The sequence below is a fragment of the Thermobia domestica genome, chromosome 3, assembly GCF_964235325.1.
Source record: "Thermobia domestica chromosome 3, izTheDome1.hap1.1, whole genome shotgun sequence".
NCBI lineage: Eukaryota > Metazoa > Arthropoda > Insecta > Zygentoma > Lepismatidae > Thermobia > Thermobia domestica.
In genome coordinates, this window is record NC_137456.1 from 256,601,175 (window position 1) to 256,673,263 (window position 72,089).

The 72,089-nt window shown below is 35.8% G+C and overlaps 1 protein-coding gene across 1 annotated transcript; it reads right to left on the bottom strand.

Moving 5' to 3' along the window:
- Nucleotides 1-30,221: 30,221 nt before the first annotated feature.
- LOC145681616 (uncharacterized) lies at nt 30,222-46,161 on the bottom strand. The gene is made up of 4 exons (XM_081753235.1): nt 45,641-46,161; nt 37,393-37,570; nt 35,753-35,886; nt 30,222-30,776 (listed from the first exon to the last, which is right to left on the bottom strand). The coding sequence occupies exons 1-4, from the start codon at nt 45,656-45,658 to the stop codon at nt 30,237-30,239; spliced, it is 870 nt and encodes a 289-aa protein (XP_081609361.1). The 5' UTR covers nt 45,659-46,161; the 3' UTR covers nt 30,222-30,236.
- Between the last annotated feature and the right edge of the window lie 25,928 nt (nt 46,162-72,089).

Below are 72,089 nucleotides of genomic sequence, written 5' to 3' on the forward strand. Positions count from 1 at the left end.
TACAGCTTAATGTGGAATTCCGACCACATGAGCTATTACCGGAATCAAACCCAGAGCACATGGTAATTATACAGCCATGAAGTATTTAAGTGCCAACATGGAATAATTTACATGGTAGTACACGAAATGTATTAAGTGTATATACGATACCATATAAGTGGGTGAAAAAATACTTGTGACATAAGAGTAATTAGTAGCACCGATGTTATTTGTATAAGACAATCTGATATTATCGTTTTTGAAATTATTTATGTTTGGTGTTTCCGAAATTTAGTTGCTTGTGATCATCATCTCCATTTTTGTTTCAAAATTGTTCAGAAATAAAACATAATATTATAATTAATTTGTATAATTTTCTATCGAACACACACTACTGCTCAATAAAATAACCAATGTTTTTGAGATAGTCTGCGTACTTGCTTAGTTCGCTATCGAAGCAAATGAAAAAGTAATTGAATTTAAGACATATCCTTTGAGAAAAAAATATATACTTACCACGTAAACTATTTCACTATGCAGTATTTTGTAAGTACTAAATACAAATAGTTACACGAAGCAATTATATGATTAATTTTTACTTTCGAAATATTTTCAAAAATGCGGAAAGTGAAGGGACGATTTAACACCCAAACATCAAAAGTTCACAAGACATAATAAAAACTAGTAACCTCAAAGTTAAGCTTCTTAAAAAGACAAAAACAATTATATGATTAGTTCCAACTAATTACAGTATATTTGCAAAAAAGAGAATAAATAAAATAAAATAAAATTCAGCATTAGATATAAAATATTCTTATTGATACGCAAAGACGTAATTTATTAATTTGCAACTTTTGGCTTACGTAAAAATATGTTTCACTTCCAATTGAAAGCTTTTACAATTATTGCAATTTACATAACAATGAAGAAACGGAATTTTTCAGGGAATTAGAAAGCCACTCAAGAGTCAGAACCCCTTTTACGTCTTTTTGCTTATATTTAAAATTTTGGCAAAGACTAACAGCAGTAGTTTTTGACAAAACCATACTTTTTATACAAACAAGTTGTTTCTTGGTGTATGTACATGACAACATTGTATCACGATTTCAAAATTTCTTTTTGCAAACCCGGCCGGAAAATAACCTGTTATTTTTATTATTTCGTAACTTCACTTATATAAGAATCCTAACTTGCGAGATTTGGTCTGGACACTATGCCGCTGGGCCATCCTCTTCACTTGATATTATGGCTAATTTGCTTGTTTATATGAGAAGACAGTTACAGAAGTTTGTTATTTACGTATTTCGATACAAAATTATCGTGGATTGTTTCATAAATCAGTGAAGCAATGCATAAAAACAAATATAGTAACACTGCAACCAATATTTATAATTATTTTATGTCAGAAAAATATCCTTTAAAATTTTATATTGTGTTTTGTTACGTAGAGCTAGGTTAGCCTTTCGTCTAGAAATGAAGTTCCAAGGTTCAATGCTAACCGTTACTAGTACAATTTTCCATCTTCGAAATTCTCTATTAACACATTGACAGCGGAAGGAAGCCAACACATATTTAAGCCATTTTATGATTTTCCACTATTATTTAACAATGTGTCAGTATTGCTTCTTCTATTCAAACTTTCGAAAATTTCTAATATTTAAAGAAAAAGAAGGCATTTTTGGCAAAGCACCATTTACAGAATACACGACATTTTTTGGGTTATTTAGTGAATAACCACATTTACGAAACAGTTATTGCCCTATTCAAATTACTTGGAAACGTTGTTGTCACAAATATTATCTATTATATAAAAGAGAACGCACGAATCCTTTGTTAGCTCATCACGCTAATACGGCTGAACCAATTTCTTTTATTTTTGGGGGGTTATTAGGATTTGGACCCTAGATGGTTTTTATCATATCACTTTAATTTTTAATTACCAGTGTCTTGAGATAATTGACCATTCAAGTGTCCATAACGTACAAATCCTTTGTTATTAGTTCATCATAGGTATAAAAATAAACGTATTTATATGCAACCCGCATGACCGTGTCACTCGGCGGGTTAACATAAATGACAGGCGATATACAGCGGAAAATAGCTTGAATCTTCTGTTTAAAATTTTTTAATTGATTTGCTTATTTTTACAGACACTTTTACAATATGCCAGCACCGGGATGACCGCAGCGAAGCGGGGCGGGTTAACATAAATGACAGGCGATATAATGTTAAGATTTACTGCAATCTTCTATGGTTTTTATCATATCACTTGAAAGCGAAAAAGTAAAAATTATCTAAGTAACAAAGTTTATTGCGTTCCGGGGTGACCGCAGCGAAGCGGGGTGAACGCTGCTAGTTATTTATAATAATAACGCTTCAGTCATTTTTACCGTTTCCTATTTTTTTAAAATAACACTTATCACTTGTAGATCCTGAAACTAATACACTTACTTGTCAAAGGGAATACATTGTTTCTATTGTCGCTGAAGTCTTTTGTTATCAAATCTTGATTTGCTTTCTGGAATATCGTTATCATCAACTTAGAATTCAGCAGATAATCTACAGTTCTAGCTAACAATAAATGGAAGTTATTTATATGAGATACATCACTCTCTCATTACCAGTAATCCTGATAGAGAATGTTCATTTTATTTCGAAGTACTTCAACTCCACAATAGACTGTCCCTGCTCAATACACAAACTTTTCAGAAGTATTTCTTTTATCCATGAACCGGTCAGAAGACAAACTGGGAAAAAGAAGTTTTTCAAAATAATAAATTGTAAGGTTTCAGCTCTCATGGACTTAAATTCTTTAGGATGTCGTGTCAGAAGTTTAATTCATACGTGACAGAGACAGGGGAAAACTCAATTACATTAAATTTGCTTCCATAACGAATCTCTTGATTTTTTCCCTTCCTCATATCATATAGGATAGAATAAAATTCAGGGCGTTTTTGTCGACAAAATGATTATTATACACAGTAGCTATATGCAAAAGTGTCAGATAAATTTCCCTCATCAATGGAGAACTGCTAATGACGTCAACCTGCAATGTTCGTATCTCAGTTGTTAACAAGCGTCATATGCTACTTCTAGAAATTTGAATACTGTTCAGAACTACGTTTATATAACATTCATTGAAGAAAATGAAGATACGTGGAAAAAGTACAATGTGTAGGATGGTACATCAGAATCTGTTATCCAGATACAATAGGTCAGTCGTAAGTAATGTTAAAATACACAATACCGTAACATGTCGATTTATCTTTGCGATACGGATAAGAGACTGAATAACATCCTGTGAAAGCATGTAATGCGAATAAGTCTTTGCATTTGTCACTTAGACGAATTTTACTTGCACTTCTGTCAATCGCCTGAATACTAACTTTTTCATAGTGAAAATAGCACTTGGCTTATACTTCCTCCAAAAAAGCATTAGTGCACATACAACTGTATCATCGCTTAGAAGTTGCGTACTTTTAAATTTCGGAAACCATTTCCAGTGTGAAGCGAATGGAGTATGACATCTGGGGTGAACTTACAAGTATCAGGATTTATAAATCGTATATGAAGTTTTTTTTCTCTTGCTGTTTGTTATATGTATACTAGAATGACTTCTTTGAGATATAGAGGGATACTACCCTGTAGCACTTGAGCAATTCTCCAAACAATGTCACCAACATAGCCGCTGCCTGAATTTATTACGTAATACTTAAATGACCATACCTTTTCATAGAACAAGAATAGATAACCCATTTTTGTGAAATTAAATGGAATTGATTATAAACATATCTAATGAAGCTTATTTAAAAAATATTATTTTATTTATAAATACAATTTGTGAACCTTGAAGGAAATTATTAATTCTAATTATTAATTCAACTTTAAGTGACCATAAATGAGATTAAAACACTAAGACTATTGTGTTGGATCATTTTCAACTTCAACTTACAAAATGATTCAACTTGTGTTGAATCATTTCAATAGAAATTCAACTTACAATGTATTGTACACGATAAATTACACAATTTGCAACAACAATTACTTTGATTCACCTCTTCAGATTTAGTCACAGTTTCTACTTCAGTTTATAGATGACAAATGTCATCTTCTATTTCCCATCTGCAATCGTTAAGACACAAATCTGGGGAGCAACAGACTTTCAGCCGATCCCCAGTAGATCTGTAAATGTGCGCTTTGACATGCCGTTCCATGGCTGTGTATTCTAGTGGGAATGCTTAAAGATTTGATGAAACATTATTTGTTATGGTGAAAAGGTGGAACCATAGTGGAACCATAGAGAGAGGGAGAGAGAATAAATTATTTTCAGTTATCAAAATATCTCTGTGTGTTGTATGAATCTCACCGGATAGTTTTAACCCTAGGATTTCATATTTCAGTAGTAGTTTACATGCAGCAGATTTATCTTTGCGATACGGATAAGAGACTGAATAACATCCTGTGAAAGCATGTAATGCGAATAAGTCTTTGCATTTGTCACTTCGACGAATTTTACTTGCACTTCTGTCAATCGCCTGAACACTAACTTTTTCATAGTGAAAATAGCACTTGGCTTATACTTCCTCCAAAAAAGCATTAGTGCACATACAACTGTATCATCGCTTAAAAGTTGCGTACTTTTAAATTTCGGAAACCATTTCCAGAGTGAAGCGAATGGAGTATGACATCTGGGGTGAACTTACAAGTATCAGGATTTATAAATCGTATATGAAACTAAGATATATATATACATACATATATATATATATATATATATATATATATATATATATATATATATATATATATATATATATATATATATATATATATAGGCGTGCCCAACGTGGGTGCCATGGGTGCCTTGGCACCCCCTTAGACAAAATTTTTTATGTAGAATTATTACAAACTGAGAAGAGAATGATCTACATTCTGCTTCAGAAAATCGTATTTTACTTCCACGTGCCAAATATGACATGTTAATTTTATAATAGTTAACAGTACAATTATTATTATTATTATTATTATTATTATTATTATTATTATTATTATTATTATTATTATTATTATTTGTGAATTAAAGAAGATAAAGAGTGTATGCGCTATGTTCGTAAGGTGTAACGACTGAATGTCAGATACCATTGAATGTTAGAAGAAGAGGTGTTTAAAAAATAATTACGTGTAAATTATTTCTCGTCTGCATGTGTGCCGTGCGTCGCCGACATAGCAGCGGGTGCAATGACGCTATCTTTTCTTAGGGGAAAGGGGGACAGACGACATTCCATATGGTGGTTTTTTAGATCTGGCACCCACATTCCCAATGTCCTGCGCAAACTAATGTGTATATATAGCCCAGCATATAAGATTAACAAAGTGATTAATAAGATACACCTCATTAAAGTCTACACTTTCCACAGACAATGATGTGAACAAAGTCAAAATAAGTTGGATTGTACTACCAATTGAACATCTGTCTCCTTCATTAAACTATGAACGGACTCGTATAATTGTCAAAGGTAGCATGTTATGAAGGTCAGATGTAATTGCCTTTATCATGTTGAAGTAAACGTCAGATACTGTACCTCCACAGGACACTGCACATAACACAATAACATATTTCTATTTTCTAGTTGAATATCTGGTTGTGAATCTCATATGACCATGATCGCTAGCTTGTTTGTCGTTACAACTAGCTATACTGTCTTTCATTATAACGTTTCCCCATTGCCGATGTCTCTAATTGCTGAAAATAGTAACATACGAAAAGAAACAAACTTATAATATAAAATATACACAACCAGATGTTCAGCTAGAAAAAGAAGAAAGTTTATACTGAAAGACAGTGGACAAATCTATATCGTTATGTTGAATAATGACCAACAGCCGAGGATACACTTTCCCCACATGGCACAACTGTTTCTTTCTAATCTTCGTAGGATTTTTATTCATGCCATGGTGATAAATTCTTTACGAATGTGTCGTAGAATACATCGGAGAATTTTAGTTTAAAAGATGAAGCCATCCTTTCACCAATTGTTAGTTCACCGTACACATTGTCTTTTTATCTTTTCTCCTATCGACATTCACTTTTCACTATTCTTGAATCATAAGAGGATGAATATAAGGAGATAAAGCTAGCTTTATCATATTCCAGTCATATGCATCTACAGGTAAATGTTGCCATTACGCTCCGAGTTCTCTATGGGTGACATACTCTACATCCTGAGATGAAGTTAGGATCAAATTATCTATTTCCACACTTCACACGGTTGCTAGACATGCTGCGGCCATTTGGCCTAAGTTTTGGACCTGTTCCACTAGACGCATCCGGTCCGTAATCCCTCAGATGTGGACGTTATGTCCACGTGCACGCAGTGCACCGTCAAGGTGTGTCCCTTAATCTTGATTCTCAAATGCAATATAACTTCTATCTTCTAAGGGAGTGGAAAATGTCCACTGCGCAGCCAGGCCGAAGTAATAAGTGCCTACAAGTTAATCTACTGATCAAGGCGGTACTGCTAGCGAGTCAGGTTCTCCCACACTCTGCAAGGCAAGCTTCCTCTCGCCCATGTTCGCCGTTACCCAGATTGCTGGGATAACCTCACACATGCTACCGAATCTTACAGTATGAACACATCCCGGCAGAGTCCAATCCGATACGGGAGCTCCAGACATGCCCGAATGGGCTTATTCAATTGTAGCCCTGCATACCTGTACGTTCACTGAGTAACACCTTTCGCGTATAGGTTCCGCGCACATATCGAGATACTCTCGTATCTAATCCCAGGTCCAATGGTACGTTTTAAGTTATCATTTGAGTTTGACTATAGCCCCTTATCCTGTAGAACTTCCTCCTTCTACTTGAACAGAAAAAGTTACCTAGGACAGAAAAGGAACCTGCATTCCCCTCCTAGTACTATCGTCCAAGCAATACGGGTCTATCAATATTTTGCGTCCTTAGGTGCTACGTACATGTTGTAGCTAAGCTTCCTTCCGAACCTAATGGTACGTGCAGACTGCCATTAGGAGAGTCTGCTACACCCTCTCTCGGCAGGGTCGTTCAAACATATGGAATTTTCACTATTTACGGAAGAGATACAGGCCCAATGGCTGATGTAGACTATCTCCCTTTACATACAATGGCTATTTGGGAGCGGCGGCATCTGTGGTAGGGTCGTGGTTTCTGCAAACAGTAGAAGAGAAAAAATGTGGAAATAAAGATTCCTTCCACTATCTCTCTTATTAGTGTGCGTTAGGATACGAGTATCCCATCTCGGACGCAAAGGAAGTACGAAACGCTCTTTGAGGGCTGCACGTACATCATCCTTCCGGTAGGACGTAAATCCATCAAACTGAGCACTCAACGACCCCTCTTTCGTACGTGTTTGGTTAAAACGTAGTCTTATCACCCGGATCAAAGGGCATGACCTAGTTGCCCATTTCGGAGGATAGACAGAGCTTCACCTCTGCCGGTAAGGGCGGCAACTTAAACTACCTACCAAGATGAAGCCGTGACGACCTAGCACGTACTCTCCCAGATCCAATGGCATGAGTTAGTAATTGATTTCGGAGATAGCTGAAGCTTCACCTCCGTTGGCAGGTCATCTTGATATGCACTGACACCTGTAGACACCTGTAAGCTTCACTTCCTGGCAGAGAATATACAACAGTAACGTGTTTTCACGCACTTTCCAACTCGTACTCGGGAAAAAGCATGCAGTGATGTTTACTTTCACGTTTATAAGTAAAGAAACATGAAATATACCGTAACGAAATACGTACATTGCATCACACGTTATTCCGAACACACACACAAAAAAATCATGGAGCTGCCGATTACTAACATCTCCGACTTCTCTCCGAAGCTTTGCATGCCCACTGCTGTCAAGGCTTACCTCCTGCCTACTTTGGACCCTTCTTGAAATCAGGATATATCTGAAGATTCTCTTGAGAGCATATCTGACAAGGGAACCTTCCGAAAATGATAGTTGCAGTGAAAGATGTGACCTATGCCAATTGAAAGAGCTGTAACAGAGATGAGCATTCCCAAAAACTTAGCTGCCCATAGCAATAGGTGCAAGAAATACAAGGGGTGGAAGTTCGGGAAACAGCAAGGTTGAACAAGGGGAAAAAGTGCAAATTCCGCAAAAAAAAAGGGGGGGCACGGCAAAATACAATGCTGACAAGTGATGTATAGAAAGATATTTGCCACAATAGGGAACAAATGAAGGCCACCAGTGGGGTTAACAGTGTTGCCAACTGCAATGAAAAGTACATGTTTTGCAAAGAGCACTATATGAAGTGAGTGCAATATTCAGTGTCAATCTGTCATGTAGAACATAAGATATGACGTGTATAATCAGTGGTATAATCTAACAAAAGAGAATAGAAAAAACATAAGTACGAAAAATACGGGAAAGACGGAGTTGGCCATAATGCGCCACATTTGATCACAAGCTGTGCATATTAGAATGAACAAAACAAGAAGCACCGACTATGCAGGAAACCGACGTACCTAGAGTCGAAAAGAAAAACGAGTTCCGAAGTTGGCAACATTGGCCATGAACATCCAGACAAGTCTAATATAGTTAGGCCACTCGCTTCACAAAAAGAAAATTCCGGCAACAGGCATCACTCGGAATGCATCAAAGTGATTGAGGCAATGTCAAGTCGGGGAACATGAAATGGTTGGGTTGAGCCAACAACCGATAGTAGAAGTAGTGAACATTATGTCATGGTTGGGTCGTATGTGGGAATATACAGGGTGTCCCACCAAACTTTGTGACCTGAAAGATTTGCGAAACGAACAAAAATGTGACGGATCCAGTTGTGCAGGAAGTACCAATGTCAGGGGGTGATAAAAGTCTATGAGAAGCAAGTGCCCCCAGGATCCCATCATAGGGCCCCAGGAGCCAACTTCAAACTTTCAAATGGCAACAGGGACCGAGTGGTAACTCTCTCGATAGATCATGGAATGTGCAACAACATGTATAGGAAACATTTGCTATATCATGTTTTTCAAAATGGCCGCCACAAATATATGTTGTGTCTTAACATGGCATCGAACATTGTGATCTCAAATTGCTGCGAAGCGAAAAGAGATGTTGAAAATCCAATTGCACAGGAATGTACTCATGTCGAGGGCCAAGAAAACTTTGTAAGAAGTAAGTCCCCCAGGGCTCCCATCATAAGGCTCGAGGGGTCAACCGCAACATTTCAAATGGGAACAGGGGGCGGATGATATTTCTCTGGATAGATACAACACCGTCTATAAGAAACATTTGCTATATGAAGCACGGGTTTCAAAATGACCGCCAAAAATGCACGTTGTTCTTGTCACCGAGCAGATATTTTTGGCGGCCATTTTGAAATCCCATATAGTAAATATTTCTGATATGCGTTGTTGCATATTCCAAGATTTGTCGAAATAAATTTAACTCGACCGATAGTGCTATTTGAAATTTTGAAGTTGGCCCCTGGGACTCTATGATGGCATGGGTACAATCCTCCACAACTGGATGTGTCACATTTTTTTCGCTTCGAAACTATTTCAGTCGCAGAGTTAGGTGGGTCACTCTGGATATATCATATAGGCGGTGATAGTACTGCAGACAGCAACACACAGCAGATCAAACCTTTGTTTATGTTTGCTTTCTACAGGTGTGGATATGTGATAGAAAGACCACCAAAGGTTCCGACACCCCTAGAGTACTGTTTCGAGACATTCACAGGCGATCATTGTACCATGTGTGACGGATTGGCTGTCTCACTGCAAATGCAGTATTCCGCTGTCTCACTGCAAATGTATCTTCTGTTTGGACCATTGTCCCATCGAACAATTGCACGTACAATGTGGACGAGCACGTACAAATGATGCGAAGGCTAATGCCTGTTGCCGGAATTTTCTTTTTGTGAAGTGAATGGCCACTATATTAGAATTGTCTGGATTTTCATGGCCAGTGCTGCCAACTTTGGAACTCGTTTTTCTTTTCGACTCTAGGTACGTCGGTTTCCTGCATAGTTGGTGCTTTCTTGTTTTGTTCGTTCTAAAATGCACAGCTTGTGATCAAATGTGGCGCATTATGGCCAACTTCGTCTTTTTCGTATTTTTCGTACTTATGTTTTTTCTATTCTCTTTTGTTAGATTGTACCACTGATTATACACGTCATATCTTATGTTCTACATGACAGATTGACACTGAATATTGCACTCACTTCATATAGTGCTCTTTGCAAAACATGTACTTTTCATTGCAGTTGGCAACACTGTTAACCCCACTGGTGGCCTTCATTTGTTCCCTATTGTGGCAAATCTCTTTCTATACATCACTTGTCAGCATTGTATTTTGTCGTGCCTCCCCCCCTTTTTTTTTGTGGAATTTGCACTTTTTCCCCTTGTTCAACCTTGCTGTTTCCCGAACTTCCACCCCTTATATTTCTTGCACCTATTGCTATGGGCAGCTAATTTTTTGGGGATGCTTATCTCTGTTAATGCTCTTTCAATTGGCATAGGTCACATCTTTCACTGCAACTATCGTTTTCGGAAGGTTCCCTTGTGAGAATTACTCCCTATGGAAAATACCCTGTACACCTATTGAAAATTGATGAAATAGTTATGCATTTTTGGATTGTGTGTGCATGACTTCCTTTACAGTCATAAGGACCACCATCCACAGTTTCTGGAATTCGAAATAGGGCCTGTTGAAATTTATCTTTTTCACGATTTTGGAAAGCCCTGAAATAGCTGTGAAATAGGTCCATATGATTTTTCCTCTTATTTTGATGTGAGGAATCACCTCTTACGGTATAGTTCATTAACACCCTGTATATACAGGGTGGCCGATTTTAATCTTTCCACGGAAATATCTCGAAAACGGTTAAATATTATTCAACTGAACAAAAACTCAAATAGGAAATACGACAAGGCAAATCGAATGGTGATGTCGTGGTGCCCCTCAGGGCCGCTCTTCAAGGGGACTCGGGGCCCAATTTTAAAATTTTAAATGGAAACATGGGGCGAGTGACACCTCGTTTGATAGATCTTTAAACACTAGAAAGCGAAGTCGCAAAAGATTTTTCATATCGGTTACTATATTCAAAATGGCTGCCAAGATATGTTACCTCTATCAGATAAACGTCCAGTAGCACTAATATGAAAACGGTTGAACATAAATGAACCAAACAAAAGCTCAAATAGGAAAGTCATGGGGACACATCGAATGGTGTTGTCACGGTGTCCCTTAGAGCCATCTTTATGGGGGCCCAGGGCCCATTTTTATAATTTTAAATGGAAACAATGGGCGTGTGATACTTTGTTCGATAGATCCTCAAACACTAAAGAGAGTTGTGACAAAAGATTTTCATATTGGTCGCCGTATTCAAAATGGCCACTAAGACATGACGCCTATATCAGATTAAGCGTCTAGCATCACTAATATGAAAGCGGTTGGAAATAAATAACCAGAACAAAAATTGAAACAGGACGTCGAAAGCACGTCGAATGATGTCGGGGTGACCCTAGGGTCACCTTTCATAGGGGCCAGCGCCCAACTTCAAAATTGTAAATGGAGAAAGCTGGTCAAGTGATATCTCGTTCGATAGATCTTTAAAAACTAAAATGTGTTATGGGAAAAGATTTTTCATATCGGTCACCATATTCAAAATGGCCGCCAGGACATGGTGCCTATATCAGATAAAACGCCCAGAACCACTAGTATGAAAATGGTTGCAGATAAATGAACAGGATAAACTCATATAAGAAATCACAGAGGGTATATATCATTCCACACCTCGAGAAAAATCCAACGAAAAGAAAAATATTATTAAAGTATAAGTGATATAATGCTAAAGAGGAAATCTAATTCTTAGAAAATTATTGTCTGATCTCCCTCCGTAAGCGGGTGAAGCGGAAATGAATGGTAAAAACTCAAATGAGAACCCCACTTTCACTTGCAATATGTATGGTTTCTGTGAAACACTTGGCTTCACAGAAACAGACGGCTTTTGAGCAAAACCAACGTTTGTACACATTGTTCTAAACTTGCATTGTTCGACAAATTGGTTTCGCATTTCAGTTGATTGATTTTTGCACAAATCATTACCTGCAATCAAAATGGAAGGTACGATTTAACAAGAACTTTACCTATTTTTTTCCATTACAGACATCTATCTGTTATAAAACACATTTCAGATAATTTTGTTGTTTAGATACAATTTGCAAAATCTAAGGTTCTCATTTGCAATTTTACCGTTCCTTTCCGTCCCGCTTCACCCACTTACGGAGGATGTTGGAACGATGAGGAACTAGATTTTCTAGGAACTAGATTTCCTTCTTTGCATTATGACACTTTTACTCTAATAATATTCTCCTCTGTTGCAACATTTTCGAGCCTTGGAAGGATAAATACCCTCTGTGATTTTCTATATCTGGAGTTTTATTCTGATCATGCGTTATTATCTTCAACTGTTTTCATATTAGTGATACTGGGCGTTTTATCTGAAACAGGCACCATGTTTTGGCGGCCATTTTGAAAACGGTGACCATATATGAACAATCTTTTGCCACAACGCTGTTTAGTGTATGAAAATCTATCGAGTGAGGTAACACTTGACCCATATTTTCGTTTAAAATTTATAAGTTAGGTCTGGGCCCCGTGAAAGGCGGCTCTACGTTCACCGCAACAACTTCATTTGATTTTGTCCATAGCTTTCCTATTTGAGTTATTGTTTGGTTCATTTATGTTGAATCGTTTTCATATTAGTGCTACTGGACATTTATCTGATACAGTTAACATATCTTGGCGGCTATTTTGAATACGGTGACCGATGTGAAATATCTTTTGAAACATCGCTTTTTAGTGTTTAAAGATCTATCGAACGAGGTGTCAATCGCCCCATGTTTCCATTTAAAATTTTAAAATTGGGCCCCAGACCCCCATGAAGAGTGACCCTGGGGGCACCGCGACATCGCCATTCAATTTGCCCAATGGTATTTCCTATTTGAGGTTTTGTTCAGTTCTTTTATGTTCAACCGTTTTCGAGATATTTCTCTGGAAAGATTAAAATGGGACACCCTATATATATATATATATATATATATATATATATATATATATATATATATATATATATATATATATATATATATATATATAGTCTACTTTCTGACACAGGACTTAAACATACATCAACTAAGTAATCAAATACCCATGCATGTAACTATCAATCCAATGATTCAATGAGCATAATCAGATGTATTTGAATAGCCAATTGGCCTGTGGACAAGATCGGCTTATTTTCTGAGCAGAGAATGTAATTTAGAAACCAGAATTACTTCGTTCAGTTAGCTAACACAAAATCAATACTAGATTATATTCTACCTCTGCCCTCAATCTAAGATCGGTGGCCAAACATGAAACGGTTTCATTATCTATCTATTCTGTCTGTTCAATTTGCTCGACATGCTAATACGGACAAGAGACGTCATTTCTAATATCGTCCAGGGTTTCCTTTTCTTTGCCTATCTTTCTTCGTTCAGCATTTTTGCTTCTAGCAATATGCAAGTATATTCTGGTTGGTGAACTCAAATGTCCAATCATGTTCTCCTTTTTCCTATCGTGACCATAAATGTGCCGGTTATGGTTTGTTTCTTACAATTATTTTCCGTTGCTTCTTTTTTTCTGTCAACGGTAAGTGTTTTCGTCCATGACGTTCACTTTTTCCGGATTTTTTCTTAAAAATCTCTTAAAAGCGTTTTCTTAATATTGTTGATATGTTTTTCTATATCGAGAGTCCTTTCTTTCTGGTGAGTGCCTGTTTTATAGTCGATTCAAAAATTGTAACAAGTAGTGTTTGAGTAACTCTTAGGAGTATATGTGTCACTGTTGTTCACTCCAAAAGGTGTGTTAGAAGACATAAACCAATAGATATAATCTACCACTTAACTGTTCTTCTAACATATACAGCATGATCTAAATTTAAAAAAGTAAACATTTTGTTCGAAAATGAAAATTAAACGAAAGATTTGAGTTTAACGTCCCACGTTTATGATTTTTAGGCTAAAGGAGACGGATAATTTAAGCAAGTGAAGAGTCGGTGTAATGATGATGTGGGAGGAAACGGGAGTACTACGACAAAACCCACGAACACGATGTTGTCTACACCAAACTTGCTTGTACGAGAACCTAACCAGGGATCCAACGCACTGGAAGTGCATTTTTACCAGGAAAATAAAAAAACTATCAATTTGTCAAGGAACAATATACAATTTAACGCCATAAAAAAATTCGAGTCTGTCGATTTTCTCGGAAACTGCGCATGATAATTTACAGTCAAGCATGTCGTTCAGCTCAATGTTATACAAGGTGTTTCAAAACAACACCGACAAAATTTGGAAGGTGATTACTGACACCAAGATAAGACAAAAAGTATAGAGCAACCTGGTGCACAAATGCTTCCTTTCGGAGTTATAGGCTGCCAAAAACATGAAAACATGAACTTTAAAGGTCCTTAGCTCCAATATTATGGGACCTACTGTAGTCGGTCAACACTTCACTTAGGAACTAATATGTACGTTATCCAAAACTACATGTTTCGGAATCGAAAGGTACTCACGCGACAATTTTTGTAGAGGCTGTTTGGCTACGGGCATATAATTTGAAGTTCTCACCAACTATCTCCATAAAAATTATACCGGAAGTACCCCAGGATTCTGAAACATGGATATTTGGATAGGGCACATAGTAGTTTCTAAATAAAGTCTTGACCCTACTACGGTAAGTCCCATAGTATTGGAGCTATGAACCTTTCAAGTTCATTATTTTTTTTTTAATTTTTGGCAGCCTATAACTCCGAAAGGAAGCATTTGTGCACCCAGGTTGGTCTATACTTTTCGTCTTGTCGTAGTGTCAGGAATCACTTCTCAAACGTTGACGCTCGTTGTTTTGAACCACCCAGTATATTAGATTCATAGGTTTCGAACCGTTGGACAATATTAGCTCGAGAATTAATCAAAATGTTGTGTTGTATCTCCAACCATGATGTTTACAGTCTCTTTGCTAATATTGTAATATAAAGCTTGATAATGATATCATACAGCATCATTTTCAAAGGACTTTGTTTTACTTGAAAATTCATTTATATATTTGCCTTGATTGTCCGTTCATCAGAAGACAGAAAATTTCCAGAACTACTTGATAACTAACCATCAATTGTGACAGGAACGTATAGGGTTAAAAGTTGGGAATATATTATGGTGATAGAAGTGGTATTCAAAACGAAAGTGGTTGAAATCATTCTTTTCCTGTTTTTACGTTGATTACTATAGTGCAAAAGCGGTAATGGATAGTAAGAAGCAGATTTTTGTAGTCAATTAAGCATCTCAGATATCAATTCAATCTCTATCTCTAACTTTCTACTAAAACGGGAAGTGTAGAAATTCATTACAACTTCCGGTTTTAATATTAATCTAGGTAGAGTAAATGTGATAAGAAATACTGAAAACCTTTTTTTTATTATTATTAAAAAAATCGACTTAGCGTTCTAACAATAACTACCATCTTCTATAACCTTCCATGCGAACAGAAAGGTGCATAAATCAACCACTTTTAGTTTTAACGTTGATCGTTATATAATAGAAACGGTAATAGATTGGAAAAAACAGTTTCTGCAATCAATCAAGAAATCTTTTTTCTTATCACTTCTGGTTTTAATACCAGTTGAGAAAATATGACGCTATCTAAACCAAACTACATCACGTGGTGTACACTTGACCAGTGGTTCTCAACCTTTTTTGACTGACGACATACTTTACTAAAGACTGCGACACATTTACTTGTTTTCTTAGTATTAATAACATGAATTGTAGTTGTGTAAGACGAAATTTCTATCAAGTAATGACTATGTATTACTATGCATTGTTGCTGTTGCTGAAGGCGCTGACTGGTACAGTCTATCTCAAAATTGATTTTAACTCATTAATTTAATGTGTAATGATTTTAAAATTTTAAAAACCTGCGACATACGAGAACTGATCGATAAAGGCTGATCATAAATGAATAAAACGTAATTACCTGTACTAATAATTTAAATGTTGATGGTCTCTGTCAAAATACTCCCTCGCACTTGTCCCAACGTTTCTGCTGCCAGTCACAAAAGATATGCTGGAGGCCATTTTTGGACAGATCGTTCAAAATCGCGTCCGCAGCTTTCACCACTGCATTGCGAAACGCCGTCCCCGGAGTTATTTCTTCAAAGTTGGAAAAGAAAAGAGATCACAAGGGGCTAAGTTAGGTCTATATGGAGGATGGGATACACACGGAACGTTGATCTTTGCAAGACACCCAACAGAATTTCTGTACTACTCTTCACGTGCCACTTCCATGTTGCCTTAATCGAAACTGAAACTATGTGTGTGCTTCAACGGCTGCCAAGGTCACATTCCTGAAGTCGTGGCCTTCGAACTTGATCGATCTATTCGCCACTAATGGTTCTACGTACCTGATGAGACTACATGACACAACAGTGTGTCGCAACATACCTGTTGAGAACCACTGCATTTAACAATGCTTCTTGTCTCCCGAAAAAACGAAATTGTTTTTTTTTTTCTCGAAAACAAGATATGAATATTTACACCCACTCATATTATTTTGTCTTGGTTAATGAGAACGATCGATTGATATATGTATCGTCTTTCGTTTTTTGCCCGCTATACGATAACAACATGGTAGAATATAATACCTATATATACATGTATGGCTGATATATTTATAATTCTTTTTAATCTTGTGGCCTCCCCTGCTGTCTGCCTATTATCTATGAGATGAGCTATCTCCGTCATTGAAGAAATGGGTGAAACATTAGTAAAATATTGAATATGACAGGGCATGACGCACATAGGTAAAAAAAGAAGATATTTGTGAATGCTCCATTTGGTTGAGCGCTAAGCTTTGCAGAGACGAGAAATGGAAGATGAGAAGCATCCCACAGGATTAAAAGCTGACGTCGACAGATTGTCAGCTGATTCGGCACGATCTACGAAACGAGGTTGAGTTATCCAAAGTAGGAGCAGCAGCGAAAAGGACAGAGTTTCTATCTCACTCATCCCCTTCTCTCTCTCAGTTCCCCCGAGTATCTCTCGGATTATTGTGCACTCTCTTAAACTCTTCTCCCATATCTAAATATTCTCATTCAGTGTTGCTAACAACTATGATATTTGTAGGAAAACTATTAAAATCACCCACTTGCCACACAAAATCTGTATAATTCCAAATAGCATAACTTCAACTGAGTAATATGTGGCCATAGTATATTAATTATTTTCCAAAATTAATTATTCATGCCATAATATATCATATTTCGCCGGCTCTTGCAAGAGTGTATTAATATGTCGTTAGATTTACTACATTATAGAGTTGTGGTCTCTCTATAACGTAACATTATTTTATTATTTTATACGAAAAAGTCAAAAAAGTTTTAAAGAAATCTCTTCTAATATTTCACTTTCGGTAAAATATATTTATTCAACCTTCAAAATGGGACATCCGTCTTTCTCTTTTGAAGGTAGTTCTTCTATTTTAACAAAAGCCTACGTGACCAAAATAAAAATGGAAAGTGAGAATAATACAGGAAGGAACAGTATGTAACGTTAATTATTCTAACTGGTTATCTTAGTTTTATCAGCCTACAACTTGCTTGTAAAACTTTAGATAGCATTGTTTGTTTCTTGCTGGAAGAGGTGGTCACGTCCTTGGTGGTAAGCATCCAGTGCTACATACATGTATTGTAAGCAGAGCGCGCAGAAAAATGGAAAAATTCTGAAAATCAGAACACTTTTGTAAGTATAAGAGAAAAAATTCTAGCGATAGAAGGTGCGGCATTGTATTTACAGAGGCAAATATGATTATGTCCAATATCACAGATGGTCTCCCAGACACGCCACCATTATAAGTGAAATATTGAGATTTAATTTACGATTTTTAATATTGCATTATTTAAAAAGTATGTAGTTATATTCATCAGATATCTGAAATAAACATTCATTTTTGGTATAGGGTATATTACTTATTTTCTTCACTTATCGTATTTTTGCATTTACAATTATATATTTTCTATCATATATAGACAAAATGGCTCTTTAAATATAACCACTATAACTACTGAGTGTCCTCTCATTCTACCCAGGACTGGATGTTGGGGGGGGGGGGTGAAAAGGTGCACGTGCATCCCTTTTGTTGTAAATATACACTGCCTTAAGTGAGAAGCTAGCAGTGAGTTTTGCGAAATCAATAGTTTAAGTCAATTTTCTGAAGGTTGAAGGAAAAGAATTCATCGAGAGCAGACACTTAGCATTTCCAAAGAAATTTCTCATTCACATCAGAGATGCCTAAAGGCATTTTAAAAAACTCAAATTTAATTCAAATATACTGGTAGTTATTGGTGCACCCCCCTCAGAGAATTCTGGATCCGGCGGCCCTGATTCTACCTATTTAGCATTATCAATATTTCTTGTTTGTTTTCACTTATTTTAATTAGCAGCATTGCTTCAAAATTACTGAACCGTTAAAATTAATTAAGCAAGACGGAGGAGGACGTCACATGGCTACCCAATCTCCCGCGTGACAGGCTGAGGGAATCGTCACAATAAACAGAAAAGTATGGTTATTATCCGGTAAGAATGGTAATGGATTATACAGAAAATGTATTGCATGTGGATCAGATTCTTGATACGATATAAAAAGAATCGTTCTCGTAAATTATACCTATTATGAAATTATGTCATTGATCAAAAATAAAAGATACTGTATATGATTGTACGTGTTTAATATAATTTTAAAATTTCAGTAAACAAAGGACACGAATGTTCGAGATTAAAATGCATCTTAGTACTGAAAAACTCAGTAAACGAGGAACATAAATATGTATATCCTTTATTCATATCGTCCATTTCATAATATTTGGGATTTTTGTGTTATCCTTGTGCGAAAATGAAATGGATAAATGAATAAATGGTTTGTAGTAATATGATATTTAAGTGTGAGGCTAGTGGACGCATGTTATCAATCGAAACGATAGGTTCAATAATATAATAAACAAAGTACATAATTACTGAGTTGTGACTACTACTTATTATACTTTTATCTCTTCAATATTGTATTCTTGTAGTGTGTCGTTATTGTAAATCTTCACAACATTAAATACGGTTCTACAGTTCTTGTTTAGTCACGTAGGTGTATGTATTTGTTTTATGAAACTAATTGACAGGTGACAAGACAGAAAGATGAACCTGAAAAACATAATATTGCTAAAACAAAGAAAATAATATATGCGTGCACAAAACGATCCCTTCGGAAGAGTAATACTCCCAGAAGTAAGTTTTTCGCGCGCTATCCTAGTCAGCTCTTTTACGCGCTACCCTAGCCAGCTGTTTTAAGTTGATCACAAAATTTATATCATGGGGTCAACGTGGGAAAAAAACGAGCCCTTCGGGTCTTTTAAACCCGTTCCTACTCCTCCTCCTTCTCTTCCTCCTCCTCTTCTTCCTCCTCCTCCTACTAACTACTACTACTTATCTGCACAAAAGTAAGTAAATTACTGTTTTGAGTATTATTTTCATCTTATTTTAATGAGAAAATGTTATGAAAATTTAAAAAAAAATCTTGGACTTGGTTTGCACCCACGCCAAAAACGATTTCCGTCACTAGTGCGTAGCGCTAGCACGTTGAGCCATGAAGACCGAGACTTCTAAAGGTTTAATTTGTGCTATATGTAAACAACGTGGCAAGAAACGGATAACGCCAACCAATCAGAACCGTGTATTTAGTTCCTACTCCCTGGAGTATTACTCTCCCGAGCTAGTCCTATACTCAAAGCAAATTTTTAAATCATGCTCGTCTCTATCCATAGGAGCTAAGTACGCGGTTTTGGTTGGTTGAAGTTATTACTATCACCTAGCATACATATAGCAGAAATCAAACACTATCTGCTATCGGTCCTCGTGGCCGAGATCACTAGCACACTGGGTTAGTAATAATATTTATTTCTAGCGTGTGTTCAAACCCCGCCTTAAGGAAGATTCTTTATATTTTTCTCAAATTTTCATAACACTTTTTTCATTAAAATAAAATTTACTTACTCAAAAAAGTGATTTACGTGCGTTACGCGTGTAGTTTTGCTATGTGAATCCATAATAATAATAATAATAATAATAATAATAATAATAATAATAATAATAATAATAATAATAATAATAATAATAATAATAGGAACGCGGGCTCTTTTTCTTCCACCTTGACCCCATGATATAAATTTAACCTCACATGCTTCTTCAATTTCAATAAGGTGACAATTTTATCTATTACTATAATACACAATACATACATCAGAAGGTTTGGACAATTGCAAACTACAACCAATTAGAAACGTGTATTAGTCCCTATGGCTAGAATCAAGCGTGAAAAAATATGCGTACACAAAATGTTTGTATGACAGAATATTGTTCTGTAAGTAAAACAATTATTTTAAAAGTAAGGGAAATCTTATAAAAATTTGTTAATTAGTATTGCTAGTTGAAGAAAGAATAAACTAAGAAGGTTTTCAGTATTGTCATGTAGCGATAATTCATCATTTTCTTTATATGTGAAGGAATAGTGGCAATGTAAAGTTATCAATAAAGTTTTGAAGTACATTAGTTTATGTGGCAAAGATAAAACAAAATACCGGGTCTGCTTAATTTATCTCTTAGGTAAAGGGAGTAGCAAATAATCTCAAACTTTAAAGTTACAAGCTATTCATTTGTTTCTGGTTTAATCGAAAATAACAAGGATTTGATCATGCATATTAAGGTTAACACTAAATATTTTCTTTTCCACCTTGTTAACATGTAGTATAAATACTACAAGCTGTTTCAGGTAAAGAAATATAAATTGAGGATTAGGTTAAATCGTAAAGTCATTATTTTCAAAGTCATTGTTTTACTTTCGATACTAACCTGCACTACATGGTGGAACAATGTCATAATATGGTGAATTCAGTATAAAAAGAAAGTAAAGTAGATAAATAAATGGCATAGTAAAAGTTAAATAATTAGTGCAAGCAAAGAAAGTACTTATAATATGACATATATGTATATAATAAAGTATATTAATATTTATGTAATGTATGCTACAGTAGTATATGTATGCAGTATTTCTTCTAGACATGTTTTTGGGGAGGAGCTCTGAGACTGCCCCTCTGGAGGACACCAAAATAATACATCTATAATATAATAACAAATAGAATAGTACTATCAGTGCTCCCCGTAATACTAAGTGTGCTCCCAAATTTTTTTCCCGATAGAAACACTATATGTATGTATTATATACACTACATACTGCATATGTACTGTATATAATGTATATACAGTAGGGTGGAACGAAAATGGCCCTTTTTAATTCTTTTATTTTTTTTAGGTTTGTAATAGTGGGGGAAAGTTGTTAGGTTCAAAAAGAAGAAGAAAAAATTTGGTTGTTATACTACAACATCTTGAGGTGCCGCAAAGAGCTTAAAATTTGTAAAAAGAAATTAAAAAATGAAAAATTATAAACTTTGTTAAATTATTTTTTATGGTTTTCTCGTACATATAATGCTACAAATGATAGTTGTAAATACATATATAAGCATTACGATTGGAAAACAATTTAATTACAAGATATAATTTGAAAACATTATTGTGAAAAAATTTGAATTTTTGCTAATTTTGAAACTTTTGGGGACTCTTTTTGTTGTTACATATAGTAGTAAATAAGGTTGAAATAAAAGCTCGTCAAATAAATTACATATAATTTTAATAGAATACACGTGGAAAAATATCATAAAGACATTGAAAGTTCATTTTTTATCGTTTAAAATACCCTTAATGATTATAAATGTTACAGCTGCAAAATGTTTGTTTCTACTTCATTGACACAACTTTTTTGTATCAAATTTTGGCATGTTCTCACGTGAGTCAATTTTTGTTCTTATATATCCTTCTCTTGCAAATGAACCACAGACATTTTAAGACGATTCGGTCACCAGTTTCACAACTCTTTCCACTGCTTGAGTGTGACAAGGAAGCCGGGGAAAGTCGATAAGGGGGTCCATTTTACTATTTGTTTGAGCTTCAGATGTCTTCCGTATAAAGTCTTTAAGGGAGTTACTGGGGACACGTTTTAACAAGGGGGGTTCAGTTACGTCATTTTCAGCTCATCAGATAATGTCAATGTAATCCTTTGCATCAAAGTTTATCTGTGGAACTTTAAACTTCCTGACTGAGCCTTAATTTTCTGTTCTTGCTTTTAAAACACGTCGTAAACCGAGTTCTCTTACATTTTTGTGCTCATCACATAGCATGGACAAAAGGAGGTTTTTCTACAGCAGCAAAGTACCCATTTCTTTGAATAACTGGATCTAGAACGTTCTTAAAATCATCAGAGAGATAGCGTGAATATGAGATAAGCTGAAACAAATGTTTGGAACCATAAGTGCATGAAGGTTTCAACATAATGTTAAACCACACAGGTGCATACACTTTCAAAATGTACTCAGCTAGAGTCTTCAGGTTTTCAGTTGGATTTTCAAGTTGCCACATACAATCTAAATATACGGTTTGCTCCCTAGAGTGAGCAAGTTTTCCAGGATTTCTTAAAGATAAATCTAGCGAACAATTTCCACTTGATACAGCGATACACATATCCAAAAAATACTTCTGATCTGTACTTAAATAATTTATGTTCTCCGAAAGAGGAAGGTCAATGAAATCACATCATTACTATGTCCAGTATTTACAGCAGTTCCATCACACCCAATAGCAGTAAAGTTCAAAAGTTGTTCGTTGTGTTCTCTATCTTCAAGAAACTCCAGTATACCCTCGGCTATGTCCTTTCCAGTGGCAGATTTAGGTGTTACGTGCCCTAAAGACTTTGAGTTTGGTTCCTCTATTAGTGAAACGTGCTCTTCTAAAATAACTTTTTTGTATAACTTAGTTCCTTTCTTTACTTTAACAGTTAATTTGTCTTTTCTTCCATCAAAACACAATCCTCTATTTTCGATTATCTGATAAGAAAGACTATCATTAATGACATTTCTTCGACTTTTTGATCTTCTCGTCTAATTTTCATCCTGTCTATTACTTTGGTTTTGTCTTTCCCTATGATTAAACTCAAGTCCTGTAAACTAGCACTAGGTATAGCTGCAGCAGATCTATCTGATATTCCGGTACGGTCAGAAATGGAAGCTATGGCAATTTCATACGCATTTGAGTGCTTATCTTTTTCTCTTTTTTCAGGTTTAAAGGGCCTGGTAGGTGTTCTTCAAAAGTCTAGTTTTTTTGCTCTTCTATTTGCTCTTCAATGCTGTCAATGTCCTCAGTAACCGTGTCTGTTACACTAGTACTTTGTGTCCATTCTTGATTAAACTTAACTTTTCTCTGTAGTTCTTTACTTTTCCTTGCGTTTTTCTTCTTCAAAGCGCTTGTGGTAGCTCTATCGACATTACTCATAACCATTTTCCTGGTAGAGTATTATCTTTTAGAAAGTTTTGTTCTAAAACGGGTGCTTTTCTTTCTTTTATACAACCACAAGTATCAAAGTTTTGACACTTGCAGGCAGCAATATCAAATAAACGTTTAGCTTCCTCTGTAAATTTTGCGAGGTTCGAGTCAAATTTATCTGACCCTTTTCTACTTTTAGACCTTAATAAATTCCTATATTTAGCATGATTAACTTTTATCATTTGTGAAATTCTAAGGTTAGAAACAGTGGGAATAGAAGAACCATATTTGTTCTATTTTAGGAACTAAAGTCTCACATATTTCACTTACAGTAGGATCCTTCCCTGATGCAACTTTCAGGTTATATCTAATAAAACAGTAGCACTTCATTACGTCTTGGTAAGTAGGCAGTACAACTTCACAAATATCACTAAATCTTCCAAAAATAGGACATTCCGACATTTGTCTTGTATTCACTTGTTTAGACTGAGCCATTTTAACTCACAACAATAAAGTAGCACACAAACTAACAATATACTATGTTCCTCTGTTACACAATAGACACCAACTGAACTGAATTCGACAAAGCGACTGACACCTAATCTGAGCTTGTCATCACACGAAAACACTGTTGCCAACTTCTATTGGCAAAATGTCGCTAAATTTAGCTCCTAAAGTGTGTTTTTACAAAATTTTATCGCTCTTGCGGCACCTCAATACTTAATCCAAAAAAATTAAAAATATATATTTGTGTCTTTTTGACATAAAATTGCTTATTTGACAGTATTTGAAATAAAAAGAAATATTTGACAACTTCTTTAAAAAAAATAAAATGTAGCGAAAATTGCAGTTTTATGAAACTTTATCGTCCTTGCGGCACCTCAAGACGTGCTCCAATACTTTTCATATTTTATTTTTATCTTATCTACACCAAAAGGCAACTTTTCCACAGTATTACAAATTAAAAATCAAAACTTGTTTTTTTCGTTCCACCCTAATATACAGTATATATACATTATATACAGTGTGAACACTGAAAGATGTGCACAAACTACGGGTGTTGATTCGTGACATCAAAAGAAGATAAAAAGTCCTGTCCTTTTGCATGTTTCCGAATTCCGAGTCGTATACTAGTGACAGGGTTGGCAACATGGAATCAAAACTTGCATCCTGCCAATCGGAACGGAATAGAAAGATGTGTACATCAATGCACCATGCAAGAGGACTTTTTGTTTTCTTTTGATGCGACGAATCACTTCTCGGTGTTTGTGCACATCTTGTAGCTTCACAATGTATATTATATATATATATATTTGTTAAAGTAATTGAACCATTGCAATATACTTCGCATAGAAGGAGATTTTTATCGCCGAAACAGGAAAAAAACTATCACTAACAACAAAATACGTATAAAATGAACTTATACCCAAATAATCTAACCTACTCCTGAATACTTACCTATATCTAAGGGTTTCTAAGGGAATCTAATCTACTTTCAGATACTTGCCTGTTAATCAAACCTACTATGATGTGGAATGCACAGATGACAGTTAAGGAATCAAATTATATGGTGTATTTTGCTATTCAGCAATGTTATTGTTACGGAATTAGGAAAGTTACAATTTTCGTGGATTTCAGGAAACGTATATATATATGAGGCTTCGTAGTTGTAGCATAATTTTACTTCGATAAATTGACATCACTATATTGGTTGTAGTTATGTAGTTCAGTGAGCTTATCGGTGAACTTCTTGAGAGAAGTAGCACCAAAAACATATTTTCAGTTGAAGGAAATTACTTAAAAGTTAATTATATTTTTTTATATCAAAACTCAGAATTATTAAGGGAGGTTTCCATTGCTAAAAACCACTACTAGCTATAACGATTAAGGTATTCATAATGTATGGAGTAAAAGATTCGCAGTGGTGCATGGAAGGTAACGCAGGTGTACGTAATTTTCTTGAGAACAAATTGTAAATATGACATCAGTATCTCAAAGAACTTTATAGTGATACAAATATTAAGTTGTGATAAAAAAATTAAAAGTATACAATTTTCGCATAAGATGTCGTAACAGCAGTTTTAAAAGTGTAAGCAAACTTTAATATTTTGTCTTTATTATTAAAGGTATTATGTGGTGATGTCCTCTTACAAAAGAGACAGAATTGCCGGTATGTGTGACTCAAATACGCGACATACACATTTTTCAACTTCAAACTTAATACCTTAGAAAATCTTTAACCATACCCGCCAGTTTTTATTATTGACTTCATGAGGTTTAGCAAGATTTTATCCAGATTACTCTATTGAAAAATTTAAGCAACATCACTAGTAACTGGAGGTAGCTCCAATATCTTGCAAAATAATCATACACTTCATATATGCCTTTGACAATATGATAATTGCAACAAATAAATTTGTGCCCTCTTTTCCAATAATAGGTGCAAACAAAATGTAAAATCAAGAACAATTTAGGCAAAGAAGGCAAACTGTGGCTTCAAACCTAAAGCGTTGACATAGGACTGAAGAAAGGGTTGATGAAAGCAAATGTGTGGAGTAGAGATGTAAGGTATGGTGTCGGAAAGGGAAAATTGGAAGCTTTCGAAATATAATGGAATTGAAGAGGCTGTGAAAAATTAGGTGAAAAGATAAGGTACAGGTAGAAAATGAAGGACTGTTAAAAATTGTAGGAGAAAATCGAAGTATAGTGAAGACTATTACTGAAAATCGAAGTATACTGAAGAGAGGAGATGGTTGGACATATGAAACAGAGGAATCACACTATTGGCTATGAAGGAAAACGTCTAAAAGGAGAACGTAATGGTAAGGTACGGACCAAGTAACACAAAATATAGGGAAGAAAAATATATGCGAAGGAAAAAAGCAGCTTAGAGAGGAAAGAGTAGGTAGATGCGACAAACGAATCGAAAAACGGCGATCTGAGATCTGAGAAGAAGTAGGAAATTCAAACGTGGTTCCTACATCCCTAATTAAACAATATTTGCGATGAAATTCGAATTGCATGGTGATTCATCAGTAATCAATCGCGAGTCCTTATACCAAAGAATACGTTAGCCTTTCAACCACAAAGATGCCCTATTTCTATAATTTAATATGTAAATGCTACATGATAATTTATTTAAGCTATTTGGCAACACTGTTCCTACTCAACTTTCCATACTAATAAGAAGATTTATCTCCCAAATACTGTTCATTGTTCCTCGTCTCTTCAAGTGAAAAAGGCTGACAACAATTTTTATTATTTTTTCGTTTTAGAAAATGTTTCAAAAACTTAATCCTTTCCCTGGGATAAGGAAACAAGATAATTGGATTAACGAATGTTGTTTCTCTGAAAGGTCAAATTGTTTTTATTTGTGAAATAAATGACCTAGAAAACAAAGTAGCTTCATTATTTTTGGACTACGACATCTATATTAAATTTCTTTGTTTTTATGATGTAGGGGTTCAGGGGAGGAGACAGGAGTTCGTTTTGTGATTTCGACTGCTGCGATTTGATTTTCAGAAATTGTGCTTATGTTTAATGTAAGGTAGTATTTTTTTCAATAATAATAAAAAAACTACTAATTTCTAACTCTACATGTCTCTTGTTATTGTAGTTTATCTTTTCTGTGTCACTTTTTTTTTTTGAAAAAAATGTATTATGCTCTGTTTTATTCTTAGCAAGGCTTACATATTTTGATCTTAAACCAGGGACGGTTCAGTGACTAGACAAAATAATGAAAGTTTTTTTTAAATTTTTTATTGGTTGGAATTGAACATTGTTTCAATCACCTAAACTATATAGAGATGTGGACCTACAGTTTAGGGGAAATCTCAATCATCGTAATGCGTTAAAATTTCAATGTTCCTCAAGCGGGAATTGACCCTGGGTTCTCTTGCTCCAAAGGATGGTGCATTAGCCACATTTTTTCTTTGAGAGATTATACCTATATACTCCCTTGTTATGGTTACCGCAAGATCGGTATAGAAACTGAAAATGAAATTTCATTTCTGACACCAATTTCCGAACTTCTGAAGTGTTTTTTTTTTACATACATTATTTTTTATTTTAACACAGCAGGCCAATTTTGATAATCACAACATTCTCATCATTCCCATTATTTGAAGAGTTTGAGCTCGCAGATACTTGCATAAAAATATGTCCAAATGTTTCTACTTTAAAGAATGTTAATTACAATTTGAGAAATTTGTACAGACTTACCTCAAATGATCTTCCCGATTAAATCTTATAACACAGATTTAATTGCTTTCAGATACATAGAATTCAAATCAAATACAAATTAAAACAAACAATAATTTGTTTCTTAACAGCAGAATTGCCCGTAAAGTAGGGCAAAATGTACCGATGCGCTGAAAGATAAAACTTTGTCCTGTTTCAGTTTAAGCAAAATCCACGTCTTTTTCATGTTCAGATACAAAATCTCTGTGATCGTTTTCTCATCGATAACGAAGGGGAATGCACATGTTATCATGAGTTATGGTGCAAAATATATTCACCTTAGGAGCAGGCCCATAACCAGAGGAGGACCAGAGGAGGCCTGGACCCAAGGTGAGCCCTAATTTTTTTTTGGCTCCTCCAGACTTCAATACGAAACTCTGTTATTAGTATATAAAACACAATTTATATATTTGTAAGATAATTTTTAATGACTTGCCCCCTAACATATTCATGGCCCCCTAAACGTCGGCAGCTGTTTTCGGGCCGCTTGGGCCAGTCGTCTATATGTTGCTCGTAGCCGTGTGGTCTTTCCAAATCGCCTAGGTTACACTGTTAAAAATGGTTTCTTAAATTCGAGAAAAAATTCCTCGTATTTGAGAACATCCGTTTCTTATCTGTGCACCGAGTAATACATTCTTAAAAGTGAGATTTCGATTTTCTCAAATCATTTTGAGAAATAATGACTCAAATACGAGTAATTATGTCTCATTTCTGAGGGTGCAATTGGTTTCTTAAATTTGAGAAATAATGTACTTTTTCTTAAAATTGAGAAAGGAACATCTCAGTAAATGAGACATATAACCTCAATTTTGAGAAACACATTTCTCAAAAAAATTTGAGAAGTGTCTTTCTCAAAAGTGAGAAACGATGCACAGAAACGGGGTTCTCAAATACGAGAAGAAGGGAAAAGATATAAACAAAATATAAACATGTAAAAAAAAACACTTTTAATACATACAGAATTTATATTAAATGAACATGTTTAAAATATAGCACATTTAAACCTTTGTTTCAACGCAAGAAAATTACATTCTTTAATAACGAAACATTTGTTTTACAATAAATCAATAAAATAAGCAGATAAATTCTAAGAAAATTATATTCTTTGATAACGAAACGTTTGTTTTACAATAAACCAAAGAATATGCAGATAAATTCTAAGAAAAGTATATTCTTTCATAAAGAAACGTTTGTTTTACAATAAACCAAAAAATAAGCAGATATATTCTAAGAAAATTATACTATTTGATAACGAAACGTATGTTTTACAATAAACCAAAAAATAAGCTGATAAATTCTAAGAAAATTATATTCTTTGAACGAAACGTTTGTTTTACAATAAACCAAAAAATAAGCAGATATATTCTAAGAAAATTATACTATTTGATAACGAAACGTTTGTTTTACAATAAACCAAAAAATAAGCTGATTTGTGATTATGTTGATTTTTCTTTAAGAAGATGAGTTTCTAAAGCAAGTTATTATTCATGTTACCATCGTATGTTTAAGTTCACACAGATTATAGATTAAATAGAGTAATTCGTAGCTGTAAATTATTAACAATATACAAAAATCACACACACAAAAAGTTACTACTATGTATCAAAAACGACTTCAATCGGTCGATTAGTTTTTAGATTATGAACTTATGAAATAACAGATAAAAGGTATCAACCACTTTTGTTCCTGACTCCACTATGCTTATCTTTGCAAATGAAATAACTTTGTTTACAGCCATCATATGTGCTCTCGACTACCGGTGAGTAGAAAAAGGAGAACATTCCGTAGCACGTTACTTTCGAAAAATGAAAAGTAAAACTGTTTACCGGAAATAGCATTGTTTATATAAAAATATTTGTATATGAGATTTGTAGCGTATGTTAAGACCTTTCATTTCCCAAAGTTCCAAAAACGTAATGGGATTGGATATTTAACTATTGAGAAATTGTTATCGTGGAATGTTATCCTTTATTTTTGGAATGTTCTCCTTTTTCTACTCACCGATTCATATATCTTAGGAACAAAAGATTATTAGAACTCATTTCATGTTTCAATACAAGTATAAAATACGGTTCACAACCATCATATGCGATTTCGATTACATAATATTACACTATCTTAGAAACAAAAGGTTTTGGAGCTCATTTCATGTTCTAATCAGAGGCGGCTCGTGAGGGAAGTTATATCGGTAAAAATAAAGTGTTTTATTGTTTCAAACAAAAGAAGGAAAGTTGCCTAGTGTTCTAATTGTTGAGAGCAAGAATGACAACAGGTAACTTTTTTCACTTAGTTCGAAGCGATAAAACATTAAATTTTACCTATGTGATTTCCCTTACGAGCCACACCTGGTTTCAGTGCAACGTGTAACTTATGGTTCACAACCATAATGTGATTTTGAATACAGAAGTATTACACTATCTTAGAAACAGAAAGGTTTCTGGAACTAATTACATGTTTGAATATAACAAAATATGGTTCACAACCATCTTATGTGTTCTCTACTGCAAAAGTATTATACTATCTTAAAAAAAAAACGGTTATTGGAACTAATTTCATGTTTCAATGTAACATATAAATTATCGTCACCATTATGGAAAGAGGAACGAACATGAAGTGGCAAATAATTATAAAGAGAGTTTATAGTTACAACTTGTACAGTCGTTCGTGGTGTTACTACATACGCATGGAAATGTTCAGAGAAACCAATCGTCTGAAAACTTTTACATAAGATGTAAACTGACTCCATGAAAAGCACAATGTCCTCAATTTGACAAAATATAGGTGTATCTCTCCCACACTTGTAGAATGCATCGTCCAAAAATAGCCACACGTTCTTGCAATATGGTGAAAATTCTAAATTCAAAGTGTATGTAAGTTTGAAAACTAAGTCTACAGCTTTCAACACAGAAGTTGCTGGAATGATATGGTCCTCAATGATTACGAACACTTGCTGTGGACGCACAAGATCTCCTATAACAAGAACAAAGGGCTGGGTTCTCATTCCATTCAAAAGTCTTTCTTCCTTCATGATCCGTTCCAGTCCAGCTCCCACCTACCAAAAAGCGAATAATAAATGTTAGTATTTTTGTAGGTAAATCTATCGTTAGTTTAAGTTAATAACATGAGACAAAATCTGGAATGTTCGATTTTTTTTTTTTTTTTTTTTGCGTGAGGGCATGTTGTGCATGAATTTCTAAAATGTTTTTGATCATAAATTGAACGTAATTAAGGTTATTGCAAACAAATGGAATTCTGTATGGAACATAAGAATTCTTTTTTTTTTTTTTTTTTTTTTTAAGTATCATTACTGTCTGATCTTTTCCATCGTCTGATAATGAATGACAACATTTTAACTTACGGAAATAAAATCGTATTTATTTTGATTTAGGTAAACGTTTCACGTTTATGATCTGAAACAAAAGGACACAGCAATGTTAACAAAATGGTGAAACAAAATTAGAGACGAAACGTAAAGACCCCCCCACCCAAAAAAAAAAGACACGCGGTGGACACTATATTCACAACATGAAGTAATATACAGAAAATTATCAATTTAATGGACACACCTGAAAACTAAAGATCTTTCGTTGGCAGTGGAAGCGTCCAGCTACTGTTGTGGTGTTTTAGTACAAACGCTGTACTACGCAAGGAGCAATAGAAGGGCAAGATGCAATGAATTGAGCAGACGTTCAATGTTGAAAAAATGAAATGAAAAAGAAATCTTTCAGTTTTACATCCCACGGTTATGCCGGTCAGTATAAGAAAGGCTAAAGGAGACGGTGAGTATAAGAAAAGAATGAAATGGTGGAATGAAGAAAGTGGGATGAAACGGGAGAACCCCGAGAAAACCCATGAGCACGGTGTTTGTTCACCACAAAGTCCACACGCCGCGAGCTGGGATCGAACCAGGGAGGTGAACGCTCTACCACTGAGCCACCGCGGCCCTTCATAGTGTTGAAATATGCGACCGTTCCGATTTCCCAAGAGGGCAAACCTTTTTCGCTCCGCTATGTCGTGCAAGCGTAACGAAAGTGGCAAATGTGTGTGTGTGTCTCGAGGCAGAATATCCCAGGTAATGATGGCCTACAAAACTGGATAAACCACATCGGCGAAGAGGAACAGTGGTTAGAAGAAAAACATCAGTGACAGGTACCGGTCCCATCAAGTATTTACGCGGACTATTACTCAGAACCTTTGTACAACTGCGCGGCAAGTGACGAAGGAACTCAAGCAGCCCTTCCTACAGCCTTATCGACAATCACAGTCCGCCATGATTACATTACATGAACATACAAGGTTGGATTTCACTGGCGAAACCATTGATAGAGGACCTAACATTTTAAAACTGCGCCAATGCTGCCGCGAATATACATAGACAGTTGATGACTGGAAACGTATGATATAGTCGGATGAGTCATCGTTTATCTTATTGCAAACTATAGGCTATGTTTATGTCTGGGCCCTCAGAAAAATATGATCCACAGTATCTCCAGCCAATCGTGAAATATGGGAGCAATATGGCTGCATGAAGCTGTGGGTAGCAATATCCTGGTTTTTAGTTGGTCCTGTACTGATGGTTACTGGGTGTGACTATGTCGCCATTTTAGGAGACCACATGCATCCTATAGTCCAAATATTGTTTCCAGGCAATGACACCATATTCCAGGATGATGGTACGCCCATGCACACCTACCCTGGTCCGGCCAATCCCTGAACATAATTGAACATCTGTGGTCAGTTTTGGATACACGAACCCCGCGCAGATTTCTACCTCCATCCTCTTTCACGGAACTGACTGATGTACTGCACGCGAAATGATCTAATACTCCATTGTTTTAATTTATAATCATTAATGTTTAAACCGAAAATGGCGATTTATACCACTTTTGGTTTAAATAGAAAATAATGAACGAACACTGAATTAATGTTTGGGATTCTGAGTCAATTCCCGAAAACCGCTTTTCGATCTCACCGCTTTTGTCCTATAAAAATTAATATTGAAACCGAAGTAGCAGCGAATTTCTGCCATTACTGGTTTCAGTGGAAATATAGGGATTAAGGTGGGTTACTTCCTTGAGACCATGTGTCGGTTTCCGAAAATCGCTTGTCGCTAGCTAACATGGTTTTTGAGTTATACCTATTACTGTTGAAACCAGAAATGTTCGATTTCAATCACTTCTAGTTTAAGCAGAAGGTTGTTCAACGAGGAACCTATTCCTCGGACGCTGAATCGATTCCCGAAAACCGCTTGTCGATAGCTGTTACCGTTTTTGCTCTGATACCTGTTCAGAGGCAAGCAGACAGAGTAACACAGACGTTCTATAAGACTTCCTATATTTATATATACCATAGTTTGGAAGTCAAAATTCGCGGGGAAAGGGGGGGGGGGTCGTAATGCATCTATGATATTTCACTGATTTTAGCTGTTCCTATAGGTAATGATTTGCTACCCTTAAAGAAAATGTAGGCAATATTGGAGTGTGTGTATGTGTGTGTAAATTCACCCCTTTGTTCTAAGCAAATTTAAATCATCATTGGAATCACATAAAGAAAGTACACAGTAACTTTTGTCTAATAAATTTCACTAATGAATTTCTTTCGTCTAATGAATTTAATAAATTTCACTACGTCATCCTGCAAAGGGCCTAGCGGAATAAGCATGTGAAAACTGCCCCCAAGCATATCTGCACCAAATTTACAGTATCGATTAACATTTATGAGAAACTCAGTTTCCAAAAGTTTCGGCCCCCAAGCATTTTTGGAGGGGTGTTAGGAGGGGGGAAGGAATTTTTTTTTTCCTGAACGCCTCAACCGATTTATATAAAGAAAAAAGCTGTTAGGTGTTCTCAACAAGAGAAAAGTCGGAACATATTTTTTTGAAAATTTTTAAGGTTGAAAATTGAAGTCAATTTTTTTTTTTGAAATTTTCAAAAACATTTTTAGGGGAGACTAACTGGGACACCCACAATTTTTTGCCAGTTTTGTCTTGAGAGGGTCCCTAACAACATATATTGTTTTCATTTTGTTTGCAAGTGTACCTCATAGTGAAAAAAAAGGCAAATGTACATAGGTCAGCATCTATGTGGTATACGTATGACACACTGTACACCACTAGGATAATCAATACCTTTGAGTGGGGGGGGGGTGAAGTTGTTATAACATTGGAATCTTATGATAACAAGTATTTACTGAGTATTTCAGCTGGTCGAATGATTTTCGATAAGTAATGATAACGCACATGATAAATAATACACAATAGTAGCAACATATGAGAACAGCAGCCAACAGTTCTGTTCACGAAAACCGAAATTGTTCCCGTAGTGGACGAAAACTTTGATGAGGATTAATTTCTTTTAATTCATTCTTTATTTGATCATATTAAACACACACATACAGTAATACCATCGAAACAAACTAAACACATAGATACAGTATCTATTAACAACAGGCATATTATTAACCAACTGTTACAAAACAAGAACAATTACTAAACAAAGATATATATATATATATATCACAGAACATTGATTATGTGCAAAATTAACATAAAATGCGGGAATGTATAATTTCAGTTGATGTACAGCAGTGGCGTAGCCAAGGGAAGTGCGAACAGGGTCGAGAACCCCCCTTCATTCTCAGAGACCAATTACCATTAAGACAAAAAATACTTGTTACCATAAGATTCCAATGTTATAACAACTTCATCCCCACATTCAAAGGTATTGGTTATCCTAGTGGTGTACAGTGTGTATCATACGTATACCACATACATGCTGACCTATGTATATTTGCCTTTCTTCACTATGAAGTACACTTGCAAACAAAATTAAAACAATATATGTTGTTAGGGACCTTCTCAAGACAAAACTGGCAAAAAATTGTGGGTGCCCCAGTTAGTCTTCCCCTATTTTTTTTTTTAATTTCCAAAACAATCTCGACCAATTTTCAACACCAAAAATTAAAAAAAAATATTTTCGACTTTTCTCTTGTTGAGAACACCTAACGTCTTTTCTTAATGCAAATCGGTTGAGCCGTTCAGGATAAAAAAATAATTATTCCTATTATCCTTCCCCCCTCCTAACACCCCTCCAAAAGCGCGCTTGGGGGCTGAAACTTACTTACAGGTAACGTGAGAATGTCAAAGGAGTCTACATAAAAAATTTCATTAAAATCGGATAAGTTTTACGAGAGTTATCGTGGAGCAGACAGATCGACACTCGAACAGACACATAAAAGCCGATCAAGTCGAATGATGCTACATTCATCTATGGCTTGACATAATTACGAAATGAATTAACGGAATGCATGTTTAGTTATGAAATATTAACCTTGAACTACAATTAAACACTCATTTTAATCGTAAACATTTTGATGGTTTCTTATCATTATCATCTGTACGTGACTCAGAGAATCTTTACTTTGGTTCGTGGACATCGTATAATGGTAAATGTTATTTTCAGTCTTTAGGAAAAACAGCATTACACTTCATTAATAGCAGAATCACCCAATTGAGAGTATTACTCCAATTCACCATCTGGAGGGTTGATGATCTTCCACGTCACACAATGTGGCCTATTAAATAACCTTGGTCCTCATATATGAAATTATTTTATTTAACAGGTAAGCAGAGGCCACACATTATGTGACGCTGCAATGTATCAAAACTTCAACTTGTTTTGTTGGAGAAACACATTCTCTGTTGTGTTTACTTTTATTAACAAAGTCCCCCCCCTATAGACTGAAAGCATTTGCCATAATGTGAATCCACGAACCAGCACAAAAATTATGTAGTTATCGAAGCCTATAACACAAAATTAATACAACAGGTGCTGAGTGTATTTCAAGGTTAGTATTTCATGATATGATAAAGCTTAACATTTTAGCAAAAAGCCTGTATGTTCTTGACTGTTCGCTACTTGGGAATGAACTACAAACTACATTATAATCGTTGATGAATAAGAATTGTACATCATTTCAAGGAAGAAACTAATTTTAACATATGACAACGAAAATAACTTTGTTACTTACAGGTATGGTGTTAATAAAATGCTCCAATGAATCCAAAACTGTTGGACGTTCTTTCACATGTTTTCGTCCCTTTCGTCTGGAAATCACTCCTTGAGGTAGAAGATAGGGTAATAATTTTAGTGCAACGTTCGTTTCTTAAAAGAAAGAAAATAAGGAATGTCAATCTCAGATAGCAAATCTTGCTGTATTTTTTTTTTCTATTTCAACAGACTAGATGTTAGTTCATTTAGAAAAGGTGTACATAAACTTCTGTAACCGCATAGTATTCTATAAACAATTGTTTATGAATATACACCGAAAATAAAGAATACAATACAATACAATATTAATTTGGATCGCCGTAGAACTGATAAATAGAAATCAATAAATAATAAGCCCAACGAAAGATTTCAATTTAAGGTGGCCTTTTAATGGCCACCCAGTACTAATCAATTGGTTTAAACTAAAATATAGAGAGGAGAGGTTCGAAAGGGTATCGCGCAAAGAAGAAAGTTTGAGAAGCAACTGCCAAAATAAATAAACTAAAGTCCTTAAATTTCTCAAAAGCGCAAATGACCAAATTACATCAAAACTAATTCTCCAAATTATATACACTATTCACTAATACACTCAATGTCTTGTCCGAGTACCTACTAGAAACAAAATTGACTATGACGAAATAAAAATACACCTCCAGAGACGGCTATTGAGCTTAACAACACAATATAGTATAGGTGATAGTATATATATTCACCAGCTTAATATTGTACAAAATATTAAGGGTCAAATTTCCAAATCAAATATACAAATGTACATTAACAGCTGTCACGCTTAAATTACTACCTTCTGAACAAAACATTACAGAATGGATAATGTGCTCTATAGGTTTGGATTTACGAAAATCTAGAAGTGTGGAATAAATTTATCTGATTATTTTTTCACAAGTTTATTATTATTATTCAAAATACTAAAATTCACAGTAGTTTCTGTTCATTCTCTCCTCCAATGGAAAGATAAGTTGGCAAACTTCAAAATTCCGGAACAAACCCTAAAGAATTAAATAATGAAAACAAAGCACGAAAAGAATGAAATTAAAAAGGTTTACAATTTCATCGACTAATTTTGATAACTGTTTCGAGATTTGTTGCTACTTCTGCTTCTCAATTTACTGAAATTTGTATTTCTGCATTAAATTCATAGGTACTGTATTAGATGTTATACTGTTCGGCGGAACACTGTTATACTGTTAATGACTAGATACTGGAATTAATGAATTGTTACGTGAAATTGTAGATCATCTTGGAGCTGAAATAACAGAAGAAACCATAATACATGGATTGCCTTCTGTAACACTGCTAATCGCTTTACTGCGATGAGTGTAATACACTGCGAACAACTAAGGAATTTATCAACAGTTGTTAAAAGAATACAATTACTTCCTTAGAAACTGGTGTTAAGCGTTGCTAAATTTTTATGTTTCAGAATTCACTGTAACTGGCTTCATGTATTTCACGGAGAGGATATTTTCGCACTTGAGATGTTCTTTAACCCTATTCTTCATGTTGCCGGCCACATGAAGAAACTCGAAAATCCAGTTTCTAAACATGTTCCTATTGTGTACTACTCATGCCAAAACAATTAAAAATACAAATGGTACTTACTTTCTGTAGTAATATCCGTAGTTCGTCCATACTTCGCAAGGAAATCGGAAGCTACGTCTTCTGCTGCTTTCCGACCACAATTTCGGGCTTGTAAAATTAGCTTGTCCGCAATTAGCCCGAAGTCAAGAGTGAGTGCATTAGATCGTCCACCAAATAAACACTCGAATTCACTATCAACCTGAAGAAGAAAAAAAAAATCATAAACGAACCAAAAGGAAAACAGATATGCAACAACACATACTTAAAAAATACATATAAGAATGCTTAATGAAGCTACTTAAAAATGTTGACACACCATTGAAAGGTATATGAATTGTTTCTCAGTATTCTGAACTTCAGAAAATAAATCACAATCTGTAATCCATTTCTTATAAAATTGGTATGATTTTAAGTGTATATTTGCGTTCGTACTTTGTTATTTTTTAATGAACTCCTCTTACAACAAAACTACTAGATATTTTAAATTTTGACACCATTTATACCATCCTGCGTTTTCCCTTTAAATACTGATAATCACCTATTCTACTCAACGCAATTCATTCTCATTACACAATTTAGGTTTTGGTGTTTAACCGACGCCAAAGGAAATTGCGGGCCATCGAATTGTATGTCAACATTTTAAGGTACAAACGGAAATTATTTCCACATACCACCGCAGGCAGTAATATCCTTGGCCATGCTGCTATTATTTCTTCTGTACATTTATAGGTGTGAAGAATGTTTTCTCTCCTGTAATTGAAAGTGTCCCTCATATAAGTGACAACTGTTTCTAGGGGTGATTCATTTTCTTTCATCCACTGCTGTTTTTGAATGCATTCCACCGCTGGCGTCTCATTGGACTGAATGTTCATGTATGTAGCTACGCTATTCTCTTTTACTTTCCGTGGTATTCCCAGGTCTTCCTTCTCAACAGTCGACAATCGCCGAAACCGGAAGTTCTTCAATCGTTGCTGTATTAATCCTGATGCTGATGTTCCTTTTGTACCAGGACTAAACCATTGTTCCTGAAATAAAAATATATTTCACTGTTCGTCTTATATGACACTTTTCTGGTGAACTTTCTACACATGAATTACAATAATAAATAAATAAAAGCGCCAGTAACATCAACAGTTATAATGCTTTTAAATACTGAGAGGTTGTATTACTTGATTAATACGGTGTTGGACTACTGTTACCTTGAGAGCAATCTTCCCTTTAGAAATTCAGAAATGTCTTCCATTTTACATCACTGTCATCTACCCCGCTTAATTTACTACATTCGATGATCTGTTACACCACTAGCAACGGCCAGATGCAGGCGCTGCGCACGCTCCTCAATGGTACTCCCTTACGTATCTTACATGTTTCAAACTACAGGTGTTTGCATTATTTTGATCAACGTCTATATACCGTTCGTACAAAGTTTAGAACGGAAAAACTCAAAACTCTCCCAGTCAACGTTAAGTTTGTGATAGGCACTATTCTCTTTCTTAGTTTTCTGTGGGTTTCCACTTTCCTCCCACATTCTAAATGCCACTAGTTCTTCATAATCATTCATTTGTCAGTTCATTTTTAAACTTATCAGTTGACATTATACACAGCTGGCTTACCGCGGTGACTCAGTGGTAGAGTGCTCACCTCTGATACGTAGAGCCCCTGCTTTGGTTCCAGTTCCCGCCAAGTGGGTTTTATGGTAGACAAACACCATGTGCGTGGGTTTCCTCCGGGTCTTCCGTTTCTCCCCGCTTTCGTCATTCCACCATTATCATCCACTTCATCATCACCGTCTCCCTTAACCTCGGTACATAATCGTGTACAATCTCAAAAATTATTATCCCACAACGTATTAAAAAATATTTTATATATATACCGACAATACACAGAAACAGTTACAATATAAATTGGTAAAGGTGGTCCTTGAACGTTTGCCTCTCTCTAATCTACAAGTTAACTCCTGCGCTCCTGTTACTGTAGTTAAAGATGTTTTGTGAAGTCGCATGCAAAGTCAACACATTTGAACTTCAAAATAGTTTGAAGAACTCATAATTAATGTTTTTATATGCGGTTCTAAACCAGTGGTTCTCAACGTGGGTGTTACTAATAGCCAGGGAGTGTTCTCGTTTCCAAAGGGAGTTATGAAACAAAGTTCTAATAGTCTATTTAAGATTGCATGACCTATTAGTCTTTTTTTTTCTTCATATTATGCGACAAAAAGCTATTATACATTTTAGTAGGCTTTTTACAAATAATAATAATAATTGAAGCGTTTTATGGTTCCTTAACTGCTTTGCCCTAGTCTTACATTCAGCCTTGTGTATGGGTGAACTGGATTAAGATGACAGGAGCATCAAGACAATCGCATTCACCCAAAGAATGCTACGGTCGAAAATGTTAAGAACCACTATTTTAAACTACAATCATCAATACAAAAGATATATTTTTAATAAGAGCCAAGTGTGATACTCACAAATCCACTGCCACTATTTCCCTTCAATATAGGGAACGATCCTATGATCAATTTTGCAAGATTGGTTTTTTGCTTTGTAGTTGGCTGACAGCCGTATTTCTCAATAAAAGCATCTACTATAACTCGGTTGATACTGTACTTCTCTAGAATATTAATCCCTTGATTATTATCCATCTTCTCAAGCAGATCTGGACATTTCCTTTCCAAAAGTGTTCTTAAGTTTAAATTTAAATCATTGTCTTGCTCCTCAGGGGAATGCGACGGAGTTCGGCTTCCACATGTCGACGTTTCAATACTATTACCCTCATCATCACAAGGAGACGAGAAAACGTCTAAGGTTGAATCTGTGTCTTCGTCTCTCAGTGTTGTAGGTGGTGAAGAACATGATGATGATATCATTTCCTGCCACTTCTTGCGGAATTTTAAGCGAGGACCTGCTTCAGGAATTAATGCTTTAATTGTTTCTTCATCTAACAAATAAAAGCTTTCCTTGTCTATTTTTTCACCTAAAATGAAAACACATACAGTGAGCACAAATGGAAGCTTCGCAACGTAATACACTGCAACTCAAGAGACTGAATCATTAAATTACACCTGTATATCACTAATATTCACAGCTGCTTTTCCCTAGGAAGGTACGGTGGCTACGCGGTTCAGCGATATTTATTACGCGGGTGAAGGTGCATTATTTGCTATATATACAGAGACAGAGAGAACAGATTGTTAAAAAATTAGAATAGCACCACTGCAAGAAACCACTTATTTGATCACAGTGTATCGACAGTAACGCAGTTCACTCTTTCGTCTAACAAATCGTACCAATAACCAAATGCCTTTTTGCATGCATTTCCATCTATCCTCTCCTAACTCCAACATAAATGAATCATTTCCGATTTTAATATTGATCGCCGTAGACCAGAACCAGATAGCCACAAGCGGTTTCTTAGAATGGATTCAAGATCTCAAGAAGAGGTTTCATTTCAGTTTCAACGTCCATTGCCATAGAACAAAAATGGTAACATAGCGAGAAACGGTTTTTATGATCGACTCTGCGTATCACGGAAATATTCCATCCTTACCCGTATCCCTCCACCATAACCGGAAGTGGTAATAGTTTACTACTGTTTCCAATTTAATATTGATCTACACAGAAAATAAATATTAAGAGATAGCTAAAAGTGGATCTTTGAAATAGATTTAGTGTTCTGAGCGTAAGTACGTACCATCTTCTCTTAACCTATATTTAAACGAGAAATGACAGAAAACTCGCTTCAGTTTTAACGTTGGTTGTGAAAACGGCAATAGATAGCATTAAGTAGTTTTCTTCAATCAATTAAGCGTCCAAAGAACATACATTAAGATCGGAAGTAGAAGCACACTACAATTTCCGGTTTCTATATTGCAAAAAATATCATGCCAAACAAACCAAACTCCTTCACCGATGGACACGTGACAGTACTACTTTCTTGTTAAGAAAAATACAAGCGCGAGGAAGATGACAAGGGGTCATGAAATGTAGCGTCAAGTTTTTTCTACATTTGGGTACTTAAGTCAGTGTAATTTTAAGTAAGAAATAATGCTCCCCTTTTGCGTTATTTCTATCCATTAAAATAAACAATGTTATTTCAGACTTTGTTACGAGGAGGTGGGGGGAACCATCTGATATAGGAGTATTTTCATGTTTTTCATTGGTATATTTTTACCCTGATAACTAAAAGTGTATAAGTTTCAAATTCACGGAGGGGATACAATTTCCCATCAGAAATGCTCCTAAAACAAAATGACACATTCAAATGATCACTCGTGAGAAAAACAAGCACCAACCGTACGTGCTGGATGATCAGGAAAACAAAAAATACCCATCATTCTTTCAAACAGGATGTAGGCCCACTTGCTTCAATAGATAGCATGTATGATACACGCAGAAAAAAACTGATTTCATATCAGATCAATTCGTCTATAGGTACGAAGACATTGATATACAAAAAGCGAAAAATGTATAACTGGACAGAGAATCGAATGCGCGTCTCCGGTTTATTGTGCTCACGCGTTAATCACTAAGCTAACCGGTTCGCTTCCAGATCACCCTTACACTTTTTGAAATGAAACCCACAAAAACTGCACCAGGAGCTGCGGTGGCTCAAAGGTAGAGCATTCACCCTGGTGCGTGGGGTCCCTGGTTCGATCCCAGCTCACGCCAAGTGGGCTTTGTGGTGTACATCCACCGTGTGCGTGGGTTTTCTCGGGATTCTCACGTTTCCTCCTCACTTTCTTCATTCCACCATTTCATTCATTCGCATCATCAGTCTCTCTTAGTTCCAGGGCATAATCGTGGAATGCTGAACTGAAAGATTTCATTTTTCAAAAACTGCACCAGAGCCCATGCGTATTATAATCCTATATTCGTTTAGCGGGTACAAGCCTAAAAGATAAAACGGTAGAATCCATTAAGATGTTCATTACACCATGAAACGTGACTCAAAACTTTTAACTTTTTTTTTTTTTTTATTTGTAGATACACTTAAACGAAGAGTGAAGTTTCGGTACCTTATTTACGTAAGAGGAAAGGATATGGGGCAGCTGTCACTCACCTGTCGCGAGAGGTCTATGGTTCGATCTCATGTAAGTCTCTGACAGACAACATTGAATTCCTGGGCTCTCTCGATGTTCTCCAGTTTCCTTCTTTTTTCTACAAACGTAATAATTATTGTCCCATCTGTCCGTTAGCCCAAAGGCAACAATTCCTATTTGAGTGTAACGTCCAACGTTTATGTCCCGATGTTAAATGTTAATAAACAAAGTAGTAAAAATAAAGTGGGAGTGAATGATAGAACCACGGGAAAACCCACCATACACTGTACATCAGAAAGCTCACTTGGCACTCAGCCACCGCGGCCCCGAGATAAGCGTCACTCTAAAGAGTAGGTCCCGTCGCTCATTCCCTCGCTGTTATACACGCCTTTACAAACTAAACGAAACCAAGTTGCCTAATCTATCTGTTTGCCTGAATGCCTATTGTTTCATACAGAAGCCAACGTTAAATTTGATTCAATGTATTAATAACTGCTCGGAAAATTTTTTCGATTACACCTCTAGTTTGCCAGTTGGACTTTTTAATATTTTTGATTATCTAGCCCCTATATACTAAACTTCTAATTTAAATTTCATCATTCATTATTTATATAAACATCATTTGCTTATGAATAATCACATTGGCATTACTAAGGTGGCAGTTTCCCGAAAATATATATATATATATATATATATATATATATATATATATATATTCCGCCGAACTCGATACTGAAACGAAACTCACTGATTCCATCTCAACGCACGTCAAACGGGTGGGTCTCTCTCAGACTTAGAGCTCAATCTTGGAACGTTAAATTAATTAAAAAAAAAAGCAATCTTAAGTTCTACGTCCCACAGTTCTGTAGGGTACGCTAAAGGAGACTATGATAAAAATGAATAAGATAGTGGAATGAAGAAAGTAGGAAGAAGCAGGAGAATCCAGAGGAAACCCACACACACTGTGTTTATCCATCACAAAGCCCACTTACCGTGAGCTGGGATCGAACTTAGGTCCTCACGCACCAAACGTTCTACCACTGAGCTACCGCGGCCCCTACGTTACATTAAGAACAAATATGCACAGTACTATATGCAATGTGCAAATTGACGGAGAATGTCAGGGATTTCCCCCCTGAAAAAACAAAATTATTCCTGGACAAGAAAATTGTTATCCTTGGTATTGATAACTTTTCAAATTCTCAATATATAGTATACGTGAGTGATGACTGGGTGCATATATGGGTGAAATTAATCCCTTCCCTGGGAAAAAATATGTGCAGATTGATTATACGGATCCACATATTTGTAAAATTTATAGAAGATATTTGTATTAATATTTTAATCGAGCAGTATGAAAGTAATCGAAATATGACATGCTCTCACTTGTGAAATATGTATTTACGTGTATATATTAATGAACGTGAAACCTAGTATGCACTCATTCGTCCATAAGGTAAGTAGTGGTAGATTAATGAAGGACAACGTAACGTGCAAGGAATGTAACGAGCAAATTACTTTAACAAAAAAAGTTATCTTTCCATCGTGAAACAATTGTTCTCTAGGGTCCTTGTTCATGTGTATACCCACAATTACTGACGCGCCAGTTCCCTACGGATGCATTCGCGCTCGGTACCCTGCTGTGCTCGTGCTTTGAGTCGGTTACATAGCATTCATCCTTTTAGTGGCCACCTAGCACAGGTAAAATTGTTTTTGCACATGACCTCTTAAACTAAATCTGCACCGGGAATGTAAATGCACACTTCAATGTAACAAGCAAATGAATTTAACAAAAATATATCTTTGCATCGTGAAAGCAGTCGTTTTTCAAAATCCTAATTTACGCGTATATCCACCATCTCTGACGCGCCTGATCCCTACGGACGTATCCCAACGTTACAGCATGGGTTCCCATGCTGTGCTTTTGCCCTGAGTCAGGTAGATAGAACTCGTGCTTTTTAGAGGCACCTAGCACAGGTTTGCTGATGTTTTTGCACGAAATTTCTTAAAGTGAATTTGCACCGAGGAATGCAAGTTCACACGTCATGCTGAAGGTAGAGAAAGCGAATTCAGAGAAAAAGTAGTATATATTTCATGAATCTCTGTATGGATTTGTATAATCAATCTGCACGAAATATTCAATTCGCATACTGACCTGCCTATATGCTACAAATAACGGAGTATGTTTAGTACAAGGGATCAAGAAGCACGTAAAAAACACAAAATTTACAGGAGAAATAAATGATGCAAGTACTTAGACGTAACATAACGTAACCAAATCTAACCCAACCTAAGCTAACCTAAACTAACCTAATATTAGAAGAAATAAGCGAAATTCTATAATTTTTTGGAAAATTATGAGGGATCCCTACACTAATATAACAAACTAAACTAACCTAACCCAGGGGCGTATCCAGGGGGGATTGCCCCCCCAGAAGAGGCATCTTTCTTATTTTATATATATAAATAAAACCCATCCCAAAGTTTGGAGCCCTTAAAAGTAGCAGTATGACAACACGCCGCCCCCCCCCCCCAGAAGTCGGTCCTGGATCCGCCCCTGACCTATCCTATCCTAAACTAACCTAACCTAATCCAAACTAACCTAACCTACTCTAAACTAACCGAATGTGAACAGAAAATACCAAAATTGTAACATTTTTTTAGAGAAAAGAGCTGGACCCCTTCTGCTAAACATAGGCCCAAATAACCTGCATACATTATGTCATTAAAACTATTACTGATACAAAAACAAAAAAAAAAAGGCTCTAATCTATGTTACGTGATCAGTACAAAGCACCTCCGCATTGCAATTCCATAATTATAAATCACAATTTTTTAAACGCTGTTTCTATGTTAACTACACAGATGACATGTGTTCTTTGACTCCGTACATAGCTATTTTGCAACTTATAGCGAAGGGGAAAGGGTGTAAAACATTGACATGTCTCCTCATTCTATTGTAATATAGAAATCAACGTTCCCTACGGGGCTCCAGCCCGCCTTTACTTGTTATTACTGCCTCGTTATTATGTGCATTGAATATTTAGCTTGATAAATGTAGGAGCTAACTTGATTACGAACTTATATGAAAGGAATCAGCATTTTACACCCTAACGACTATACACTGTCGTATGTTTACAAAACACTGAATCACATTCATACCAGAACTTCAGGTAAGTAAACAACGAGCTGTGCATTTTGTAGTTACTTAGTATAATTTATACTTACGTTCGAAAGCTGGCACATATTGTTCTAAGTTGAGTCCAACTAGAACTTCTTCTATGAAGTTCATGTCTGTTTCACACACTTTATCAACTCTTCAGTCTCTTCGCCGCTGTCTTCCTTCTCACATGATGTGATGTGTACCCATACGCCTCTTCAGCCGCATCACCGTACTGCGTACTCATATCCATTCGCATTCTGCTACAACTGAAATCCTTTATCTCGTTTCCTGTATAGTAATTAAACCCTAGCAATATTACTCCCAAGTAAAACATGGTAATATTATTTCGGTAAAATTGTTACCGTTATTTTTCTGCCATCTATTATATTACAAATCACGCACTATTTCATTCTCATTTTTAAGAAATGAGAAAATCTCATAAATGGGAACCTGAAAATTTGCCTTGAGCTCACAAATGAGAACACGTTTCAAAATAATGAGATATTTTGTCTCAAATATGAGTAAAAATTACTTATTTTGTTTTGAACATGCAATTTTCTCATTTCTGAGCAAGGAAATTTTTAAGAGTGTACCTTCCCATTCGTTCATCAGTCTGCTTGAAAAGTAGAAAATACGTAGCTGCTTCCGACGTTAACGAATGTTAACGATTCCGTGAAAACATTCATTTTATTTGAACTTTGCATTCTCCAGCAAAAAGTAAGTTAGTTTATTCTGTCCATCATTTTCTGGGTCCTAAACAAGTCTAGCATGTGACCGAACAGAGGAACAAGCGTAACCGAGCAAATTGCGCGAAAAGGACAATTGAAAAGAATCAACACATGCTACATTCACCAATAACAGATTCTGAGGCATAACGAAGGAAGTGTAAATCTAGATTTTCATGGAAAATCCTAGCCTTGTTCAAGTTGATGTTTGTTCCGTTAAATCACCGCACGTCACAATTATATTTGGTTACTATAAGATCGCAAACGCTTGCTCAGAATCTTCCGTACAGTTGGTTTTAAGATGCTTAATTCATTGCTGGTTCTGTCGATAGATTTCTGAGCACTTTCCTCATTAGTTGCATATACATCCGGGTAATTTTCGTTTAAAAGTGCAACATATATCTTTGAGATTAGAGTACAATTTATAAATTAGGTGTCACACTCTAGTAACTTATTTGCCTTCTCTGTCAATATACGTTCGCAAACATTTTCTCTCATATTATCCCTATTGGGAAATTATGTAATTACGTGACAGTTTTAACAAAAATGGAAATTTTGAATTTATGTTTACACTGGTGAAACTTTTATGTATTTTTGAATATGACTCATGAAGATTGCAACTTGGGAAATCATTCCCATAATAACTTTGTATGTATATATAACACTGTACGAAAATATCATTTTCTGCTGAATTTTCTATGCATACAGTGGATCCATTTGTTACGATCTTAAGCCATTCCGTAACACTTTTCGTGTTCCAAACTGTTCGCAGTCAGAAAGCACAGGGTGACCAGAAAGTTCTTTACAACTACACTTATTTCATCCCTACATTAATAATACTTCATAATACTTGCAGTTATTTCTCCAAAACGTCCGTATGTGCACCTCCATTATCCCTGCACAGATTTATGTCCACACTAAGAAAAAACCGTTCTCCGGACAGCGGTATATTCTACAAATATACGGAATCCTCTTGCTTACTACAGAAATCAGTACGGAGCATACGTTATCCGCATGCTACATAGGCACTGCTCTTAGATGTTACATCATGCTGTTGCAGAATGTCTGATATCCTTTCTTATATTACATATATACAGTGGTAGTCTTCCTTATATTACATACATATATGTATATTACCTTCGTCAGCTATATGTTATATACGTCCATTTATATATGACATCCTGACCGCCTATATTGTTTCATACGGAACGTACGAACAGATGGAACACTTATACAGAAAGTATTATAAAACATACGTTTTCAGTTATACGTTTGCTGTACGTTAAATACAAAAACTACATAATTTACAAATGTAACATACGATTTTACGTACGCCACATACATTTTTTCTCTCAGTTCGCCTACTCATCGTCGGTTAGTTCAATGGTGACCATTGGCCGGACTGAATGCAGGCCTAAGTTAATTTTGATGTGTAGCTGCATTATAGGGAACGAAAGTCTGCATAAGAAAAGTAATGACAACGATGTTAGATTCGTGAACTTTGGAACATCAAAACTTTATCGTGATGAGTACAAAATTTCCACATCGCAACATTCATAAATATACTGGGGTCTCACCAGACGAAAAAGAATACACAATCAAACTGATCACGTTTTAGTAGATAGAACAACATAAAAAAATTAAAGAAACATAAATCTCCGGACGAAGATGAATTTCCGGCTGAGTTAATTTTAGCAGGAGGTGAAAAATTGTAAAACAAGATACACAAACTCATTCTTGTTATCTGGAACAAGGAAGAATAGCCATAAGAGTGGAAAGAATCAATCATTGTTCCAATTCACAAGAAAGGCGATAAAACTGATTGTAATAATTATTTCTCTTCTGTCAACATCCTATAAAATCCTTTCAAACATTCTATTAGCAAGATTGGCCCCATACGCAGATGAATTTATGAAGATTATCAGTACGGATTTAGACGAAATCGATGAACTATCGATCAACTATCAAACAAATACTCGAAAAGAGGTGGGAATACAATACCCCGGTATATCAACTATATATTGATTTTAGAAAGGCTTATGACTCGATTAAGAGAGAAACATTGAACAACATTCTTATAGAATTCGGAATACCGGAAAAGCTAATTACATTAATTAAAATATCTTTAAATGAACCCCAAAGAAAAGTCCGGGTAGGAAAATTTTTTCACGTGCTTTCATGTCGAAAACGGTCTGAAAAAAGGAGATGCATTATCACCATTATTATTCAACTTCGTCCTGGAAAACGCTATAAGAGAAATCAAAGATAGCAACCAGGGCCTAGAATTGAATGGTGTTCACCAGGTTATGACATACGCTGATGATGTAAATGTAATAGGGGATGATAGAAGAACAATATAAAGAAATGCAGCTCTTATTAAACGCTTGTGGGACATTGGTTTAGAAGTAAATGAAGAGAAAACTAAATACATGGAAGTTCGTCGGGGGTCGTAGTACGGCAAATGAGGGACGCGTTATAATATTGAATAATACTTTTGATAAAGTGGATACTCTCAAATATTTAGAATCAATATTAACAGACGAAAACCATATTCAGGAAGAAATTAAATGTCGACTAAAAGCAGGGAATTCGAGTTATTATTCAGTTCAAAATATCTTGTCGTCGAAATTCTGTCGAGGAATTTGAAGTTTAAAATATATAAAACTATGATCATGTCTGTTGTTCTGTATGGTTGCAAAACATAGTCACTTACTCTGAGGGAAGAACATAGACTGAAAATATTTCAGAACAAGATTCTGAGACAAATATTCGGACCAAAGAAGAACGGACGGCGGAGAATTCATAACGAGGAACTACATAATTTATGCGGTGGTTTACCAAACATTGTTAGGGTCATCAAGTCTAGGAGGCTCAGGTGAGCAGGTCATGTAACCAGGATGCAAGAAAGTAGAGATGCTTTCAAAGTGTTAATTGGAAGACAAATGGGAATATTACCATTAGGAAGACCTAGGCGAAGACGGAAGAACAATATTAAGATGGATCTCGCAGAGGTAGGAATACAAAGTGGAAACTGAATCTAATTGGCTAAGAATAGAAGTCAGTGAAGAGCTTTTGCGAACGCGGCATTGAACCTCCGGGTTCCATAGGCCATAGAGTTAGTAGTTAGATAGCTGCATTGTGCCTATTGTGGGTTGGTTCCACATAGATGGAGGGGAAGGAAATGGGATTACGGCTTTTATTTTAGCAGAATTAAAGCTATCAATTAAGGTAAAGTCAGGAGAGATTTAGTCGGGTCCAGGTCGGAAGGAGGGGAAGAATAGGGGTGACGAGTTTTGTTTTAGCAGAATAAAAACGATCAGTTAAGGCAAAGTCAGGGGAGATTGAACCGGGTCCACGTCGTAGGACGGGAAGGAAAGTTGATGAAGGATTTTATTTCAGCAGAATTAAAGCTATCAATTAAGGTAATGTCAGGAGAGATTAAGCCGGGTCTGCATCGGGAGAGGGGAAGGAAAGGAGCGACGAATATGTTTCAGTGCAATAAAAAATATCAATTAAGATAAAGTCTGGAGAAATTGAACTGGGTCCAATCAGGGGAGGGGAAAGATAGGATGTGAGGGGTAGTAACGAACGGAGTATTGGCAACTTTGTCAATAAGAGTTGTGATAATTTAAATTCATGTGTTACCTGAAGCTGTTCACTGAGAAACATGAATCACATTTTGGGTGAATTGTGCAAAGTTGAGTACGTAGATATTCTCAAATGTTTGTTATAAATTCATAGGAAGGTTGTGGTGTGAAATTTTCAAAAAAGAAAAAGGGATGCATATTTGAGTTAGTTCGTTGTCGAAACTAGCGATCTGCAGTAGTTGACCGCCAGTATGGTAAAATCCACCCAAGCTATTCTAGTTTGTTATCCCTTGAACAAATAAGATAGTTCGCGCAATCACGGAGTAGAGGAGATCACATGAATATTCATAGACAATAAAAAGTGGGATCGCTATAGTACGGAATAAGTAACATGTTCGTGAAGAGAAAGTAATGAGAATAAGAAATAACTACAATTGTTTTCTGTAGGTACATCAGGCCTGTACCTGGGGGCTATGCCCTACGAGCACATTCAGACCCCTGAAACTCACAATTATTTGTTGCAACATAGCCCCTACGCATGAAAAACACTGTCGTCTACTTCTGTCTTAGTGTTATTTCTATGAGCCTCGGGTAACTGTTTCTTTCATTAAGTAACTGCCTATTTTAAGGCTTTTTTATTTTGGTAACACCGTCTATAATTACGTTCTCCTAGTACCAATATTAAGTAATATATCGTACAGTGGCACACACATGTTCACACACATGTTCAATTGTGTCATCTTTCTGAAATATATGTTATATTTTCTTAATCATACCATGTTACTTCTGAAATATCACCGTCGTGCACGAACTCAACTATCCGTGTACACGATCTCTCTTATTCCTGTAGAAGAGAAGGCGCAAAATGAGGGTTTTGAAAAACAGCTATCACTAACATCACAATCACTTTCAAAGATGACTCCAGTTCTACTATTGCTAATGTATCCAACTATACACTGCATCATTCTCAACCATATTGCTTTAATATTAGCAATTCGAAGCAAGTTTATTCATTGTATGCGAACTATAGTTATTTTACTTTATTACTGTCAACAAATGACGCACTTTTAACTAATATAAAATTCCATTTTGTCGATTTTCTCGAAAACTACTCATGAAAATTAGCCTTTAACCATGCCAGTCTGTTCAGCCCGATGTCATCTTCCCATTGATATATTTCTCTCAAGTGTGTATACTATTAAGGTTATAAAAATACAGTTCAAGACTTAAACATAATTTTGGATCAATCTACTTAGACATACTGTGTACTGGTACTTTGCAAATATCGTAATATCGTAATGAAATAGCTTGATGAGGCTATACTTCGTTAACACTTTCATTTTAATGGGTAACTTGATTATCGCACAGCAGCGTTTCCCAACCGGTGTGCCGCGGCACACTGGTGTGCCGCGAATGGGCCGCTGGTGTGCCGTGAGAAAATCGAAACAAATTATTAATTCTATACGAACCAAATTGCAAGACAGGGGAAATTTTATATTTATATTTCACATTAGGCCTACTATGAACCTCTACTATAAATCTACAATTTTAAATTTCATACTGTGTTACTTTTCTGTACATTTTTAATGTTGAAAAACGTATTTATCATTGTCATGACCATTATTACTTCTTTATTGTTGCAGACTATTTCGTAACTTGAAATTTTAACATATCATTCAATAAATTCAACAAAGCAAACATGCATACAAATTACCTACATTTGTGTTTTAAAAGTATAGGAGATTTGTTTCTTTGTTCGTTATTTAGTGATCTTCCCTTTTAGTTAGAGGTTAGATACAGTTTTCGAAAGAGAAAGTGGATTTTTAAAAACCCGAGTCCTATATTTCATTGCTATTGTTTTCTATTTTAAAATTAGAATGAAAAATAAGTATAATGATTTAGCACGGGGGAAAATCAGTGATCGAACTTTCTTCTCTGTAAGAAGGAAATTGGTAATCACATTAAAATACCACGGTAATATATATATATATATATATATATATATATATATATATATATGGGTGTGCCGCGAGAATTCAAGTTACACCTGTAGTGTGCCGCAAGTTGAAAAAGGTTGGGAAACGCTGTCGCACAGTATCAATTTTAATTTTTCCAAAAAAAAAACATTCGTTTTTATCAGCTTTCTCGAAAACTACGCATTGACATTTACACGCACTTTGTTCAGCATGATTATATCTATCAATTGGTATGTGTCTCATCTTTGATGACCTTTTATTGGACCTTCAGAAAGTAATTAATTTTGGACTGTTGATGTTTAGTAACTCATTGTTTTCCTTGGGACATAGGCGAATCCAGATTGGAGGCAAAGGGTCATTACCTCTGGCACCGGCACAGATATCAATGCTATAAGTGCCTGCTCAGATAGAAAAATGAATTTATTCCCCCAGGACTCCGTTCTGGTTCCGTCACTACCTTTGGATGAATATAAATCAACACGTAAGAATTAGACTAGGAAAAATTACGTAAGAAAAGAGGCTGGAGAGGAATATTGACAATTGCGAACGTAAATTTATATACAGGGTGTTTCAAAACAACACCGACAACGTTTGGGCAGTGATTCCTGACACTAAGATAAGACAAAAATTATAAACCAACCTGGGTGCACAAATACTTCATTTCGAAGTTATATGCTGCCGAAAACATGGAAAAATGAAATTTTAAGGTCCATAGCTCCAATAGTACGGGACCTATCGTAGTCGGGTCATGATTTCACTTAGGAACTAATATGTGCGCTATCCAAAAATACATGTTTCAGAATCCTAAGGTACTCAATTTTTATAGCGGCTGTTTGGCTAGGGGCATATAATCTTAAGTACTCGCTAACTACCTCTATAAACATTGTTGCGAAAGTACTGCAGGATTCTAAAAAATGTTTATTTGGGTAGGGCACATACTAGTTTTTTAATAAAGTCATGACCCGACTATAGTAGGTCCTATAGGTTTGGAGCTATGGACCTTTAAAGTTCATTTTTTCATGTTTTCGGCAGCTTATAACTCCTAAAGGAAGCATTTGTGAACCTACGTTGTCTATACTTTTCGTCTTATCTTGGCATTAGGAATCACCTCCCAAACGTTGTTGGTGTTGTTTTGAAACACCTTGTATATTTGGAAATTAAAACATGAAAGAAATATATTGACAGGTTTCAACAAAAGTGCTAAAAACCAAATAATAATAATAATAATAATAAAACCAGAACTACTATAATACGATAAAAGGTTTCGAAGTCTGTGCGAAGCCAAGCAAATTAAAGCCTAATATAAAATAAGTTTGGATAGTAATTTTGTGAGGAATTAATTTGTTTGGCTTGGCACCAACCTTAAGTTTTTATACATTTAGTGTAGTGGTAATATTTTTTTCTTAGCTTTAAGCATATTATTATTATTATTATTATTATTATTATTATTATTATTATTATTATTATTATTATTTTCTCGTTTCTAGCACTTTGGTTAAAGTGAGCTAATACTGTTCTTTTAACTTTTTAGTTTCTGTATTTAGTGTTTTCTGAAATCTGTCATTATTATTTCTTAAGGTTTATTTAATATTTCCAGTTTTTCGTTACCCGTAGGGTTAACTTATATAACTAAACTAAACGTAGAACACTAACCTCTTATTAAATTGATCTCCGTACGAGACATGTGAAAGTAAATACATATATTTATTAATTAGTCTATATGTTACGGAATAATACGTGAACATATATACACTATCAGCTGTATAGAGTACTTACGGGACATTTAGTCATTCGGGAGTTTCCGAAATTTGTAAGGAGTTGGCAACATTGGTACAATTCCACTGTAGCGGGAACACCACAAAGTACGTGTTTGTCTTCCGGCTACATTGGCGATCAGCACTGTACAAAGAGGGAAGAAAATATTGTCGAATTGTGAGGATTTAGTGATCTATAACTAAGGTAAGTTTGAGTTTTTTTTTCACGTAAAGATGTGTGTGTTATAAGATTTAAAAAAAAAACAACTTTAGGGATAGCTGGCAGGTATGTTTCTAGAAGCATGAAAGATATTGTAAGTGAAACACAGCATGCCTTGTGAATGTAGTAATGGGCCGAGAATGGACAATCGCTCCAGAGTGACAGCTGCTGCTATCTGTTGTATGTGAAGACAATTGGAGACGTTTCGATAGAAGTTGTAATGAGATTACGTTATATGTTGATTTCTCTCCGAAGTGTCTGTGTTCCAATATAGTATAGCAAAGATGCACTCTAACTCACGTCACTTTAAATGCTGAATGTATGATTGGTAAAATGTACGGTGTAGCAAGTTATGACGAATAACAAACATGGTAACAAGATTCAAATTAGTTAATTCTGAATTTAAAATAATTGGGAGAGGTGCACTTCATATTAGAATGTTTGGAAAGTAGTTAATTGTGCCGGACTCACGCCATTGTGAATGTTCCTTTATCGGTAATTTAAACATAGCTATTTTCTTGTAATTATAGTTGCAACCTATAGGGCAAGTTTGGGTTAATCCGGACAGTTCTGATGTTTCTTTCTTTTACTGCTACCCCACTATGCAAAAATATTCAATACTTCGTCATATTATTTAATATTTTGGTATACATGCACAACTGAAATAGTTTTCCTGGAATGTCGTGCTAAGAAATAAAAAATAATTTTCTGAAAGTTGGCAAAATCTTAGATTTGCAAATTTGAAATGGCGAATCCGGACAGTAGCTTGGCAATTAGATTTGCAAATTTGGGATGGTGAATCCGGAGAGTAGGTTGGCGATTCCGGACGCTGAACCATAAAGGATGATATATACATGATAGGTATATTTTAGGTTACTACCTTGCTACACTACATTCAAATATGAGAAGTACAGAATATAAATACAATTACATGACAAATACATACAAATTACTAACAGCAATTTCTATACTAATGTCTTTACTGTTGAAATTGCAAGCTAAATGCACAGTAGTGTGTGTAACTGTCACTACAGCGTTTAATCATTATTAGAGCAACCCACATTATGCTTTATTTTTTGCTTAATTATGCTTTATATTTTTTCAAATTATGCTTTATTGTTAATTTCAATCATTGTTTAACATAAATTGTGTATAATGTATATTTAATATACATTAAATATTCTAAATGTCTTGATCTATTTTTTAGTATTTTATGCAACCAGTTTCTTTCATATTTAATGAACTTTCTACTTAATGCACTTGTAAAGAGATATGCTTTACTCGAGTCAGTTTTTTATCTGTTGTGTGCGCCTTAGAAGCACATATATGTAGAAAGGGAAAATAAAAGATGCCACCAAAAGTGCTCAAGTTCAAGATATATACCTACACGTGAAGTTCTTGTGCACTTTTTGTACATTTCTAATCATCATACATAACTGCGCAGTTACACTTAGAATAAAACTATTGTTTATTCGTTGTTGGCGGAAAGTTTTCTTCTTCTTTTCCTTTTTTCTTTTCTCCACTTCAAAGGATTGCAGTGAAAAGTTTACTGAAAAAAATAAGCTTTTCATAGTTGCATTTTTATGTCTTCAAAGGTTTTGTACTGAAAAATTTTGGTTTTAAAAATATTACTACGGTATGTTAAACTTGCAGTTATACAGAATTTTCCAAGAATTGTGCTATATATTTTAAATCATGCTTTATTTTCCAAAATCATGCTTTATTATGCTTTTAAAATTAGTTTCTTCTGGACCCTTAGACAACCACAACCATTTTGAAGGTACCAACGATATGTGTAAATTGCTGTTATGCTTTTTTATGCTTTTGGGTTGCCCTAATCATTATACATAGTAATCACATTTAGTATCATTAGAACTACATTGTACTACTATTTTTGCAAGTAACAACTAGGTTATTAGTAAAATGTATGTGTGCACTGAGACCAGCATTTATTTTTCTTGAGTGAATCATGTCTGCCAGTTTCAGGAAGCAGTAGTCATAATTCAGACACATCGTCCACAGATAAGATACGTTTCCTTACTACCAGTCACACATCTTTCATGAAACCAGGCCTTACACAGAATACAGGGCACCCAGGAACCGTATTTGCTTGATGATGGTGCGTAATAATTCTTCCCACAAAACCCCCAATTGTTTTCATTCATACCTTCGATTGTGTTTCAGAAGACATTTTGAAACATGTAATTTTTTTTAGCAACTCCTGACCTTGGGATGTGGGTTTACGAGAAGCAACAGCAGGAGAAGGTAGGAACTGTTTAACTGAGGAATCTGAAGGTGATTGACACGTGTTTTGGGATTAGTCTGATGACACAGAAGAGGAATTGTTTCTAGCGGCTGGCAGATCAGGTTCATTTAACAAAAGAAATTAATGGTCCCGAACTTGTTGCGGATCAAATGGGAATATACCGGTGGTACGGAATCCATTCGCAGCAGCATTAACACGCAGCACGATACCAGGTTTTCCGGAACAGTTCACCAAATATTAATTTTTGTCATAGATCCTGTTGGATGTGCCTTCATGCATGAATTTATTGCCATGTCATATTTCACATTTAGCACTTAAAAGAATGTCAAATCCAAAGGTTGCAGCCGGAGGTTCGTGTCTGAAGATAAAGAGATAATATAAATGTAATGTTCATCATAGAATTGACACGCCGACAGTGACCTGTATGACGTATGGCCGTCTAAAATGAACAAAACCGGCAGAGTGTTGCAAGTTGATACGTATGAAGCGAAGTGTTCTAACCAGGTAAGGAAACACTCTTCGTTACTCCAACCATCTTTACTCATGAGAACTTTAGAAGGGTTTGGCGTACTTTACCTGAACTTCTGCTTCTATTTCACACTCACAAACGTGAAAAGCGAGAGAATGTTCTGAATCCTCTTAGCAGATTAATCACATTGTCCGGATTACCTTAATATAGTAAACGTGTCCGGATTCACCCTTCCCTAAACGTCTGGAATCGCCGATTTTGAGCATCATAAACTTGTGCACGAGTTGAGCAGGCGCGCGGAAAGACATAAAATTCTTCCAACATGTAACTAGTAAAGTAAGGCCTTTTCTTCGATATATGTCTTACTAAAACATTTGCTGACAACCACTTCTGTGTAAAACCTTAACAAATTCCACAAAAAGTTACATCAGGTCCAAAAAAGTGCATGAAGCTACATTTTTCTTCTTCTTTCCCCCCTTTTGCACTTCCTACTCAGCACTGAACTGTAGGAAAGTACGATGCTTCAAATGGGCTCCACAGCAAGTCTTCGCACTACACATACGAAGAATAGTAATATCGTAAGCTTAGGATGTCCGAATTCAGCGACTGTCCAGAATCACCCAAACTTACTATATATGTCTCTTTCTTTCGCAGCTTGAAACATGTTTTCAACTTTGCTTGTCTACATTTTTTACGCAATAATCCTGGCAACAGCATCCTGAAAGACAACGTGAGAGCTCTAATGCGTTTTGCTTGGACTAAGTAAATGTTGAACCATTTGCAAATGGTTTCAAAGAGTGTGGTATCTACCCGTATAACCCTGATATCTTTGATGAGGAAATATGTGCATATGGCGTGGAAGAGTAACGTAGTCCAACTATTCAAAATAGGTCTACTACAAATGCAGAACAAGTTTCAGCAGAAACCACGTCATCTACGTTGTCTTCCCCATCCCTTCAAGAACTGCTCCTGTACCACAGGTAACTCCATAGGTTTGTTGGTTACGTAAGAAACAAGAATCCCACATTGTAACATCCAAAGTATGTCAAAGGTGGAAATTGTTCAAAAGAAACGGAGCAATCGTGATGTTAGCAATACAAATTCTCAAGCTTCGACCTCCAGTGCAATAACAGATACCAGTAGTTATTGTGGCACATGAAATGGATTTTTCTGTGACGACATGGATGACAGTCGTGGGTAGAATGTATGGGGAAGTGTAAGAAAAGGTTCTTTGAGCAACGTGTTCAAAATGGGTCTGATAGACATTTCACGTGTGGTTTTTGTGATTATAAGAGCGTATTCCGCGAAGTGTGATAATTCTCTCTTAAACATTTGTGAAGCATTTTCCACTGTCCAAATCTCTTATCGCTTGTGCCCAATTCTCCTCCACATTTTCCCAAATGGTTTCAGTTTCGATAATACTTGTCTTTATACACAAGTTGTGTGCTCATCAATATTATGAACTCAGTTTGTGATTTAGAGATCGTGGAAGCATTCATATATACATTTGGCCCTTCTTTCTCATTAAATTGCATTTTTCGGTTCATATTATTACCAGTTTTTCCTTAGCGTGTCGAAATGACCCGTAACTACCCTAACTTCAGAGATTGTAATCAGATTCTGCTAAAATTTTTATGGAAGTTGCAAGAAAGTATGCTCTTTAAAACAAAAAGTAATAGTCAAACTGGGCACAGCCATGTCAAAGTTAAGCGTGATCATGTACGCAAGGAAGTTGGTTAATTACAATATTAACGCTGACAATCGTTGAGGAGCTTCATGATCTAGCTACGAAGACTGTCATCAGATTCTAATGAAATTTAGATGAAATTATTAGAAAAGTACACTTAAAGAATGGAAAAAGGAAGAATCAAAATATGTGATCCAGTGTTGAAGTCATGCGTGGTCATACTCAAAATTATGGTATAAATATTGTCAGAAGTTGGAGAGTGTCATAATCTAACTCCGAAGACTATTGTTAGATCTTCATGAAGTTTACCTAGAACGATCTAGAAAGAATACTTTTTCAAACAAAAGGTGAATCTTCAAAATTGGTGCTCCGTAGTTGTGCGTGAACATACGCATATTAAAGTAGGTTAATTACGGGTTCTACACTATGCCCGTAGAGGTGTTTCATGCTCTAGTTAGCTTTAAATACAAAAGAAAAGGCCAAATGGAGAACCTTCTCCCTTTTTTGAAGTCCGTTAAAATAGTGAAGAATGTAGAGGGATTTTCGTACACGTAGAAAGTAAGAACTTCTGGGAAAGTAGACGTGCCAGCATATTAAAGTTTAGTGACCTCTCCTCCCTTACATGTTTCTGACCTATCTACATGGTAGTGACCTTTCCTTCTGCATATGCTTTCGACTTACCTACGTGGTATTCCGACTCGTAGCCAGTCCCAAAATATAGAGGGGGCGGTAGAAGTTAGGGGGATCGGATTCAATCATATTATAATTTATCTCCATATTAAAGTTCATTTGCAAGCCTACCGTGAAACTTTTCGGGGGTCACCCCTAGCCTCCCGTGGACACAGGCCTTGTAGTAAGTACCTCACCTTCCCCAAGGGTTTTTACTCTACCTACATGGTAATGGCTTGTGTTTCCCATCAACCAACGATAATTGGAAATGCGTAATAAGGTTCAATAAGGCTCAATGAGTTATAAGAAGCATTTTGATGTTTGACGGACGCCCAAAGAAGCTTATTCTTTTTTCCCTACTTTGAAACATGATGGTGGTTCTGTTATGCTATGGGCCGCAGTATTCTGGTATTCTGTAGGTCCTGAGGTTATGCTAATATGATGCATTAATGCCTGTGATTATATAGACATATCAATTGACTTCGTTCATGGCATGTTACACATGTTGTTTTCTGGTAAATGATGAAATTTTCAAGGTATGTCAATTCGCATTACTGGATCTGTTCAGATGTAGGTTTATCAATGTCCAGAAGGACTAGAACACTTCCCAGCACGCTTATCTTCGTATTATCCCATCTGATCAATTCTTAAACTCAAACAGTGGAGCACTCCTCGATCCTCACTGACAGAACAGAATATCACTTTGCATGAGAAATCGTACGTTACTCCTCTAGAGGTCATACTTGACTTATAAAGCCTCCATTTCACGATGAACCACAGCTGTTCCGCATGCTAACGATGGTCTCAATATTAATCAGGCGAGTTACATTCTCTTCAAGTTTTGTTACTTTGACAACCATTTCTTTGTTGTTTCCTTTGCAGTACTAAATTCTAACCGTGAAATTATCTATCCTATGCAATCGTAAAGTAATCTTGACCCCAACTACTGTATATTGGGTTGATACGAAATTGTCTTCTGAGCCAGCTGCTGCTGTTAGTATTGTATATGTACTGTCTTAGCTTAATGCATGACAGGTTGAATTACATTAATTAACGCGTTTCATTGTTGAAAGTGATTAAATAAGGATTTTCAAGTGGAAAAAGGAATATTTCTAACACATTATGTTGTTCAAGTTTAATCAATATTTACCAGCATTGGAAGTTGTCAGAGACATTCGTGTAGTGTATGGTGCCAATGTAATTAATGAAATTACTCCATAAACGTGTATGCTGGTTCAAAGAAATGACTGTTTAATATAAACGACATTTTACATTCTGAAAGGAAACCGATCTTTGATTAGGACTGGTTGAACGGATTAATCCATACTATTCTACACCAAACTACATCGGAGTTGGTCATACAGATGTACTGTATCCTTACAATCATGAGTAAATACTTGCACATCATGAGAAAGGTGCAGCACTATAGTATATAGTATCATCATACTACTCGTCAATAACTGTGGCCCTTTTTGTCCAGGATTTTCATGGATGATTAAGGACATTTTATATACTTCAATACACATCAAACAATGGCTCAAAATAAACAGAAAGGGAACATTTTCTGTAAAAGGTTATCTTCATTCACAGAATATATTGTTGTCCATCTGCTTTAACAAAGAAATGGCCACTCATTTTCAGCTTATCCCCACGAATATGATGATAAAAGCTATCGTGTACAATTGCATTGACTTTAAAAGGCTGTTCTGGAAAAATATCCAGCAAGACATCATACAGTGATTCTGCAGGTCAATAGAGCAGGGACTCACACTACAACCGCTACGAAAGCAATTCTTCAGGAGCTAGAAATGTAGGCTTTATCTCCGCCGTTCATATTATCTCTAAACATGAAACCATCGAGTTATTACGTGCTGCAATCAGTGACAAGCGCAATACCATAGACACGATTCGCTGACGATATGGTTGAATACTTTGTTTGATGCATTATTCCTTGTCCTGAAAATGTTAGAATTCTACCACAAAATAAATTGAGGAGCTACCTGAAGAATTGGAGACATTTGTGGTGAACAAGTTGAGATTGTGTTATTGATTAGTGTCACCTATTGAATGGCTTACTTGCTTGGTGATTGAACTGAATGAATATAAAAAATTGACAGGAGTTATTGCTTAACTAATGAGTAGTGGTCTATAAAATTTTCATCTTCATTTAAAGGATTATTTCTCGATAAAATAGTACACGAATGTATAATCACAATGTAATTTCATCCATTTAGACAAGAAAGATTAATCTAATTCTCAAAGAGAAAATTTTGAGTGCAATATGAAACATTTAATTTGGAACACTAAAGCGAGAGACTTGGACTTTGTTTGTGTATTTAATCTTTATAATGAAAATTAACTCATCATTTTATATTGATCACTCGGCGTGTTCAGGTACATCGCGAGCGTTCAACAGAATAAGAACAAAACGTTTGTAACTTGATACTTGTTCGAAATAATTACGTTAATGGTACTAATTTATATATCAAGACAAGTTTTGAAACTAATCATCGTGGCGTAATTAATGGAATTAATACACGTTCAGCATATGTATTTTCTCATTTAGGAGAAGAAAAGTTCCAGAAGGAGAAGCATAAGCTAAATTTCATTTCTGCTTATTACGTTTTCAAGTAGATAAAGTTTTCGTGTCATTGCACGGAGCAGTACTAACAGAGGCAGGCAAGAGTACCTCACGAACAGTTTAATTGGATCGCGTGTTTGAGCTTAGAGCATACATAGAATGACGACACGCGTAGGCTTTGGAAGAGACATAAGGCAAATGATACTAATTAGCAGTGCTTTTCGCTTCGCTTTTGTTTTCGAACCTTGAAACAAAGCCATTTGTTGAGACAGGCTCCCCTTTTGTCTCTCTCTCTCTCTCTCTCTCCTCGGATCTCGAAAACTGCACCCCTTTCCTCCGCCCCGACCATTTCATGTCTTTTCTCCATCTGCAAATTGCCTCCAATTTGTCGCTATCATTGTTCTTCGTCCGTGGAAGATATATCATTGAAGAATACCCCCTATTGTCCGAAACAAATGCATTTAGCTTCGGTCTGTTAGTACTAAAACATTGTCCAGTGACAGGATCCATCTTTCTGTTGGTGAATGTTTTGTCCCTTTTTATTGTACAGGGACATAGCTATCTATCGGTCAAGCACGCACATGGAAAAAGACAATATAAGACAAATAAAAACGTCTGATGGTCCCTTGAGCTCAATTTGTTCAACATTGTATTGTCTATGTCTGAACGAAAAATCTCTTACTTTAGTTTTCTAAATCCAAATTCCTCCCTCCCCCCTAAACTGGAGACCACAACCAACTCACCTATGTATTAGAAGTTTTAAATTGTATTTTAAATGGTAATGGGATTACAAACACTTATGTATATGGAAAAAAGTAGTGAATATATGGAGAGGAAAATGGGTTCAGACTTTTGTTTAGCAAAAGCGTTGGATCATTAGAGCTTTCAGGCGCATCTGCTCCCTGTGTAAGGTTGTAAATTATTTATTTCTAGCTCAAAGCTGAAATCAATATGCTTATGTTCTGCACGTGCAATGGTGTAGTGCATCCTTTCTCTTCTTAGTTATATGCTAACGTATTTATCTATTGTCATAAATACTGCCAACGGGTTTAGGAAGTTTTACAAACACTCAAAAATAATAATTTTAAAAAAGGAAATTTAAATACTTCCATTTCTTTTGTCGCATTTTATGAATTAATTAGGATGAAAGGAAACCTTGAAGTGTCACAGAATAACTGAAATATTACCTGAAAGTAAAGATATAGATATTAGAAACGCACGCAGGATTTTTGCAAAGAGGATGGAGGACAAACATCCGATACATAAACACAGTTACAAATACACAGATATTTTGATACAAACGTGTGCATAATACTGCCATAGAAAACAACAATACTTACACACGTTGCATAACTTTATTACGTATAGTGAATAAATACAGTACAGTGTTATGGGTTTTATATGAGTATATTGAATACTATAGTGCAGTGGCGTGTGGTGCTGTTTCCGATCGTGGAACTGGACATCAATACCAATACACCTTCGACATTTTCAAACAGAAGATACTATTGGCATGCGTTAGTAAAATGAGAAACATCATATTTATTGATTTTCTCAAGGTTCTCCTGTTTCCTCCAACATTATCATTCCACGAATTCTGTCATAATTATCCGCCTTCTTTGGCCTAAATAACCTTACCACTCAGTTAAAGATTTCATTTCATTTTTACACATGTTCAGCCATTACTGCTGCTGATCGAATTCCAGGAGCATCTAAGAAACATGGAAATCATTTTTCCAACATGACCCTTTGTCATATAAGGTAACCATGTGCAAAGTCGCTCAGCCTTTTATTTTGTGACGTTGCATCGCAACAAAGGGAGAACTAAAAATTCTAGGCTCAATTTCGTTAAACATTTTTTCTGTTATTGAGTTGCTTAGGTTATTTTGACTTCAATTGGACACTCTACCAAGTGTACTTGAGTTCAATAAATGGATTACCGTTTGCTAATCATATTTAACAGTGCAATTCAGCAGTTTAATGTTATTGCTTTTGTTCCTCGAATCGCTATCCTTATCATGTGTTGTAAATTACATCCCTGCTTTTCTAAGGAAAGCCTCTGGCACTAATCAGACGTTCTGTTTTCCTGTTCGTTTTTAGATTTTCATCGTGTTATTGCGATGTTGATAATCCTTTTGAACATAAATCTTTCGAATGTCTTTATGCAGTACTTGGATTGATACGATTTTGAAACTACTGATGACCAGAGCCGTAGCTAAGGGAAGGGGGGCAGCGGGGCGCCTGCCCCGGGCGCTGATAGCAAGGGGCGCCGAACGAGCGAGGAGAAAGAAAAAGTGATGTTGGACATGAGTAAAATACGAGTCGCTCCTAGAAAGTATTGGCGCCCTATTAGATCAATATTGCTGTAGGTTATCAATGAAATACACAGATTTCTTAAAAACTTTCTTGCTCGCTTCGCTCGCAACCCAAAAGTTTAAATAACTCATAAGTCTTTACTTATTACTTAAAGGATTTATTATAAATGATTTCTTAATGACATGTGGTATACAAGGTCCCGAGTAATGACTATAATGTATGTAGGACAGTGGCGTATTTACGATTTTGTTTCGGGGGACTTTGTTAACTTTCGGGTGGAACTTTGCCTGAAAATGTGAAAATTCTTCAAGATATTTCATATACTTTATTATAGTAAGTAAGATTTCGGGAGGGGGTTAAGCCCGGAAGCCCCTTAAATACGCCACTGATGCAGGAGCATTTTTAAAATCAGAAACAATCAAAGTCGTATTCGGCGTTTTAACAGTGATGAGTTTGCTTAGATCAAAACGTTTTTCTTATCTACCCAATCGGATTAATCACGATGCACAGTGGGACCAAAGCACTGAATTTTTGAGAAAAATAAGAATTCGCAATATGAAGCAGAAAATTGAAAGAAAACCAATTAGTTCGGTGTGTGCAGTGGCTACAATAATGTTATTTTGACATTATTTCATCAAAAGCATAGAGTCTTACATCATAAAAGGAAATAGGTCTATTCCTTATATTCGCGCCTAAATTATATAACAGATTATATGATTGGCATAAACAAACGCGTGGGTAATATGCTTTGATTTGGCAATTTACGATTGGCTTATATTCTTACGCATGAAAGGAAAAAGTGTACTTATTTATTTTACAACTGAAGAGTAATAAAATTGAAGAAAAGTTCTTTCTTCTCAAAATTATTTCAAACTTGTGGAGGATTCGTTATGACAATGAAGATGCAAGGACGCTTCAATACATAAAAATTATCTCATCACAAGTTCTCGATATGAATATATTATCAGATATATTAAACGTATTATGATTTACAAGCATCAGTAACTTGTTCAGTTTGTTTTATATATTGCATCGTGCATTACTTGAGTTCATTTCAGGGCTTGATTGAAACATTCTCAGTTGGAGCGAGCGGAGGCTCATTACAGTTGATTCCAATGTCACTTCTGTGCACGCATCATAAAAAGAAAGAAAAAAAATACTAAATTGATCAACACAATTTTTAATATGGTTCTGCCTTATGGTCTATAGATTGTTTAGCATTGGCGTTTCAAAATGTAGCCACCATTAATCAAATATATTTGACTAGAGCTTAGTTCTGTTGGTGAATGCCAGAGAAGTATGACTGGATGATGGAAACAAGATGGGTCCTGGAGGCGAAACCCCAACGAGGTCTGGGGGCAAAATTCTCAGAATCGACCTATATTCAACTTCGTCACTGCGTGGGTGGGGATCACACGTCTAATAACCCAACACTTGCTCTCACATTCATCTCAGCTAAATTCAAAAGCAGTATTGCATCCAGAATGCGGTTTTCCTCAAACATTTTAATGCGCTATATTTCCCAAAAGTGCAAATATGTGCAGGTTTTCTCTTTGCATACATTGTTTCCGCTACGACATATTAAAAAATCACAGACATATTATTCCATATTTTCTACTAAAATGCCATTCTACCGTTTAACCATAGTTTATATGCTTTCAGTATCACAGCATTTTCCAAATATGATATTAAGTAGGGGATTATCATAGGGATATGATAATGATATTAGCATCATTGCAAATATGACTATTGACTACACATCACTTCAACATTCTAAATATACAAAACGATACATACATGTCGGTCGTGTCACCATGATTACCAGCCACTGAATATCTAGACGCAATGTAGGAATAGTCGCATTCAAAGTCAATTTCCTATCTTCTGTCACTAAGCAGCGTCTCTCCGGCTTCGGCGGATAACCAAATTTACACGTCCCATCAGTTAATTGTAAACTGGTATCACTTCTTTTCCTGCACACTATCTTATATGTACACTATTAAGCTTTCACTATAACAAATCATATCGAGTCAATCTTTTACTTCATTTTTCGAGTTTTTGCTGAGAATTGCCTGGTTTGGACCCACTTTGGTGCGACGGTGAGAATGAAGGTATGAAAGTGAGAAGAGTGAAGGGACATTCAAGATGCTGTTTGCGCGCGAATATTAAAAATAAAGGTAAACAAGGGGAACAATAACATTTTCGAACTTCAAGCAGTTGTAGAATAGGGGCTTAACGGATCAGAACTTAGCCCAACGAAGTTCGACTTTTTCAGACAGTAGTCACTACCTATGATTTATTTTAAAATTTCATTGACATATCAAATGCTTCCAATTTGGAGGAATTTATTGAGGTCACTTTTTCATAAACTTTTTGTATGGCAGCATATTATTTTGTGCATACGTGTTTAGTTGTGTGATGTTGTTATCTATCTACATACACACATTCTTTATACAAGTACGTGTTAGTGTATTTTAATATGTTAATTAATAATAAGTACCTTAAATTCGGAACTTTCATTCGTTAAGAAATTAAGTACTAAATAATTACTTTAATTTCAGATATATGTAGTAGTCAAATATATATATATTTTGGATTTTAAGTACAAACATTGAACATATTCTTCACCTGCATCGATCAATATTTAGAAATTCACAAAGAAGGCTCCTTCTGAATTTCCATTACATTTCATAAAATATTTCTTACCGTAAAAAGATCGAAATTAAAATTTTATTGATGTCGTCACATACAAAATAAAGTAAAATAGTTTACAATTATTATTGGCAATTAATACCAGGCACGTAGCCAGGATTTCGTGAAGGGAGGGAGGTCCGTGACATGAAATACTGTGGTCATCCCAATAGGGGCTCGATCACTCTAAACTATTTTACTGGAACATATATTGGTTCGTTTAGCCAGGATTTCGAAACGTGTGGGGGGGGGGGAAGCTGAGTGACATGAAATTCTGAAGGCACAGGAGCTCGATCAATCTAAACTACTTTACTATCAACATATATTGTGTTGTTAGGACAATAAAATGAGGATATGTTAGCAAGTATTTTAATAACAAACTATGAAGAAATTTCGAGCAAAATAATAAAAAAAAGTATTGAAAAAGATTTTACAAAATTTACGTTCTTCCCCTGTTTATTCAAATTAACAATTTTCCTTTCGTTATGACCTCAATTATTATAAAAAGTACATACTCAATACTGTCTTGTAACTATCTTCTAATATAAATAAAATAAAGAGTTTGTTTGTGTGTTTGTCTGTCTCTGTGCGGTCTGGGGACCAGACGAGTGGACCGAGAGTTACCAAATTTTGGTCAGGGGTACCTTGGCCCAGGCCCCAGATCAAGACGAAGCGTTTTTTTTAATTTCTAAACAGGGGGGTCTCAGGGGGGCGTTTACCGGAACTTGCTTGGAAACCAGACAAATTGACCGAGAGTCAATACAAATCTCCTCATAAGAAAGAGTAAGCAAAAGCTTCCTGTAGTTTTCTTTTTAATTTTTAACGCTGATCCTTCTTTTCGTCATTTCATTTTGTTTTATCCTTCCTTAATTTTTTCATTTCTGGTCTCGAAGGGGGGTCAGGACCCACCGGACCCCCCCCCCCCTTGGCTACGTGCCTGCTGTCACCCATTTCGAACAATTAAAAGAACATAGTCTAAATGTATTGAAATTTCATTTATCGTTTGTACGAAACGTTGTAAATAGTAGTAACTTTCAATAACTGTTCTCCTGGTGAATTTGTATACAACCAAAGGTAGTTTTAACAAGTTTAACAAAAAGTCTAAAATAACACTCTTGAAAACAGCTCTTATTTGAAAAAGGTACATAATGATCGCGTTTGGTTTTTGCAATGGTCTTTCCAAGAAGATTAATAAAAATGCAACATAGCATAACAACAAAAGCTGTTTTGCTTATATAGTTGAGTGTAGGGGCGCCGAATTCTACTTCGCCCCGGGCGGAGAAATCTCTAGCTACACTGAGAAAAAAAGGACTAGGATTTCCGTTTGGATACATCGTATTTACGCGGGTGCGCTCCTTAAGTAATGTAATTTCATGTATAAAAGTACAGCAGGTGGGAACACCATGCCAAGTCTGGAGTTCGGCGTCGAACTAGACTCGCTATGATTGGATAATTTTATTCACATGATTGGTTTCGTGTTAAAAACTATTACTCTCGTAAGGTAGGGAGTCACAGATTTAGAAAGAAGCAGGAGGGAACAATCGTAGGAAGGTGGTAACAACATTATATACGTAAGTTACCACCGTCGGAATGGGTATGGTGTTAATTCTAGATTTGAAATGGTGGTCCTACAATACAAAATTTTCGCTGGACGGTGGTGTAGACAGTACTACGGATGAAACAACATTACTTAATGAGGTGACGCGCGTAACCTGGTAAAAACAGCATTTACATGCCGACTGGAGTATGCATTTCTCTCAGTGTACGGCTCTGCTGATGACACCCACTATTTACATTTAAAAAATGGTCACTGAATTTTAAGATATTCCAAACATTTTTTAGTAACAAAATAAACATGAATAATATGGCAATTTATCACTTAGTGAACACTCCATTAACAATTTCATAGAATTATGGTGACTACATAGAAAATGCCTAATGTAATATTTTGTTTTCGTTTTAAATTCTGTAAGGTGAGGGGTAGACATGACATTTAAATTAACCATACGTTATCTTAAAATCCAGTGAACCAACACCATCACTTGATCTATCATACAGTGGCTGGTTCTTTTCTATGCAAGGTGAAATTTTCGAATTCGTGTAGTTGGAACAGCTATCACTCACCTGTTTCGTTTGTCGTCTTATTTTCACAGGTTTAACTATCAGTATGGAAACCTAAGACTTCCTGAAATTTACTAAAAAGCGATACAATATCACGTACAATGTTATACGAAAGGATGAACAAATTCCTTTATTCTTTAGCAAATTAAAATTACATAAACAAACTGTATTGAACGATACGCTAAAGTTCTCTATGCCCAATATACTGATAGGAAGAAGGCAAATGCACACATTTTTTTTTCTTTGTCGCTATGTTCGTGTCTGCTCTATTTCGGTCAGGACAAAACATCCTTTTCACCACCGACAGCAGTCGAATGTTAACCTGAAAGGGGTTACACCCGTGACTTTGTGCTTGGTTGCGCTCATGCAACGAATGAACTTTCTCCCTGTAAAATACACGTTTTTGAATAATTTAAATCTTAGTTAGAGAAGCACGAAAGAGAGGGAACATGTTCCGTCTGTTTTATGGAGTAATTCTCACGGCTATAGTATGTGAAAAGCAAATATAATGTGTTTAGACATATATTTGGAAGGACTGGATCTCTTCCGAAAATGCAGCGGAGTGCAATTGCTGCTTGTTCTCATCATTAAGTGCAAATAACATAACTTAATTACTTCTAATCACGCCAGGTAGAAATAACTTGATTGCTTGTGTTCACATTGTTTACTTTTAACAGAAAATGAATTGATACAATGTGTTGCTTTCATCTGCAGGTGAAATAGCATAATTTCTTGCTTCTTGTTTTCTTCCTGTGGAGAAGAAGAGCGACAAACTGTCATTTTCGTCTGCTAGTGAAAATAATGTCTTGTACCACTACTTTCGATTTACAACAGCTGGTGAAAGCAATAAGTTATGCTGTTTGCACCTGCTGATGCATGTAACTACTTTACCTGATAATTTCAATCGTTATGCCCAATGCAAAAAAGGATTATACCATATTGGGTACCTCCTCATAAGTACCTTCAGTATTTTCACCGTTCATATACATTTCATTTAAAGAAAGTAGTATAGGTTACTTCGATAACGTTCCGTAAGAGATTGGGCTCGAGATTGTAAAGAACTGTTAATAACTAGAAACAATGCTCGAACTATAAAAGTAATCAAGAAAGTTATGTCGCTTTTTCATCCACCACCTTCGAACATCGATATATCACCTAAGACGTATCTGGAAGATCAAAATAGTCCTCATCACCATCGATGACCTTCTGCCAACGTTCTGGATAGCCATAGATTTCATCGCAGTACAACTTTGTGGATCGTAAAGCGAAGAAAGTATGAAGTGCATTTTGCACCTCTACCTTTCTATGGATTTGAACTGGCGTCCTCTAAGGTAATTATCCAAAGAATGGAACAGATGATAATCGGACGGTGCAACGTCCGGAGAGTATGGTGGATGCAATAGTGTTTCCCATCCAAGGTGTAGAATTGTGTTCCGGGTCATCCTAGTAACGTAGATCTTAGCGTTGTCCTGTAACAGGACGGCCCCTTTGCAAGTTAGTAGTGCTGGCTCCAGTGTTTTGAGATTTTCTTAAACACGGCTCAATTGCTGACAGCACACAATTGCGTTGATGCTTTGACCAGTTGGTATTACTTCCCGATGTACGATGCCGCAAGCAGTCCACAAAACATACAGGAGGACCTTCTTTTGGTGCAGTGCTGGTTTCGGCTGTTTCGGAACCGATTTATAGGAAGTTTCCAATGATGAAGACGCCGTGGAGCTTCAGACAGGACCCACTTCTCATCCCATGCCAACACCTTGTCCAGAAATGGCTACTTTCTCAAACGAGACAGCAAAGAAACAAAGGTGTCTGCTCGCGTTACCTTCTGGCCCGGAGTCAAATCATGTGGGACCCATGGACCCAACTTGTAGTGCTTCCCAAGTTGATGGAAGTTCTGCCGACTGTTTTTTTCACTTACGCTGAATTGTAGTCCAAGTTCCTCACATGTCTGGCCACTATTTGCTTCAATTGCTGCCTGTATATTTTCATTTTATACATGTGTTGGCCTTTCGGCACGTGTTGCGTCTTCGAATGTTTCGTCACTGTTCTCAAACTTGTTAAACCACCGCTGCACTGTCCGCGTAGTCACGACACCCTCAGCAAAAGGCCTGACATATCTTCTGCCCATATGTTCTTTGCTTTGTTATTTAGATATTTAGCATTCTACAGTAACTCATCGGTTCCCGAACATAGCATTTTTAAAATATTTTCAAATACTAATACTAAAAATATCTTTAAATGAAATATACGTTGGAATTGTCCTTTGGACGGAGTCCCCAAAGGACAAATTGTTGAAATGAAATGAAATGAAATGAAATGAAATCTTTGTTTTACGTCCCACGGTTATGCCGGTTAGGCTAAAGGAGACGGTGAAGATGAGTAATGAATGAAATGGTGGAATGAATAAAGTGGGAGGAAACGGGAGAACCCCGAGAAAACCCACGCACACGGTGTTTGTCCACCACAAAGTTCACTTGGCGGGGGCTGAGATCGAACCCGAGACCCCAAGCACCAGAGGTAAACGCTTTATTACTGAGCCACTGCGGCCCCGGACAAATTGTTGTTTGGACCAACTGTTTTTTGGATAAACTGTGCTTTGGATAAGATGTCTTATGGACGAATTGAGCTTTGGAGAATATGTCTTAAGGATGAATTTTATGTTGGATGCAGTAACACTGAATGAAATGTTACCATAACGAATGTTTCTGGACAAGACGTTGTTTAGACTAAGTGTGTTTGGACGAAAGGGGTTGTCAGCATTTTATCAAACATGATTGTTACACTCGTATATTTTTAAAAAGAAATGAAATAAAATTATGTTAATTTGCAAACCCATACGGGGTTTGCGGGCCACAGTTAGGGAATTGCTGTTATAGGTGAAACTTTTTACAAATGCTTATATTCAAAGTTTAAAAACCTTTCTGGGATCTATAAAAACTAAACTACATACGTTCTAAGAATAGCAGTCAATTTATTGATTTAATATCGTATATTTGAACCTGGAGAGAATTTTTTCATGACATGATAAATTTCTTTCATGTCCTCGATTTATCGAAAAGAAATGAAAGTGTAGAAAAATGTATAGGTCTCTCTGGATCGGAAATCCATTGAGATTATCAACCAACACCTGGAACGGACACAGGAAAGCGAAAAACGGAAGGGCGTTGAGAAGACTCTCCTACGTACAGATCTCTCTCTATATTTCGTATAAAACTCGTATCTTATCGTTAGACACATACATTTCTATAGCTCTTTTATATTTTTTTCTGTAAAATTTGGTTTCAGTTTGTTTTCAGTGACGTTCATCTACATAAAAGGAGCACATTTCCTCTATTAAATGGAAGAATTTTAGAAAAAGGAGAGAAAAAAGCGTTCGGAAATTGAATTCGAAAAGTATTACATACATCATTTTTGCTCTGGTTCACAAATCATATCCACTTCTTTCTATCTTT

Bases quoted from the DNA above. Each gene is read 5' to 3' on its own strand.
- LOC145681616 (XM_081753235.1), bottom strand. The intron at 35,887-37,392 runs GTAAGTACCATT...CTTTCTTTTAAG, and splicing joins TACGGATATTACTACAGAAA to AAACGAACGTTGCACTAAAA. The intron at 30,777-35,752 runs GTAAGTAACAAA...GCTTTTTGGTAG, and splicing joins ATTTTATTAACACCATACCT to GTGGGAGCTGGACTGGAACG.